The 57,671-nt window shown below is 37.5% G+C and overlaps 3 protein-coding genes and 1 non-coding gene across 7 annotated transcripts; 1 reads left to right on the top strand and 3 right to left on the bottom strand.

The window, feature by feature from the left end:
* Positions 1–9,111: 9,111 nt before the first annotated feature.
* On the bottom strand, positions 9,112–11,549 carry LOC107782430 (chlorophyll a-b binding protein CP26, chloroplastic). The gene is given in 6 exon segments (NM_001325338.1): positions 9,112–9,372; positions 10,078–10,212; positions 10,308–10,428; positions 10,529–10,579; positions 10,684–10,768; positions 11,345–11,549. Coding segments are annotated over 6 exon segments (858 nt in total).
* Positions 11,550–12,974: 1,425 nt separating this feature from the next.
* On the bottom strand, positions 12,975–22,044 carry LOC107782431 (CLP protease regulatory subunit CLPX1, mitochondrial). Of its 3 annotated transcripts, none has more exons than XM_016603318.2 (16): positions 20,913–21,929; positions 20,807–20,882; positions 20,136–20,197; positions 19,874–19,962; positions 18,895–18,974; positions 18,359–18,409; positions 17,761–17,835; positions 17,506–17,583; positions 16,065–16,121; positions 15,074–15,144; positions 14,882–14,981; positions 14,653–14,757; positions 14,033–14,095; positions 13,739–13,861; positions 13,486–13,644; positions 12,975–13,281 (listed from the first exon to the last, which is right to left on the bottom strand). In XM_016603318.2, exons 1-16 carry the CDS (start codon positions 21,698–21,700, stop codon positions 13,207–13,209), a joined length of 2,052 nt encoding a protein of 683 aa, XP_016458804.1. In that variant the 5' UTR covers positions 21,701–21,929; the 3' UTR covers positions 12,975–13,206. The 3 variants fall into 3 exon arrangements, with proteins under 3 accessions (XP_016458804.1, XP_075099756.1, XP_016458801.1); XM_075243655.1 differs by having other exon boundaries at positions 20,918–21,085; XM_016603315.2 differs by having other exon boundaries at positions 20,807–22,044.
* TRNAN-GUU (transfer RNA asparagine (anticodon GUU)) lies at positions 15,558–15,631 on the top strand. Its single transcript has one exon. It is a non-coding gene; the product is annotated as a tRNA-Asn (tRNA).
* Positions 22,045–22,985: 941 nt separating the features above from the next.
* Positions 22,986–48,313, bottom strand: LOC107782432 (uncharacterized). 2 transcript variants are annotated; one of them, XM_075243945.1, is made up of 18 exons: positions 47,857–48,313; positions 47,380–47,494; positions 46,025–46,132; positions 45,444–45,625; positions 40,229–40,424; positions 37,520–37,777; positions 36,485–36,631; positions 36,058–36,136; positions 35,744–35,857; positions 35,497–35,687; positions 27,138–27,256; positions 26,669–26,792; positions 26,485–26,556; positions 25,987–26,113; positions 25,708–25,822; positions 23,868–24,058; positions 23,652–23,764; positions 22,986–23,480 (listed from the first exon to the last, which is right to left on the bottom strand). In XM_075243945.1, the coding sequence occupies exons 1-18, from the start codon at positions 48,207–48,209 to the stop codon at positions 23,214–23,216; spliced, it is 2,871 nt and encodes a 956-aa protein (XP_075100046.1). In that variant the 5' UTR covers positions 48,210–48,313; the 3' UTR covers positions 22,986–23,213. The 2 variants fall into 2 exon arrangements, with proteins under 2 accessions (XP_075100046.1, XP_075100047.1); XM_075243946.1 differs by having other exon boundaries at positions 35,497–35,666.
* Positions 48,314–57,671: the final 9,358 nt, after the last annotated feature.

Genomic DNA, 57,671 nt, shown 5'->3' with positions numbered 1-57,671 from the left:
GTCAACCCATTTGGAAACATAATCAACAACAACCAGAATATAAGTGTTCCCACATGAACTCACAAATGGCCCCATAAAATCGATGCCCCACACATCGAAAATATCAATCTCAAGAATAGTGGTGAGGGGCATTTCATTCTTCTTGGAAATTCCACCAGCTCTTTGGCATTCATCACAACACCTAACAAGCTCGCTAGCGTGTGGGCCAATAGAATCCACAACTTAGGACCTTTGTAGCAGTTCTCGCCCCACCATGGTGACCACCATAGGGCGAGGAATGACAAGCTCCAAGAATACTCAATTGCTCTTCTTCTGGAACACATCGCCGGATAACACCATCGTTGCAAATTTTGAAAAGATATGGCTCGTCCCAATAATAATCCAAGTAGTCCCGTTTGAGATTATTCCTTTGGTTTGAAGAGAGCTCATTCGGGACAATGTCGATCACAAGAAAGTTAGCCACATCGGCGAACCAAGGTATCCCAGTCACAGACACGGAGAGGAGTTGTTCATCCAGAAATAAATCATTAATCTCGAGGCTATCATGGGGCCTCCCCTCCTCTTCCAAGCGGGACAAATGGTCCGCCACTTGATTCTCACTCCCTTTTCGCTCTATGATTTCAAGGTCAAACTCTTGTAGAAGAAGAACCCATCTCATCAACCTAGCCTTAGAGTCCTTTTTGGTCATCAAGTAATGAAGTGCCGCGTGATCGGTGTGCACAATCACTTTGGCACTCATGAGGTACGACCTGAATTTTTTCATGGCGAAGACAATGGCTAATAACTCTTTCTCGGTCACCGTATAGTTGACTTGTGCGTCGTTCATTGTTTTGCTTGCATAATAAACCGGATGAAATATCTTATTGATCCTTTGCCCCAAAACCGCTCCTACCGCAACGTCGTTAACATCGCACATGAGCTCAAATCGTAAGCTCCAATTGGGTGCGGTAATGATAGGAGTGGTAGTCAATCTATACTTGAGAAGCTCAAAAGCTTTCATGCAATCATCATTGAACACAAACTTTGCATCTTTTTCTAACAACTTGCACAAGGGGTTCACCACTTTTGAGAAATCCTTTATGAACCTTCGGTAAAACCCCGCGTGACCAAGAAAGCTCCTCACCCCCTTGACAGAAGTAGGAGGCGGGAGTTTTGAAATCACTTCAATTTTTTCTTTGTCCACTTCAATACCATTCTTTGAGATCTTATGGCCGAGGACAATGCCCTCCTCGACCATAAAGTGGCACTTTTCCCAATTAAGCACTAAGTTGGTCTCTTCACATCGGGCCAACACTTTGTCAAGATTATCCAAGCATTCTTCAAATGAATCCCTCACAACACTGAAATTATCCATGAACACCTCGAGGGAGTCCTCCACCATATACGTAAATATTGACATCATACACCGCTGAAAAGTAGCCGATGCATTACACAAACCAAACGGCATCCTTGAGAACGCAAATGTGCCATATGGACAAGTGAATGTGATTTTCTCTTGGTCTTCAGGTGCAATGAGAATATGGTTATATCCGGAGTACCCATGCAATGAGAATCTGGTTATATCCAGAATACCCATCCAAAAATCAATAATAAGCACGTCCGGCAAGTATTTCCGGGTCACTTTGTTCAGCTTCCTATAATCCATGCATACCCTCCAACCAGTGACAGTTCTTGTGGGGATCAATTCATTTCTATCATTTGTGATCACAGTCATGCCCCCCTTCTTTGGGACACATTGTACCGGCGAAAATCCATGAACTATCAGAAATGGGGTACACAACCCTTGCATCTAGCTACTTGATGATCTCTTTCTTGACTACCTCTTGCATGACCTCGTTCAACCTCCTTTGATGTTACATGGAGGGTTTTGCATCTTCTTTCAATATGATTTTGTGCATGCAAAAGGCGGGGCTTATACCCCGAATATCCGCCAATGTCCAACCTATTGCCTTCTTCCTTCTTTGAAGTACCGCTTGGGTGGAATCTACGTGCACGTTAGTTAAGCACGAAGAAAGAATAACATGTAATGTGGAACAAGCACCTAAGAACTCATACCTGAGGTGTGAAGGTAAGGGCTTCAACTCCAATGTTGGTGGCTCCTCGATTGAGGGCTTTGTTGGCACAGTGTTACGGTTCTCAAGGTCCAAGGAAAGTTTACGGGGTCCATATATGTAGGATCCCATTCCTTGCAAAGCATTTTCACATTCTATCAAGCCTGCCTTTTCATCATCCTCCTGATTCAACAACACAGCGTCCAGAGGGTCTTCCACATTGATCATAGCACTCGTGTCATCAACAATCACCTCCGTCACTAGATCCACAAAAGAGCATACTTCATTGCTATTTGGCCGCCTCATTGACTTGCACACGTAGAACACAACTTTTTCATCGCCCACCCAGAAGGTGAGCTCCCCAGTTTCCGCATCAACCAATTCCTTACCTGTTGCTAGGAAAGGTCTCCCCAATATGATTGGCACCTTATAGTCAACCTCACAGTCAAGTATCACAAAATCTGCGGGAAGTATGAATTTGTCGACCCAAACTAGCACATCATCAATTATCCCCAATGGCCTCTTCATTGTTCGGTACGCTATTTGCAACCTCATGGAAGTAGGTCTTGGTTGCCCAATCCCCAATGTATTGAACACGGAATATGACATCAAATTAATACTTGCTCCCAAATCGCACAAGGCTTTGGAGAAATTGGCACTACCGATAGTGCATGGAATTGTAAAGACACCAGGATCTTCTAGCTTTGGAGCCATGGAATGCACAATGGCACTCACTTGATGTGTCATTTTGATCGTCTCACAGTTCATTGACCTCTTCTTTGTTACCAAGTCCTTCATGAACTTGGCATATCCTGACATTTGTTCTAGAGCTTCAACCAAAGGTACATTTATGGACAAACTTTTCATCATATCAATGAATTTCTTGAATTGGTTCTTGTTGTTTTGCTTTGCAAGCCTTTGAGGATATGGTGGAGGAGGCCTTGGCAAAGGGGCCTTGGCTTTGGGCACTACCATTTTCGGTATGTCTATCACGTGTTCCCTAGACGGGTTCACATCATTTTGTATCTCCTCCACGTTTTCATCAATGTCTATCCTCACTTCATCATTTACGTTCTCATCATTGACTTGGATCTCATCATCTTCTTGCACAACCAAATCATTATTCACAATCTTTTTTGGAATGGAGGTACTTGCATCTCCACCTCTATCGCTTCTTGTGGTCACCGCCATAGCATGGCCTGTATTGTTCCCACCCTTCGGGTTTACTACCGTATCACTTGGTAGTGCCCCCCTAGGGCGAGTATTCAATGCTTGAGAAATTTGACCCATTTGTACTTTCAAGTTGCGGATAGAAGTATTGTGGGAGGCTATTTGGGCATAAGAATCGGCGTTTCTTTCCATAATTTGTTTGAACATACTTTATATCCGTCCCATCTTATTGTTAGAAGAACTTTGCCCTTGTGACGGATATGGAAGTGGGCTGTTGGGTTGTTGATACATCGGGGGCCTTTGAGGGCCCGACCCATGGTTCCCTTGATTATTGTTGTTCCAAACCCCTTGGTTTCCATTGCCTCCCCAATTACTATTATTGTTGCCACCCCAATTGCCTTGGTTATTTCCTTGATTCCCCCAATTTTGATTGTTGTTCCCCCATTTGTTCGGATTGTTGTTGTTGCCACTATTCCAATTCCCTGGGCCTTGGTTGCCCCAATTTTGATTGTTTCCATATGATCTCCACTGTTGTTGATTTGGAGCATTGCTCCGTTGACCTTGGTAATTGTTCACATATTGAACCTCTTCACTTTGATCGTCATAAGAGTCATCTTGGTTGTACCCACTACCACTTTGCTCAAATTGATCCTGATTGTGTTGAACTTGTTGACCTCTTTGTCTCCTCTTGTTAACCATTACATTCACTCCTTCCATGGCATTTACTTGCTTTGGCCCCTGAACCTGCTGAAGTTGTGCCTTGGCTAACTGATTCATGGTAGTTTCCAACTCTGCTATGGCTTGTCCGTGATCATGGAGTTCCTTGTGAAGGTGGATAACATTAGGGTCACCCTAAGGAACGTTGGCCTAACTTTGCCAAGCTGAAGAGGTGTCCGCCATCTCATCAATATTTCACATGCTTCTGAATATGGTATGTTCATGAAGTTACCCCCTGCAAGCTGATTCACCACACACTGGTTAGTTGTGTTGATACCCCTATAAAAGGTTTGCTGGATCATTGCTTCAGTCATATCGTTGTTGGGGCACTCTTTGTCCATTGTCCGGTACCATTCCCAAATCTCATGTAACGGTTCATTTGGCTCTTGTTTAAAAGCAAGGATTTTATCTCTCAATGTTTCCATATGTCCCGGAGAAAAGAACTTCGCTATGAACTTCTCGGCCAACTCATCCCAAGTGGTGATGGAATGGTTGGGTAGCCTTTCAAGCCAATCCAAAGCCTTCCCTCTAAGTGAGAAAGGGAAAAACCTCAACTTCAAAGCGTCTTCAGATACATTAGTCTGCTTGCTCCCCCAGCATGTGTCTACAAAACCTTTGAGATGCTTATATGCGTTCTGATGTGGAGCTCCGGTGAAGAAACCCCTTTGTTCCAATAGAGTAAGCATGATATTGGTTATTTGAAAATTGTCTGCTCGAATCCGTGGCGGGACAATTTCACTTGCGTAGCCTTCATTGGGCAACACCCGGTGTGCTGCCCTTGGAGGAGGTGGGGGAGGGTTTGGAACGTTGTCATAAGGCGGGCGGCCTCTTCTTTGTACTTGAGGTTTAAGATGAACCTCATCCACTTCATTTGCATCTACCTCCTCCCCCTAAGGAATATGTCCGAGGACATCGTTAACATCCATTTGGTACCTAAAAGCAATTGACACACAAAAGTTAGAAAAACGGAAGGAAAGAAAAATAAAACACACAAATAGTTAGATATATAGCTAAGACCGTCTAAATCCCCGGCAACGATACCAAAAATTGATCGGGTCCAAACCTACACCACTATTGAGTAGCGAGGATGGTTGATGTAGTTTTACCCAACAAGGTCGGGATCTATTTCCATAGGGAGTTAATTGATTTGGAATTAGGTTTATATCTAAATCTAGATGTGTGCGTTGCTCCTAACTGCACTTCCAAACTTGATGGTGTTGATTCTACTTCTAATTCTATTCTATTGTATGAAATTATTAAATCTAAGTACAATATTTTTTTATGTTGGTTTTCAAGAGTTTAAAAGGACTAGGGTAATGACTTTCGCCTAGGTAGACATCTAACGGGTAGTAAGAATCTAGGGCAAGCTTGATTAATTTGGGATCGTAATATCGCCATCACACCCAAGTATTCACTCTATATCTCTCGATAGTTTGAGTGATTTTGCCCAATTTGACTTTCTCAAGTCCAACTAGGTATTCATGCAAGTCATGTGATATTAGCTCAAGTCAGGTATTACTATCTCTAGGTTTAACCCTTTAATTAGGGCTATCAATTTCTTGAGTTCACCCCAATTCCTTGTTAGCCTAGTTTTCCCAGACTTAATCCCTCTTTCTCAAGAAGAGACCGAATCATAAAGGCATGAATCAGTATTTGCAACCACTAATTCTATAATTCTAGCAAGAGCTAAGATAAATATCAGTAACCCATAGACATTCAAGACCCGTTAAATACCCACACTAGGGTTGAGTCACAACCCTAGCTATGAGTCTAGCCACTCATAGTAATAGCAGAAATCAAAGATAAGGAGAAGATATAATCCATAATACTAAATTAAAAGATGAAAATCTAATGTTATAAAGTAAATCTTGTACAAAATTGCCCAAAAAGGTAAACCTAGTCGTCTCACGTACTCAGCAAAAACATAACATAACCTAAAATTGACAAAAAAATCTATTTATACTAAGCTAAAATTTCTGGACAAAAATACCCCTACGAAAGTTTCGCGGCCGCACACTTGATTTCGCGGCCGCGTAATTCTGATCGCGGTCCACATTTCTTCATATTTGGACCTGGTTTGAATCTTGTTTCGCGGACAGCGCAATTTCTACCGCGTCCGCGTGAGAGACTTCCGCGGTCTCATAATTTTGACGCGGACCGCCCTTCTCATTGTTACTTGAATTATGCACTCTCTAAACCTTAGCAACCACGGTCCGCAAAATTCCCATTGCGGTCACGCTGGTACTTTCGTGGCCGCATCTTCTTATCACGGTCCGCGTTCATGTTTGTGCCCAAAAAACCATCTCTCTGATTCTTCATATCGCGGACCGCAAAATAATGACCGCATCCGTGTTGATACTTTCGCGGCCACACTTATTTGTCGCGGTCCGCATTCCACACCTTTTGGCCCATATTTAATTTTTGTTCAAGTTTTGACTCCTTTATGAGTTGATTATGGATCCTTTGGCTCATTTTGAACAATCCTACAAGCAAGCATATTAAGTTAGTTTTTGGGAATACCTTCACGTATTTTTTGACCAAAACACAAGTAAAAGAGAGCAATTAATAGGCTAAAATCCCTACTTATCAAGTCCCTAACCCAAGGATTGCCTGATAGAAAATATGTCGTTTACTCTTCCATCAGCCTTCTTGACTCCGACATGGACGATTACAAACTTATCGGCCATTTCTTCGAAAGTTTTTAGAGCGGGCTGGTAGCTGCGAATACCATGTTAATGCCCCTCCTGTGAGGGTTTCGCCAAATTTCTTCAGCAGAATGAAGGACATTTGTTCCTTGGCGAGGTCGTTTCCTTTCACGACGGTGACGTAGTGAGTCTCATGATCTTCAGGATCAGTTGTTCCGTCGTATATCCTGAGGTAGAGTGGCATTTTGAAGGTCTTTGGTATGGCATGCGGGGCTACGTCATCACTGTACGACTGCTCTATGAACCTACCGGCATCCCTTTTTAGTAGCAGCTTAGGAGAGCGCATGGTATCTTATCAACCCGTTCTTGGTGCTCTTTCATCTGGTCTCGAAATGCCTTGTTTTTATTTTCCATTTCTTCCATTCTTTTTAGAATGACAGTGAGGGCGTTATCACTTTCACTAACAGTAACATTGTAAGTTATACATGTCGTTGAAGGGAGGGATTGGTTGCACTGCTCGTCTGTTTTTGTATCGCGCAAGTCCTCGCGGTTTCTGCAGTCGCGCCTGGAGCGGATTTATTGAGGACGCTTGTTAGCGAGTCGGTTATCCATGCTTCGAGGAGTTTTTTCACAGCTGGGGGTGTCCCTTCCTCTGCAGACGTGGAGGCCCCTTTCCCATTAGGTTTGGTTATGCTGCAGTGTGGGGGCTGTGACTACTCTTGCCTAGGGGACGCACTGGGCATCGTGTCATCACCTATCATTTCATAGCTTTCATTGATGACGTTTAAGAGGTTGTTTGGGAAGCCACCTATTATCCCCGTCCTTTTCTTTCGGTTACCTGCCATGTAGTTTTGCACACACAAAGAAGGGAGATCTTGGGATTTTTTGACGTTAGTGACTTGCGCCAATTGTAGATCTAAAAGAAACTAAAAATTTAACTAAGAAATTCCCATAGGCGACGCCAAATTATTTGACCAAAAAATATAGATCTTGGTTCAAATAATTAAATTTATGTAAATAAGGGTTAATCTTAGTTAACAATAATATCCTTAGATAGAATTTTTAAAGAAGTAGTAAATATCGTATGGATCTGGTCGGACAGTGGCAATAACATATACTAAATGTCCTAGAAATCAAGAGCAATAATGTAGCATTCAATTATAATGAACAACAATAAATGACATTTAAGTAAATAGGAGGGATGATTCACCAAATAAATGATGGAATAAGTGGATCTTCTTTCTGACAAAGAAGAGTGATAGACAATCCCTTGATTGTTCGAATTATTCTTGGATCGGGTGGAAAAGTATAAACGAGAATCTTAGTGAAAATGTGATGTTTGTATCTTAGCAAATGAGATCTGATATTCTTTCTCAAGTCAAAGTGTGTGCTTTTACAAATGAGTTTCACATGTCCCCTATAATTGTCTCTTTTCCTATTTATACATGTTTCTAAAAAACCCTAATAGTACAAGTGAAGAGAATATCCACAAGAATATTCTCTTTAATATCCTATCTTAAAAACTAGCCGTTACAGCTCTGTCAACGGTACTCGACCTCGACCTCGACCATTGTTGACACCTCGACTACGACTCTCCTTGACTCTTCGACCACAGACTTCGCTGCTTGGGCCATTTAGATGAACGACCGCATGGGAATCTCCCCTTAGTAAAATCTTGGCTCAAATATTCTAAAGACGAATTTTGACCCATACATCTTATCCCTTGTACAAAACTAGCCCTTAGTTCCTTATTTAAGATCAGTGGCACTATCACGTTTTACAAACTAGCACTAAAGCACAAAACTAATTTAACTTTTTTAAAATATAATGTTTTAATTTAGTTCTTAACACTACTTCAAACAATACCGAGAAATTACCGACGGCTCTAATTTCGACAACTTATGGTTGATAAAATAAAATACTCAGTATAATTTTTAAGATTCTTGACGTATGTGCCATCAAAATCTGTCGAAAATACTTAGCGCGTTGATACATCTCTGTTCTTGCAATCTTACATATCTCTAATGTGCGGTGGTAGAGTTTGATTGTCTTAATTTTTTGTATAGCTCTAACTTAACTTATATATTATACCAGTTTTTAACAGCAGAAGCTGTTTTTTATAGTAAATATTTTCTTTAGAAATGACATAATCCCGTAATAGTTAAAATAATTGTTAAAACAGAAAATCGCGTGACGAATCATATGAGATGTTATTGAGTACTTGTAGTGAAAATGGAATGGGACTAGCGTGATTTCATAGAAGCATCAAACTATGAGAGACTAACGTCTTGCTTTTTGTTAAAAGATTAATCCGTCGTATCAGTTTAAGCAAACAAAACAGGAACATATGAAATGAATATGAGAAACGAAGTTATATGATTAGAATATTGAAGAACGAATGTGGCCAGTACTGGAGCTCTATGAAATTAAGTACAGTTTGTCTTGAACTACAAGCTGGTTTAATTTTTCACATAGTACAGCTCTGATCAAGTGCATCAAAATGTATAGCATATTGCCGAATTGAAAAATTACAAAGTGGGGGCTCTTTCAGCAGTTCCAGCAATGACAGTGAGCAAGTTGTTGCCAAAGGGGTCACTCAAATGGGCAGCCAAATTCTCAACTGGACCTTTTCCTGTAACATAGGCTTGGATGAAGAAACCAAGCATAGCAAACATGGCTAGTCTTCCATTCTTGATTTCTTTTACTTTCAATATTGCTGCCTGGTCTGGGTCCTTTGCCAAGCCTAGTGGATCAAATGGACCACCTGGGTGTAGCTTGTCCTCCAAATCCTACATCCCCAAAACACAATTTATTAAATCGACAGTCAATTAATTATCAGCATATGATATTGCTGCATTGTGATCAAAGTCTCACATTGGTAGTTAAAAAGAAAAGGAAGCTGCATATGAGGTGTATGGCTACTCCTAATGATATGAGGCCTTTTGGAGAATACAGTACAATTTTGCCTAAAGCAGATAATATCACAATATTAAGAGTATCTTTGGACCGGTTTAGGTCACCATATTAAAAGCCTGTTTAGCCAAGCTTCTCCAGAGCCAAAAACACTTTTTTTTTTATAAATATTTTTCAAAGTTGAAGTGTTTGGCCAGACTTTTAAAAGTAACAAAAGTGCTTTTGAATAGAAGCGGAAGCAATTTTGGAAAAACAGAAAAAAGTAGCTTCTTCCCAAAAATATTTTTTTCAAAAGCACTTCCGAGTAAAATACACTTAAAAACACTTTTTAAAAGCTTGGTCAAATACTAATTATTGTTCAGAAGTGTTTCTCCAATTAATTAGCTTAACACAAATTGCTTTTAACCAAAAGTACTTTTGAAAAAAAAATACTTTTAAGAAAAAAAATTCTCAAAATAAGCTGATTTAGAAACTTGGCCAAACATGCTATAAGAATATCTTTGGGCCAGTTTAGGCCAACATATGATCTAAATTAATGTCGCAAAGTAGTCAGAAGGAAGAAGTAAAGGGGAGCTGCTCACCAAACCATTGGTAATTCTGTAGTACTCAGCACCACCAAGAAGAACAACCTCCGCGACGACAGCAACAACAAGATTGATGGGAATGTTCTTTCCAAAGTAATTCAATGTGTTTCCATCTAGAAGTAAAGCTCCAGTCTAGACACGAGATAAACGAGGAAATAAGTAGTGTATACTCCTTGTAAATTCAAATTCCTAATGAAATGAAAGGTGCAATTGATGGAAATATATACCTTGAACCAAACAGCTTCAGGACCACAGTCAGCACCAAATTTGTTAAAGGCTTCAGGGATAACAAATCCAGCAGCACCGAGCATAGCCCATCTAGCGTGGATCAACTCATATGCCTGATATCTACAGTAGATCGAGCATATTAACATTAAAATCTATCTCCACAAACAACACGAACGAAATTGGCTGAGAGTATACTTAATTAATGTGTCACCGCACTTACTTAGCAAAGTCTTCTGGCTTCTTGCTGAGACCAAAGGGATCGTAACCGTAGCTGCAGCAAATACAGAAAACTTATTATACTCGTAATTTCATCCCAAGTTTGTATATGTGAGCATGCAATTCTAGCAAAAAGACGCAAAGATTAAGGGGGCTTACTCTCCGGGAACTTCTCCGTTCAGGTACTCGGGGATTTCCGATCTGTCCAAGAGACCGTCGGGTAGGAAAATTCTTCTGTCAGGTCCTGTAAGTAGTATTTAGATATCGAGTGTACGCAAATGAATAAAAGGGAAGTTGTAAAACGGAGACTACAGGGACTGGGAATCTCTAGAGGTTCTATTTGACATTATTGTAGTACGTACGGATTAGCAGCAACAAGCTTATGAAGGCAGTTAATTAGGGAAAATAAAAAGAGAAAATGTAATGGAGTACTTCCTCTGTTTCATTTTACATGTTATTCATCCATTTTTTGTCTGATAATGAAAGAATGACACATTTCTTTTTTGAAAATTCTTTAATTATATACTCATTTCAATTTACGCGTCTACATTAGTATTTGAGGTATTTTGAAACATATATGTAGTTTCTAAATACATAAATTTTTTTAAAAAATCTTTGTCTAATTTCATGATCAAAATTAAGAACTTTGACTCTGGTGCTCCAAATCGAGCCATGTTTTTGCTAAATGATATGCTCGTACAACCATAAATTCTAACGATACATTTGGCATGTGCTAGAAGTCCTTTTGATGTTCTTTCTTAAGCTCAGAGCGCAGTCAAACACCAGTCATATAAAAAAAAGGAAGGAGTATGTTACTCACCGTACCACTTGGCGAGCTCCTCGTCAGCAGGGGCGATAGCAACAGCCTTCTTAGCAGGGGCAGCAGCAGCCTTCTTTTTGAAGAGGGCAACAGTTTTGAAGGTAGCAGGTGAAGATGGAGTAGGAGCAGCTGGCCTTGCTACACCGCTGAACTTGACCGGACTTCCCAACATTTCTGAGACGTAGAGGGAGGTAGCTGCAGCCATGGCTAACGGTGGAGCCGGAGGAAGTTGAGGCTGAGATCAGTTGTTAGAGGAAGAGTTGTTGATGATGAGAATTGAGAAACTGAGGATGGTATTTGGAGTGGAGATATTCACTAAATGCTTGATGTGGTGGATGTAGACGTGCCAAGTGTTGATCTACTATTGGATTTCCGGGAAACATCTGCAATCTGATGCAGCAATTTGATAGGAAGGATTTTCTGATGTGGCAGATGACAGTGCTGACATGGCATGCATCTTAAAACTATTGGTGAAGACTTGGATAACATCCTATCTATCCACATTGCCACATTACCTTCTTCTTTTCTGTACTTTTCTCTTTTATATATTTTCTTTTATTAAAAATGCAATATGCAATATATTGTTTAATATATTACATAGTGATCCATCTGTTTTAATTTATGTGAACTTATTTACTTTTTAGTCCGTGCCAAAAAGAATGACTTATTTCCCTATGTGAAAACAATTTGCCTTTATGCAATGACTTATAGCCACACAAAACATATGTACTTCATTTTACGCTACAAGTTCAAAAGTCTTCTTTTTTTCTTAAACTCCATGTCCAATCAAATGAGTTCACGTAAATTGAAACGGAGGGAGTAACATTTTTTAACTTTTTCCTTTTTGGTGCAAACGTTGTTCATCTGGCTAATCTTAAACTATATTCGACTTAAACTATATATATATATATATATATATATATATATATATATATTATGAAGATAATGGATAAATATGTTAGAGATTAGAAATAAAACTTAGTACAAGAAATTGTTGTGTCTGGTTCAATTTGTGCGTACCTCGACGTATTCCACGGAGTGCCTGCTACCTCTAATCAGCATCAGGTACCAGGTAACTCTATCCGCCAAGACTTGGACAGATGGGTTGAAGGCTTGAAGCTTTAAGATTGTATGTTTTGCATCTCTCGAACTTGAACTTAATTGACGTAGTATTTGTTTAATATATTTCACTTCATTGAAGTTTTTGAATCATCTACATACTTTGATGTCTTTCTTCGCTAAAATGTGCGTTGTATTGTGTTGAACTTAAGGTTCCCAGTGGAACTACACGCTTTTCTACAGTTTGCTCTGACCACATTACTATCGGCAAATTGCCCCATCATAGCGTTTTAAGATCAGTGAGTGAGTACTCAAATAAGCGCAGAGTTTAGTATGCTTCTTTAGTTTTGACAAACTTCTACTCCTGAAAAGTTGTTCCTGTAGTTCTGAAAATTTGACAACTTTCTACACGTGATAATTTATTGCTGTAGGCTGTAGTTTTGAAAAGATTACCTGTTTTCTCCAGTTTGTCCAAATGTACTTGTATTAGGTATTAATTCTACCTTTCAATAGAATTTGTTTGCTATGATCCTCAAAAGAGACCACTCTTGCCCCACAAATCACTGAGAAATATGAAGAATCAAAGTTTTCTCATTGCTAAAGAATTGGTACACTGGTGACTAAAAATTAGAATGGCTACATTTTCCTTATACCATATTCTATTTTCTATGACTTTCCTGGAAGCAGATTGCTTTGTTGTTTACAAGGGGATAAACACCCTGTATTATGAATTTACATTTTACAACAAATGATTCTAAAGAACAAAATCATGTATGCATCCTAAAACTGAGGTTCTAATAATCTTACATGCTTATTGCTCTAGATGAGACTTCAGACTCACCCTCCTGCAGCTCGGTTTCGGCCATCCCATGATTTTCCTGGCAATAAAATTTATCCAGAGGTCAACAGTGTGCATGTGTGTAGCTTACCCGAATAAGTTTTAGCAGGAAATGCCCTTTTTTGTATGCAGAGGGTATATGTCTTCACACATTCTAAGCTTACTTTAGGAGAAGAATGATTCTATTGAAAACAAATGGCAATAGCCAAGGAATAAAATAAACAAGTGAAAGTTCAAATCATACTCTTTGATCTCCCGAATGTGCCTGAGCAAGATACCGTGGCAGAGCACCATCTCCACGAAGTACCTTCCCACCACATCCAGGTGCATTTACTGCACCTACTGACTCTTCATCCACCACAATAGCATCTACTCTATCATCTCCAGCTTTGACATCAGGAATCTGCACATTCAAGCGAATCAAGTACGAAAACACTTGTTCCTGATCTTAAAGATTTTGTGAAGCTCCTATGAAAATAGATTCGAACATAGTTTACCTCATACATAGCATCAGTTAAGATGCTTTCAAGTATGGCTCTCAATCCCCTAGCACCAGTATTTTTAGCCATCGCTTTCTTGGCAATCAACCTTAATGCTCCCTCCGTAAAATGTAGTTTAGTCTAAACAAGCATGTGAAAGTCCAAATCAGTTGAATACAACATTTAACCTCTCTGTTCAGGGTTTGAGGATGTGTATTTTCATGCTTGCGTTCCTTTTTGCCCTGGGGTGGGAGGGTTGTAAAGGTGGGTGTGAGTCGGGGAAGAGAGGAAGGACACATAGTTTGTACTTACATTATTCATGCTAAATAGCTTTTTATATTGCTTGCAAAGAGCATTTTTGGGTTCAGTGAGGACCTGTAAGAAAAAAAATACATTAAATTCACCAACTCAATTATCTGGAAAAACAAACACTTCAAGACCAAAAGTCAAAAGAAAGAAGACGACGAAAGAGAAGAACAATCAAAGCAAGGAATACATAGAACATAAGGAATCTGGCAGGGAATAAGTAACAATAACTAAAATCTGTTAGGTGAAAGATGGATTTCCCTCATAAGCAAGGATCAAGTTCTTCAATCAGAGAACTGAAGCTGTAATAACAAATCATTATCAACATTTGTGTATCTTGGGTCTTTCATGTTAATTGATGATGAGAGAGCCAACTGGACTTCTATCAATATTTGCTTTGCTCTGCTTAAAAGAGCTTATTCCAGATAAAGTATTTTTCACAAAAGGAAGACAATTGCTCCAATAGGTACACTAAGCTTCTGAAGGTAAACCAATTGACGCAACCCATCAGCATGAGAGACATCCTCCCATTCTGAATGAGTTGCAACTTGCTTTCCATATGCAATGCAGGCCGTGATTACAGTAGCAAAATAAAAACTAAAGGCAAAACAAAAAATAAAAAGTACCTGAACAAGCTGGTCCTCCGTCAGTGCAGATAAACTAACCAAAATAGGAAAGCGCCCAATAAACTCTGGTATGAGGCCGTATGAAATAAAATCACTACTTTCTACCTGGAAACATGAAGTGATATCTTTCAGGAATAGCAGCTGGCTAGATATTAAATTCTATTGTGCACAACTCACAATTTCAAGCATATAAAAACATAGGAACTTAGAATTAGATCACCATTCTTACAGATTCTAGCAAGGATGATGTTACAGTTGCATTAGTTACTCCACCAGTTCTCATGTTGGCGCGAACTGGAGCTCCAAAACCAATAGAAGAATCCTGTCGTCTGATAATAAGAACCCCTTGTAAACCCTCATAGTTCACAAAAGTCTTAGTTCCTGATGCACTTAGAGGAAGGAATTCAGAAGATAAAATTACCTCTCTGAAATAGTTTTCTCCAAATCAATGAATGCGCCGCCACAGATAAAAAGAATGTCTTTTGTATCTATCTGTATAAATGTTGCAAAACTTTTAGAGAATTCATAGGGGAAGAAATAAAATGAATTCAACAAGTGAAGCATAAGACGTTCGGGTTTGTTAATTTTTTTTTAACAAGGAAATGGAGAAGAGATTCCAAACATTCGGTTCCAATTCACAACTTCCAATTCAGCGAAAAGAAAGTGTCTACATGTAGCACCTGACTTTATTTTGTCTGAACTGATTATCTTTAAGTGGACCCAAGGATGCTGATCATCGACAAGTTCATCTACAGCAAGTCTCACTACTTTTAAGTCAGAGCATGAGATCCAATGTTTAGAATCTCTTCTCCATTTCCTTGGACATTGCCTCGTCTAACTTACCAATTGATTCTTTACCTTATTATCTCCTTATTTAATAAAGAATCATATATATTGAAGGGATAGCTGGAATCGCTCAGTTGGTTAGAGCGTGTGGCTGTTAACCACAAGGTCGGAGGTTCAAGCCCTCCTTCTAGCACTTAACGTCCTCATCAAAAAAATATTGAAGGGATAGAAAACATTGTTGTACAGCTCCAGGGACCATTTATGTTCTTTTGGGTAAATTTTTAAAGCACCAGTGAGATTCCAGTTAGTATAAACGTTGGTTTGCTTGTTTACAGGAGCTCCCATTTAAAACTTGAGACTACTCCTTCCAACTTTCAGCATTTGGGCAGGTTCAGACTCTATACATCATGTTACCACTTACCAGAGTGATATTTTTTTTGGGTAAGGTAAGGTATCCTCTTAGCAGAGTTCTAAGTTTATTTTTGTGTGAGATTTTATCTTTTGTATACTAGTGTTTTCCTTTTACAGAGGTAAAATTATAACTTTTTCAAGAAACAAAAGGTAGCAAAACTCTAAGAATGGTAACAAAGGAAAATAGGAACTGAACACATCCTCATCCACTTTACCTGAATATGATCACCACGAGGATGCTTCCTTTGTCCCTTTTCAGGTACATTCACAATCTGGACAAAGAGACATATATGTTACTACTGGTTAATAAAGGCAGCAGCCCACATCATTAGCTAAGGATAATGCTGTTTCCAAGAAATTTTTAAAGTGATATAAGAGCAAGATTCGTAATCTAAACTGTGAATCTTTTAAAGCACAAATGATAAACATCATGATTACAGCACTGTAGAATATAAACAAAATAAATTGAGGACAGTGAAGTTTACCATGATAACGATCAAAGGTTTCTTTAGAATGAAATGTAGAAATTGAAAAGACAGATGGTCATTGATCAGTTCTCATATTCGACATTTTTAAGCAAGAGCACCAGGTAAGTGTGCCCAAGATGTGAGAAAAAGCATGATTATCCATTATCAAGTTGTATAAAACTTGCCAAGAAAATTAAGGACGAATAATACCAAGTTAAACTTACTCTATGCCATTTTTATTGTGGGGAGTCAAATAGGGAGCCACTTACTATACACCCTGGGAGACATAAATCACAAAATCAAGCACACATTGCAACCATGAAAGTTGCTGGATAAATTCCTTTTCGTGTGTGATACAAGAAGCACATTCATTGTTGTGCAATTACCTGCAAGTTTTTGAATGAGAGCATTCTCGCAATGCTTTTCTTTTTAGTGATTGATCAGTATTCCGGTGAGATTCAATGATATTATTGAGATGTCTGTTTTTTTAACAGTAACTTTTTCCAACATACTTGCCGGGACATTCCTGTTTTTATTTGCAAACTCAACTTGTTTCACTACATTGAGTTCGAGGGGTATGTTCAAAGTCAAGAGAATTAGAATAGGCTTGGAATTTAAGTATTTCTCCATTTAATAACTTTTCTTATTTCGGAATCTTACCTTAGTCCAAGCTTCCCTTATATTAAAGTCTAATGAAATATTTCCTTGCCTAAACTCCAATATGGGATGCCCGTATTTCATTCACGACCAATTCAACAGAAGTTCAAGTTCTTTTATGTTTTCTATCTTAGACTAGTGTCTATCACAAATTCAATCCATGATCATTAAAATTTGAACTTCTTCCAAATATGCTAGGTCTACATCTTTTCTGCTTAAATTGGAATAGTGGTTGCAATTCAGCATTAACTTTATGTACAACAATTTATACCTGTCAGTACTGCATATCCATTAATAGCTTTCCAATAAATTTGCAGCCAAAGTTAAATCGGTTCCACTAATATACAAGAAATGAAACCTATAACAGCCTTTGGATTTGTCAGCATGAACATAGTTGAACACAGAATGAAGCTATTTTTTTTTAAAAATAAGGATAAGGAGGAAGCTATTAATATCCAAAGAGAGCCAACAAATACTTATTCATTAGAAAACAACAATAGTTAATAAATGGGCCAAGACCAAGGGCACTCACAGTTCCTTCGAGCATTTTCAGTAGTGCCTGCTGAACTCCTTCCCCAGAAACATCTCTGCTAATATTTAAGCTCTCAGCCTTTTCAAAGACAGAGAGCAGAGGAATAAAATAGGTGTGTCAGTTGTGATATCCTTCAAATGTCAGATGAAAAAGAAGATTACACAGTGATCAAAATATTTTGACAAAACGCATAGAGCTTTTCTTCAAATAAGCTATAAGCAATTACAATAAACAAAAAAGACGCAAAACAAGCACCTTCTTTGTTATCTTATCGACTTCATCAATGTAGATCATCCCTTGTTGTGCTGCTTGCACATTAAATTCAGCAACCTGCATGTCACAACAATATCACACTCCTAACACCACTGAAACCTTCATAAGATTCAACACTATATTCTAAGTTAAAGTAATACCCTCACTCAGTGGCGGAGCCACATGCACCAAAGGGGTGTCAACCGACACCCCTTCGCCGGAAAATTACACTGTATAGCTCGGTGACTTCTAGGTGAGTTTTTAAAATATGTATATATATTATATAATGACACCCCTTGACTTCTTGGTGAGTTTGTTTCTTTATATTTTGACTCCCCTTAATGAAAATCCTGGCTCCGCCACTGCCCTCACTATATAAAGAAACTATCGGCACATAACAAATGGGGCAAAAAATAAAAACCATGGCATATTAACTGTAGGATGAAAAAAGTACTGATAATAACTATACATCCAACTTTTTTTTTTTGAGAATGATCTACACATCCCAACTTCTCGAGAACCAAGAAATATGTAGAACAGGGACATGCTTAACTCAACCAGTAATTTGCATACTTATGAATCTCTGCAGTAGGAACCATACCGTAAGTAACTTGTACAATATGGATTCGACATCTTCACCAACATATCCAGCCTGTAAGATAGCAAAAAGTGTTTCTCAGTTGGACGTCAAGAAGTAAATTCAGAAAGAACCAGCACCCAGTGGAAATGATCAACTAAAAAGTATTTCCAATTAATGTTCTGTGCTTGTACTCTCATATTGGAGCTTAAAATAACAAGAAAGAAGCTATTCTAATTTTTAGATGCAAGTGCCGCTTGGGAACAAGTTAAATCCAGATATAATGGGAGAAACTTGATACTATTTTCTAATCATTTCTAGACTCTATTTTCTCAGCACATATTCAAGTATTGATTGGAAATTTATCACTCTATATATCCCTTTCCTACTTGCGTTACTAACAAATTTAAAATACTTATGTATGATTTACTTTGTTTTGTATAATAGTATATTATTGTAAGTTAAGAGAGACTCCACAGTCCACCCATTTATTCTTCACTAAATAAGAAGAGAAACAATCAAAGTGGGAAAAGTTCAAATCAAAATAGCATCTTACTTGCCTGTGTTAAGGTTGTTGCATCTGCAATAACAAAAGGCACATTCACAAAGCGTGCAAGTGTTTTCGCAAGTAGTGTTTTCCCTGTTCCAAAAACGGTGTTAGAAAGTTTCAAGTTTCACAAATTCTCCCACAAAAGTAAGCAATTTTCAACTAAAAATATTATTGGTTTGTGAGGCTACACATTAGTTTAAGGAAGCTACAAACAGAACCACAAAATGAAAATGGGCACATTCTTAAAACAATCTGTAGTTATTGCAATTCTTAGTGTGTTACAGAAAATTAACTCTTGTTGGAGAATAAGGACGAGCAAAAGAGAAGAAAGTCCCATTCATCCTTGTTCAGTTGGCAGACAAAACAAGAAATAGCGGACAAGGTGTTCAGATGAAGAAAGAATCAGTGTCTGTGAGGAGAAAATGTTTTCTCATGACTTTCTTTTCTTCTTATCATTTTTCATTTAACAAAGAGGGGAACTAAAGTTTCCACATCCCCTTCCTTTCTCTTACAGTCCCCACTTTCGGAACATCGTAAGTTATAAGGTTCTCAATTTTGGAACATCCCTGCTAACAAGCAATATGAACTGACAAAAGCTCTCAACGTTTCCAAGGCTAAACATAGGTTTAAGGAAGCAACAGACAAAGAACCAGAATGAGAAAAGCCACGTTCACTAAAGAACTAAGGAATTGAAAGTAGTTCTTTTTTGAAATGGTTAGTAAAAGTTAGTAATCACGAACACTAAGATGGTGCTGAATGTTACAATTGTAGCCTCACAAAAACCCAGTTCCACCACTAATCAGTGAGAGAACTGATGAAATTTATGAGCCAAGGACTTGCAAGTAGTTTTTCCCTGTTTCAGGGAAACTTAAGCCAGACTGCTTCCAGTATTGGAACTTCTATCAGCTGACAATCTCTGGAAGTTTCTAAGGTTACAGATTTGCATAAGTAACTGACTGAAAGTACAAGAATGGTATGCAGATTTTTACCTGATCCAGTAGGCCCCATCAAAAGCACGTTGCTTTTTTCCAGTTCCACATTTTCTTCACTATCATCCCTCGCTGATTCTGCTCCAGACCTAACACAGAAGTATATATAATAATGGTTCATATAGAGAAAATAAAGCTAAGAAAGAAAGGCAAGACAAACTAGATGATAGAATATTCAACATGATACAAAGATATCGAAATTTAGAGGGAAATGCACTGGTCAACATTAAGTCTTCAATAAATCATGAGCTAATGGACTAACCCTTTCTGCAATGAAGCATGGTAAATCCTTTTGTAGTGATTATAAACACCCACTGAAAGCACCTGCCAAATGAATCACTTGTGAAAAAACAACTCAAAGATCCGATACAAGTTAGAAGCCAGAGGCGGATCTAGGATTTAAATCCTATGAGTTCAACCTTTAAGGATTTTATTATTGAACCCATTATATTTTCAAAGCTATGAGTTCATATCTACTATTTGTTGCAATTTCAGTGGATTTTTACGCATAAATTTGTACTCCGCCTCGAAAGTTATGAGATAATGCTGCATCCGCCCCTGTTAGAAGCATTTATTCCATGTAGGACATATTGTGCAAACAATGACTTAAATGAAAGTTTACCCTTTTCTCCGTCTCTAAAGTAGGATAAGAGTGACAAATAAAAGATTATGCCTGAAGCTCATAAGCATCAAAGGCCAATTTAACATCTGATTTCCGCGAATAAGCATTCTAGATATGCATCTCCTTTGGCATAACAGAGACTAATAATATGAAAATGCTACTGATTGACGTTGCGAGTTAAAAGTTAACCAGTATATAGTGATCAATTCAGTTGCTTGATCACAGTTATGAAGTTTCAGTATTGTGTAGTGCAATGAATAATGTCAATGACTATAAAGGCTTAAAAGAATAAGAAGAATTAAAAAAAGAACCTTTTTTGCACGCTCTTGACCTATGACAAATTTATCAAGTCCCTTGCAGATCTCCTTTGGCGTTGGCAAATTCTTCCCCAAATTAGACCCGCCCCACCCACTCTTCTCTTCACTACCTTCATCTGTGCCGCCATTTTTTCCCTCTGGTCCAGCAGCCCGTATCAGATTGAGTCCAGGTGCAAATGGTGGGCCTGGAGGTGTATGCACCGCCAGCCCATTACCCGGTGGCGGAGGTGGTGGCCAATTTTCAGGTGGCTCACCACCGTAGGATTTCAACGACTCCCAAAAGGAAGGCCTCAGCCTCTTATTCTCTTCATCACTATTATTCATTCTTTTACCATTACCATTGCCTTTCACTCTCCCAATTTCAAAGAAACTACCTTGAAGTGGTGCCATCTTGTTGGGCCTGAAGTAGTAAGCCGTTTTACAATTGGGGCAAAGATTCACTGCCTGGTAAGGACCACCTGCACCTGCTTCACTTTTTAAATTACTAGCAGCAGCAGCGGCACTATTTTCATTGCTATTATTAGTTTTATCATCGTCGTTAGTAGGAGGAGGGATGAGGTGGTGATTACGATTACTGAATAGAAGATCCATGTGTTTAGAGCAACGAGGGCAATAAGCCTCTGCCCTAATCCTTCTCGGAGAAGTGCGATACTCATCGGAGGAACCGCCCCGGTCCCACTTGTACCTTGCTTGTACCCCGATGAGAGACTCTCTCCGCTTCACGTGAGAACCCACGTGCAGCCAATTCACGTATGTTCGATGCTGCTGTTGTTGTTCCTCTTGTTGAATTGAGGTTATTGTCCTCGTAATCGCCGTTGTCGTTGTTGTTCTCCTCCTCCTCGTAACAGGTGAGTGTCTTAGATTTCTCCATCTCCATATTCCGGACATCGTCTACCTCCTCAGCTGCTCTTGTTCTTCTTCAATCCAGAGAATTGAATTAATATCAATTAACATAAATTAAAAAGATGTGAGATTGGGATCTGTGAAGAAGATTATAATAGTATTATTATTATTATTGAGTGATAAAATGGCGAAAGAGTATAACTGAAGATGCTGTACTGTATTTCTGCGATATAGTATTGAAAAATGAAAAGAAGATAAAGGTAAGAGTTTTTGTAGGAATGCAAAAAAGAAAGTCACATTGCAGTTTTCTAGATAAAAGGTAAGAGTTTTTGTAGGAAAATGCAAAAAAATACAGTTTTCTAAGATTAAGGACAAAACTTCAGTTTTGACCGCTTCCCCACGACACATACGCAAACCACCCACTAAGCGATGCTGCCTCTGTGAACTACCGCGGTTGATGTTCATGCTAACGGTGTCAATTTTTTAAAAGTAAATTAATTTAGGCAATATTGTAATATAGTTTAATTTTAATTGTGGAGACATAATGCGTTTTAAAACCAAGCATGTAAAATCTGTAAAAGAATCTCCCATTTTATTTAATGTCGTTTTTCTTTTTTGGTTTGCTCCTTTAAAAAGTAAATTATATACAAGGATAGTCCTAAAATGATCTTTTCTTTATTTATTCCAAGAAAAAGAAAAAATGATGCATTTCTATATTATAATAACATTTCATTTTACTTTCAAAACGAAGATGTTTGGTTGAAACTTGAAAATGTGGAACGGTCAGTGTCAATGTTTAGGTTTATAGTTCGATTCATGATGCCACATTCAAACCAACTTCTTTGGCTCAAGTCTAGTTGTTGATCCTATTATTCAACCTCCCATTTTTTCAAATGTCCTAATATTAGACAAGCCGTATTCGTAGAGATGAACTCATAACATACTCATTTTGTATTAAAATTTAGATATATCTTTCAAATTCATTTCATCATAATAGCAGCGATAGCGATTAGTATTTAAATGTAAGACCAACTTCAAATGTCTTCCCAATTGATTTTTCAAGATCATAAAATGGAAAATAATTACTATCCCTACTACAAAGCTTTATAGACAATCATTTTCTATGAACCAATCCTATTACCATTATAAATTTATTGATTTATGCACTCTATTGCTTCTCTTTGTTTAGACAGTTAACATTACATGTTGTATTTTCAAATTGACGGCAGAATGAAGAAGATTCAACACTTCTTCCTACCTACCATTTGCAGTTCAGGTGACAAGTTCCCACAAAGACCCAATTTGCTTGTGTTTGTCTTTTCACAGGTGATTCCAAACTTTGCCTTCGTCATAACACCAGGCATTCTTAATAGAATTTCAGTCGCTATATAACACCCCAATCATATAGCAACAGACTGTCCACAGATGAAGTGTGATGGGCATAAATAAAACCACCACCATCTTACAGATAGAGTTAGTGGTTGTGAGAAAAAGGAATTCAGTAATTCTTGCTACAAATAACTCACATCTTCAAGAAAACTATAGCACATTATCAATGTCATAGGGCACAATAATCTTTCAGTATTTGTCTTGCCAGGTCAAATGCTCCACTCTTTTTGTAAATCAAGTGCAAGTTGTATGCTGCTTCTCTGCGAAGATCACAGTAACCTGGTTTTCTGTTTTCGACAAGATCTGGGTTCTCATTAGGCAGCTTTGGGATGGGATAATCATTTTCGTGAGTGTCAAGTACCCTTTGATAATATATGGCAGCTAGAGAAACAAGACCAACATGATGATATGCTCGACCAATATTATACATTGCTTCCTGCAAAAGAAATTCAAGGAGTTCCTTTAGATGCCCCAACACTTCCTGTGTTGATGTAAAAGAAAATATTAAATATAGCTCATTACCAAAAAAGTCATATTTCAAATTGGACTAATAAAAAGCAGACATCAGACTTAAAGAAAAGAAGGCTAGGCAAGTTCAAAGTGTAACCTGTCTGTTTCCTGAAAGCCTCAAATTATTATACAGGAAAGCCATTCCCTGTAGTATACACTGATGCTTGTTATGAAGTCTGAATCCAAGAGCTACATTTATTAACGCGGTTCCTGGAAACGAAGGCAAACGTTAAACTTGCAAATTGATATCACGAAAGATAAAGACTGCGTCAACTCTGCCTTCTTTTATTTGGTTGCTAGAAGAAACCCATACCCGCACAGAGATTTATCAATTGATTATCTGTCATCAGCTTATAGGCTTCTAAATATTCTCTAGCCGCTGCTTGATGCTGGCTGATCGTGGTAAACTGGTGTCCAGCAATAATAATTGGTGGTACGCAATCTTTGTGTTTGGTACGCATATTATGCAAGAACTTGTTATGTTTTGAATACCGAATATCTAGTCTGCACATGATCATCCATAGTAAAATTAACAAATTAAAATACAAAACAAAAATAAGATCAAGCAGTCGTAAATTTGTAAAATAAAGGGTTCTCTTCTTGATTTGTTGAGAAAGTTCTCTTTTATATCTTAAAAGGCTTCAAATCTTATTTTGGACAAGATTCACTGTACTCTCAGATCTCTAGTAACTGCTTTACCCTGATGCTAAACTGAAAATACTTTTTTCGGGTATCACAGTTAAGGTTATAAAAGAACTGAATGCAAGAATAGTCAAATCTTAAAACAATATAATTCAACCCAGAATGCTACAGTACATACATTACTAACCTAACTACAGAATATAACATTCAAGAAAATATGGCACGACTACAGAGATGTTTTAGTTTCAAAAAAGCGGTGGACGGGAAAACAATTGAAAGACTAGTAGACCCCTAGGCTGACAACAAACCAACTGAAGTTACTAAGTAACAACTAATTGTTGTAAGTTCCAGTTTGAGAACTGTATTTATTTTCAATGCATAAGAGAGTCCCTCCTTCCCAAACTGAAGAACCCAATTTAGCTAGCCTAAAAATTGATACCAGAAAGTGTGAATACATTCTATTTTCAATTTTAAAGCGCATAGGAAATAGAACTGGAACACATGAAAAGCTTGGAAACCTAAAGATGTCAAAGTGAATTCAAAAATAATATAGAATTTTATTATTATATGTCAATTTAACTTTTTGACAATTGTAAAGTTGAAATTGCTGTTGCAAGAAAGAAGTCAATCGACAGTTTAAAATAAAAATTAGGTCAAACAAAATAGAAAAGGAGCATAAATAAATTATCTTTTGATAGTCTTCATGTGATTCTCAAAATGCTACTGGACAAGCCGGGCTGCTGGAATGCAATACGGCAACGGGGTGGTGAAATAATACAAGATTAGCACAAAGACTAATAAAAGCAAGTGTGAATACATCATTATACTTTAATTTGTTAAGAGTATAGGAAATAATAATGGGAAGATGTAAAAAGCTAGGAAGCTTAAAGATGTCAATTCAAAATAAATATAAAATATTATTCTATTGAAGGAAAGAAGTCAAATAAGGAGCATGAATCAAGCATCTATTGATAGCCTTAATGCGATACACAAAATGGTACTGGACAGGGTGGTGGATACCAACACACACAATGGGGCCCATGTCACTCCATGAATTCTGTGGTGCATTTAGGATGCATAAATCCTACGAACCAACCCCTGCAGGTGCTTGCTGACTGTTACTTAGTCCCCCTAAAATGCCCAAGCGCAAAACAATCCCTAATTAATTTTGTAATGGTGCATGTAACTGTAATAATGTCTTACATCGGTAAATTTATTGTATGCATTATATGAAATATTTCCAACATAATTTACGTACAACACACTTATCTGCACACACTCTTCAATCTCAACACATGGGATTTCAGCAGAATCAGTGAGTGCAAACAAACATTTACTGACAGTTAATTTCCTCTATTATTCCAAATAGCGAGTTAATGCAAAAGCAGGACAAAGCACCTGTTATAGAACAAGGGAAACAGAAACTGGTTCAACTAGCATGACACATTCGAACAATGCCAACTACGAAAGTAGACGAGTGTTCAGAATACTGACAGAAATTCTGCTGATACCTTGATATAACTTTGTAGTAGCAATTCCATGCTGCAAAGCTATAAGGATGCTGACTGACAATATAACGAGCACAATCGAACCCACGGGTGGGATCAGCAATGTTATATCCTACTTCTGCAAGACAGAAAAAGAACGTTTTAACAAGCACGCATCTTTATCTTTCACTTCACGACATTACTCAGCCAAGTATATCTGAACCTGTCAATATAAGTCTCAATGTAGTTAATACAGAACAGAAGCAAAGGGAGAGAGTGCTAACACTACAAGCTGAAACTTACGAGCTCCTAGAGCTTGAAGCTCCCCTTTCTTCTCAACAGACAACGTGCCACATGCCAATTTAAGACAGAGATTAATGATCTCCAGTGCATCCCAATACCGTTGCAAGGATATTAACACCTTGCACAGCTACAAAAAGAAATCTAATGTTAAAATTTCCAGTCCGCACATACAAAAGGGCCAAGAATCAGAAGGAATTTAGCATTAAAATGTCCCTTACAAAAAAATATGTAGTCTTATCCAACTAAAACATGTAAAAAGGACATCTCAGACCTCTGATTAGCTTAAATGACCGTATCTAGTACTGACATAAAAATTGTAAGCATGAGTATTTACGAAAAGAATAAACATAATAAGTGCATTAATGCCTGAAAACGGAACAAGGGCAGTAATCACATGAGACAAACATGTTCATTAAAGAAAAGAAAGAAAAAGAAAAAGAAAGGAAAGGAAGTGGGAAAAACTAAAAGACAGATGGATGGGAAGCAAGAAATACTAACATCTATGATGAGACACAGGTGCTCCTCGTCTTTTAGAAGATTTGGTAGTGGAGGCTCTCGGTATGCATGCCCCTCAAGAAACAAGATAACATACAAGAAAAAAGGAAGTATTAGGTCAAAATCAAGGGTTTAAACAGTTTACAATATGTTACTTTACAGAAGAAACGGGCTATAAGCTTCTCACAGGAGACTCGCTGTCCGAATCGTCACTTTTCCAGTTAGCTCCAGCAGCCAAAGCTGCAGCTTTTTTTGCTTCCTTTAACATTTCTTTCTTCTGAAGTAATTTTCTGGCTCTTGCAGCTTTTGACCTATCAAAAAGCCACAAAATTAGTTATTTGCACAGACATTACCGGCCAGTAATCGGTGTTACAGATCATTATAAACATTACAGACATGATCAACAAGATTGCACTGGCAAACTCATGCGTAGAGTTGCTCGAAGGTAAGTTAGGTATGTTTATGAAAAGAATGAGCTTGGAAAAGACTAAGGAAAGATTCCCAAAAGGGAAACAAGAAAATGAAAATGGCCAATTTAACAAATTTCAAATTCCACAACTCGACTCCTGAAACAGCTTGGTTGAATACTTTTGCCCGTAGAATCTTCAGTTAAGGAGTGGAAAGAAAAAGCAGAACATGGTAAAATTAAAACTCACAGATCAGATGCCAAAGCTAAAGGCCTAAAGCCATGAAAGACGGTATCAGTTTGGTGATCATCCACAACCTTGATTCTTTGAAATAGAACACTTTTAGACAGCCTTTTCCGCACTTTAACCTAAAAAGTAGATCAACCAATTAAAAGGAATAAAGTTAGTTAGATACAAGGTAATCTCTGGGAGTTCAAATGATGCTATCACATGGACATTTATTAAAGATGATTAAATAACCTGAATTAAAAGTAAATGCAGATATTTACCAATTAAAAGAAAAGGTAAATGCACATATTTTTCCAGTAGGGTTATGACTTGTGCTTGAGTCCATTTGTGTAATAATTATGGACATCTCTAAAAAGCAATTTGCTTATGCAACTAGGCTACCCATATCCAAGATGAATTTGACCTTGCATGCACCAATTTACTTACTTCAAGAAAAAATCCTTGATACACTACTGATGGTTTGGTAGACGGAAAAAATGAATAAAGTGGTCATTGTATGACATATAACAGACAGTTTACGAGTGTTAATATACCTCCCCTCAATAAATATTGCCTCTTCCATAATGCTAAGTTGTTTCTCAAATTTTGGAATAACCAAATCACAAGCCCACTAGTTTTTATATTTTGCACAAAACGGTAAACCAATTTATGTCACTGGAACTGATGCAGTACTGCATTTAAGTATCCATGCCAAGTTAAATAGCTGAGGATTTTCAGTAAGGCACTATTAGGCAGATGGTTATGGAGGTTTGGGAGAGAGGAACATGATTTTTGGAGAGAGATGAAAACATAAAAATACAGGGTCTTGGAAGGGGCTTGGAGGATTAAAAGAGTAACTATGCCTAGTTGTGGGGTGTGAAGGAACAAGCTTTTGGGGACACAGGTGATGTGGGGACAATATTTTGAGATTACATTTCCTAACATTTACTGAATTTAATTTTTGTGCTGATGGAGCGAAAGAAATGCAAGGTGTTTTTAAGAGCAAAATTCTTTACAAAAAGTTAGCTGAACTGTATTTTGTCCTTTCATTTTTGGTGTAAAGAATTCTGTGCAGATGAAACTGAAACTTTACTACAGTTTTAAGAGTCCTTGTAAGAAGAATCTAGGACATGATGTACTTTTGGTCTTTTGTAAATATGGTTACCAGAACAATCATTGTGCTGATGAATATACTTATACTGTTACCTTTCTCAAAAAAAAAAAAACATTGATGGAATTTCATGTCAAAAGGAGATGATAGTCCAATGAATCCAGAGGATACAAGATGGAGATATTTTTCTGGATTTAAGGTTTAGGAGGAACTTTCAAGACTGTGAAGTAGCAGAATTTCAAAACCTAGTAGATTTACTTCACCGGCAAGGAACATCACATGATAATTATGATGTACAGAGGTGGGGGTCGAGGAACAATGGAGTATTTTCGGCTAAGTCATATCATGAGAAGCTCATGCTTAGTGAGTACCAAATAGATCGATTTGGATTCCAAAGATACGGGGAAATATGTGTTTCTTCACTTGGCTAGCAACAAGAGGGGTGATATTGACGGCCGAGAATCTGAGTAAGAGGAAGGTTACGCACATTAGTAGGAATTTTTTGTGTAATGGCTTGGGATATCTTAAGTTATGTCAGGCATGGTGAAAGAGCTAATGTTCAGTTGGAATTGCGATAGGTGGAAGAGAAGATGCAGCGCATGGAATGTTGCTCTACTAGCTCTTATGTGGGTCGTTTGGAGAGAAAGAAATAGGAGAGCTTCCGAAAGTGTTGAGTTGAACTTTGTACAATTGAGGAATAGCCGTTTATCCCTTTATTCTTTTTGGTGCACTCATGAAGTTCCTTTATATATAAAAGATGGGGTGTCATTCATAAAGAACCATATCTTTTTCTAAGATTTCTACTCTTTTGGTATACTTCTTGTGTATAGGTGTTTTCGTGCCCATACATTCAATAAAATTATTACTTCATCAAAAAAATACCCCTGCCAATCAGTAAAGGTCATTTTTTTAATCAAGTGAAATAGGATTTCATTAATCAAGCATCAGGGATGCAACTGATTGCAAAAACATATCGAAGCTCCTTTCAAAACATCACCGTCCTAACAACTTAAGGAGCTTACAAAATCAAAAGGATCTGAAGAACTGTTTACATATAAGTAAAAGATCATTTATTCATAAAACATCAGTACTAGCTTCGTACTGAGAAAGTACAAATTACAACAGTAAGGATTCATGAAATCCAGCAGTACATCAAATATCATTTACAAAAGAAGCCTTAAACCAAATTTTCAGATTCAGGATACATTTATATTTTTTTGAAGCAAGATAATATCATTGAAAGGGGGTCCAATTGTCGGTGAAGAGGAGATCTTAAAGTTAAATGAGATCAAATGATGCAGAGAAGAACAATATCAGAGCAACAATGAGAAAGCGAATATCACCAAAAGAATAGGGGAAGAGGGTGTTTTGGGAACACAAAGTCAATCTTTTTGGACAGACTTTTGGTGAACCAAAATCTGTCCAAAAAGTGTTTTTTTTTAATCACATAGGTGGGTACTAATATTGTAAGAGCTGAAGTTTATATGATTTTTATCATAAATTAGGGTACTAGTAGCCTACTTTTACTAGTAGGGTGACTGAAATGACATTTTTCCTCCTTGCTTCTGCTATTGCAGATTTTCAGGCTGTCCTTTCACCTTTTGGACAGCCCTTGGGTAGTGTTTTGAGCACATAAAGTCAGTCTTTTAGGATGTTAGTTTACAGATATGTATAGTGTAGTCTTGTCCCACATTGGAAGAGGGGTAATATCTTCTTATAGTGTATAGCTATAAATAAGGACCTCTTGTATTGTATTTATCAATCATCCAATATCAATAACATATTTTCTCCCGTGCCTTATCACATGGTATCAGAGCATTAGTGAGAAAAGATCGTTGTGCGTCATTCCAGCGTTAACCGGGAAGAAATAACTTAGTCATCGTGCAATTTTTCCGGTGACCTAAGGCTTGTCTAAGTGAAAGTCACTTTTTGTCGGTGTTGTGCTAAAACCAACACCACCACGAGGTAGATCACCCTCCGACGACCAACCCCTGAAATTTTATCCGGCAGAAAAGCCGTCACGCTCCTCCACGCACCGGCAACAACAACTTTTCCGGCGAGGGTTCCGGCCATTTTTTCGCGAAGCTTCTTCAGGACAGCTTGCTCGCAAAGGAATTCTGAGTCTATCCATCCTGATTACGACAAATTTCGACAACTTTGGAATTTTCCGGCACAGAAGAGTGTTCTGTTTTCCTGCTGTAAACAGTGTTTTTCAAGCTATCTCTTCAGTTTTCTCACAGGAGTTACTTATTTCCACTATTTCAAGTTAATCCTACTACTACAAATTGTAGCGACATGGAAACCGATGCTTTGAATAGTCGGATGGTTTCTTTAGCAGATTATATTGAGTTCCTTCAGTATAAAGCATGTAAGCAGACATCTTCTGAGATAGCTTCTGTTGTTCAAACAGGTAATAGCGTGACTTGTTTCTCCCAATCTTCATCCTGTGAGTCTTGGGTCATAATTCAGGTGCATCAGATCATATTTCTGGTAACAAATCTCTTTTCACTACTATTTCATATTTTCAATCTCTTCTAAAAGTCACAATGACCAATGGGTCTCAAACCATGGCAACTGCAATAGGTCAAGCAAGCCCACTTCCTTCCTTACCTTTAGATTCAGTCCTTTATGTTCCCAATAGTCCTTTCAATCTCATAGTTGTTAGTCGCTTAGCCAAATCACTTAAATGCGCTGTTTTATTTCTTGATGACCATGTTTTTATACAGGAACGCAGTACGGGGCGGATCATTGGTACCGGGCGTGAATCAAACAGACTTTATTACCTTATCCTTGCTAAATCACATGAACTCACATCTTGTCTTCCTTCTACAACTTAACCTGTTCCTGATTCACCAGATTTATTACATAAACGGTTGGGACATCCCAATTTGTCAAAACTTCAGAAAATGGTATCTGGTTTATCTTACTTGTCAGCTCTACAGTGTGAGTCATGTCAGCTCGATAAGCATACCCGCTCCCATTTCTCTCGACGTTTTGATAATCGAGCAGTCACTTTAACTTTAGTCCATTCAGATGTTTGGGGTCCTAGTCGGGTCAGTTCCACCTTGGGATTCCGCTACTTTGTCAGTTTCATTGATGATTATTCCAGGTGCACTTGGATATTTTTGATAAAAAATCGATCTGAGTTGTTTTCTATTTTCCAGACCTTCCACGCTGAAATTCAAAATCAATTTGGGGTTTCTATTCGCACATTTCGTAGTGATAATGCCCGAGAGTATTTGTCTTCCCCATTTCAGCAGTTTATGAAATCTCATGGGATTATTCATCAAACATCTTGTCCGTACACATCTCAACAAAATGGGGTAGCTGAAAGAAAGAATAGACATCTTATTGAAACTGCTCGTACCCTACTCATACAATCTCATGCTCCGTTGCGTTTTTGGGGGGATGCAGTTCTTACATCTTGCTATCTTATTAATCGTATGCCATCTTCAGCTATCCAGAACCAAGTTCCATTCTCTGTCATGTTTCCCCACTTACCTTTGTTCTCTCTTCCACCCCGTATCTTTGGAAGCACTTGTTTTGTCCATAACCTTACTCCAGGAACAGATAAGTTAGCTCCCCGTGCTCTTAAGTGCGTATTTATGGGTTTCTCGAGAACACAAAAGGGATATCAATGCTACTCTCCTGACCTCCAGCGGTACCTTATGTCCGCTGATGTTACCTTCTTTGAAACCCAATCATACTTCACATGTTCAGGTCATCACTTAGATATTTCTGAGGTACTAGCAGTTTCATCTTTTAGAGATTCAGTCACTCCAGCTCCACCACCTACAGCTCCAGTTGTAGCTCTACCACATATAGCTCCAGTTCCACCACCTACAGCTCCGGTTGTAGCTCCACCACCTATAGCTCCAGTTCCTCCGCATAATCCAGTTCAACCTTCTGCAGCTCCACCACTATTGACTTATCATCGTCGTCCACATCCAGCATCAGGCCCAGGTGATTCACGCCCCGCATCAGATTCTGCACCTACTGCGGACTAGTCTCCTCTTAGTCAACCAATTGCACTCCGCAAAGGTGTACGATTCACACTTAATCTGAATCCCCACTATGTCGGTTTAAGTTATCGTCGTCTGTCGTCACCTCATTATGCTTTTATATCTTCTTTGTCCACTGTTTCTATCCCTAAGTCTACAGGTGGGGCACTATCTCATCCAGGATGGCGACATGCTATAATTGACGAGATGTCTGCTTTACATGCGAGTGGCACTTGGGAGCTTGTTCCCCTTCCTGCAGGTAAGTCTACTGTTGGTTGTCGTTGGGTTTATGCAGTCAAAGTCGGCCCGGATGGCCAGGTTGATCGGCTTAAAGCTCGTCTTGTTGCAAAAGGATATACTCAGATTTTTTGGCTTGATTATAGTGATACTTTCTCTCTCGTGGCTAAAGTAGCATCTGTTCGTCTCTTTTTGTCCATGGCTGATGTACGTCATTGGCCTCTTTATCAGTTAGACATTAAGAATGCTTTTCTCCACGGTGATCTTGAGGAAGAAGTTTATATGGAGCAACCACCTGGTTTTGTTGCTCAGGGGGAGTTTAATGGTTGTGTGTGTAGATTGCGCAAGTCACTATATGGTTTGAAACAGTCCCCTCGAGCTTGGTTTGGTAAGTTCAGCACAATTATTCAGGAGTTCGGCATGACTCGTAGTGAGGCTGATCACTCTGTGTTTTATCGGCATTTTGCTCCTAATCTGTATATTTATCTAGTGGTTTATATTGATGATATTGTTATTACTGGTAATAATCAGGTTGGTATTACTAATCTGAAGCAACATCTCTTTCAGCACTTCCAGACTAAGGATCTAGGCAGATTGAAGTATTTTCTAGGTATTGAGGTCGCTCAGTCTAGCTCAGGTATTGTTATTTCACGGCGGAAGTATGCCTTAGACATTCTTGAGGAGACTGGAATGATGGGTTGCAAACTTATTGACTCTCCTATGGATCCGAATGCTAAGCTTCTGCCTGGATAGGGGGAGCCTCTTAGAGACCCTACGAGATATAGGAGGTTGGTTGGCAAATTGAATTACCTCACAGTGACTAGACCTGACATTTCTTTTCTGGTGAGTGTTGTAAGTCAGTTTATGGATTCTCCCTGTGATAGTCACTAGGATGCAGTTGTTCGCATTCTTCGGTATATAAAGTCAGCTCCAGACAAAGGATTACTATTCGAGTATCGAGGCCACGAGGAAATTGTTGGGTACACAGATGCTGATTGGGCAGGATCACCTTTTGATAGACGTTCTACGTCTGGATATTGTGTTCTAGTAGGAGGTAATTTGGTCTCGTGAAAGAGCAAGAAACAGAATGTAGTTGCTCGATCTAGCGCCAAAGCCGAATATAGGGCCATGGCTATGGCGACGTGTGAGTTAGTTTGGGTCAAGCAGTTGCTCAAGGAGTTAAAGTTCGGAGAGATCAGCAAGATGGAACTAGTGTGTGATAACCAAGCCGTTCTTCATATTGCGTCAAATCCGGTGTTCCATGAGAGGACTAAACACATTGAGATCGACTGTCACTTTGTCAGAGAAAAATACTTTCAGGATATATTGTAACAAAGTTTGTAAAGTCGAATGATCAACTAGCAGATATTTTCACTAAGTCTCTTACTGGTTCTCGTATTAGTTACATGTGTAACAAGCTCGGTACATATGATGTGTATGCACCGGCTTGAGGGGGAGTGTTAGTTTACACATATGTATAGTGTAGTCTTGTCCCACATTGGAAGAGGAGTAATATCTTTTTGTAGTGTATAGCTATAAATAGGGACCTCTTGTATTGTATTTATCATCCAATATCAATAACATATTTTCTCCCGTGCCTTCTCACATAGTATCAGAGCATTAGTGAGAAAAGATCGCTGTGCGTCTTTCCAGCGTTAACCGGGAAGAAAGAACTTAGTCATCGTATAATTTTTCCGGTGATCTAAGGCTTGTCTAAGTGAAACTCTCCACAAAATACATAAAATGGATACTCCTAATGACAATCCTAGACAATGCTAGTTCTCCAATGATGACTACCTCCTCTGGGGCAATCTCACACTTCTTTCAAGTTAACCTTAAGCCAATACTGCTTGGAACAACATAAGCGCCTACCGCAGATATGTCATCTAAGATACCTCTATATTGCAAAACACTAGGGTGATTGTCATTTGCAAACAAAAAAAAAGGTGATACTTCAACACTGCCATGCATGTAAGTCCCTTCAAGTAGCCTCGTGATACAACTATGTCCAGCATCTTGTTCAACACCTCCTTTAAAGTATATAAGAACATCGAAGATATCAGATCCACTATCTCAAACCTCTAAGAACACAGGCTCCCATTAACTAGATCAAAGAACTTCGTCACTGATATGCAAAGTTTGGTCCACTTTCTCCACTTTTCTTTGAAGCTCATATTTGTTTATGAATAAGGGCCAATGCTTATGGCTATCGGAAAGAAGCACTAAGATAGTGAAGCAAAACATAGTAAAAGATCATGTAAGCCCCTTACTATGTTAATAATTACAGCCAGTACAAAGGTCAGGTTACGCCAATAAGCTAGTAAAAGAATTGACCTATATTTGTGGCTATGTACGTTCCCTTTTTCCCCTTCAAAAATTCTGGAGTTTCTCCCAATCCAGACTTTCCACTATACAGCCTGTGGAATAGTGTTCCAAATGGTACTTGCATTTTTTTAAAAGGATATGTTACTTGCATTTTTGTTGAGACCTCTTCTCCTCCAACATTTTAGAAACCCTATCATTGAGTTAGGCATTGACCAACTAATTCCCAGGATATTTAGGAAAAGACTCCAGATTTGAGTGGTGACTTTGCAGTGGCAAAATAGAAGATTAAAATCCTCTGGTTGTTCCTAGCATAAAGAGAATCTACTGCATAAATGGAGACCTCTTCTCTAGAGTTAAACTGGATGAGGCAAGCATCACTGGCTACAAGCCATGTAGAAACAATTCAGCATTGTTGCTTTGGGTCTCATCTTCATCATCACAAAGTACAGGAAGCCATGGCCAAGGACTATTATGGTTGACTGATGTAGTTAACTCTCTTTTCCTTTACGCCTGGGGTTGTTCAACATTCCGTCGACTCCAATTTTCAGATTTGGATACCACTCACACCACAACACGTCATCCCTTTCCCCCTCTCTCTTTCTCTCTCCCTCTCTCTCCCTCTCTCGTTGATAGGAATATTAATATTTATATGAAACCATCCCTAAAACTAGCACATTCTTGGGTCAAATGGAAAGAGTAAGCTTACCTTTTGTTGGACAGACTCAAGAAACACTGTCTCACGAATCAAAGGAAAAATAACATCCACACAAGCCGCTAGTGACCCTTTAGCTCTATAAATTTGACAAAGCTTCAGCTTTATCTTGCTATTAAGCCACCATGATTTTGGTTCATCAGAACTTGAGTCAACTGAAGATTCTGGAAATGAACCACAGAGATCTTAAAAGAAGATTACAACCATCGAATTAATAGAATGCTAAGTATATGATTTATACCTGATGCTTTTGGAGGGGAAAGCACAAAAACTGCTTCATCATCTTTGCCTTCTTCAAGGAGGATCGAGGACAAAGTTAATCGAACATCAACACTATCCTCAAGTTCATTTACAGCTGAAAAGAAAAAACAATCAGCTAAAGACACTTCATAGATTTGAAGCATCAACAGACTAAGCAAGTCACTACCACAAAATAATCCCATTCAGCAGGAGGTACACAAATGAGAAGGTAGGTTATGTCACACCAGAGCTATAAAATACACGCACACTATCATATATATATATATACACATATCATGTGCTATGTGGAGATACCTTTATGGAAGTACTCAATTGCTTGTACTCTTTCCCCCAAAAACACATAACACTCAGCAATTTTTAAGTGTAAATAGCCCTGAAAAGGATAGAAATAAATTAACCACCAAATGATAATAAAAAAATCAAAAGATGGATATGCATGCATTAATAGAAAACAGAGCTTGCTTCAGGTTTATTTTCACAGCACACAGGCATGGGAAAATAATGCAACCTATTAAAGAGAACATTTCAATTATGAAATTTCCTGTAAATTTACTAGTTAATATTTTCAAGAAGAGTATTTCTCAATAAAAGATCAATTGAGCATGGTCGGTCTGCTTGATAGTAAAGAAAGAGAGCATACCTAGACATGTCCTTTCAAATGAAAGGATAAAATATAGCAATTTACATAGAAGCAGTACAAAAGGAGTTTTCATTTCTTTACTTTATTCTTGACGCCATCTCCTTCAAGCATCATATAGTACTTCAAAGCAGATTCATAGTGTTCAACGGTCATAAGTGAGTCCGCAACCTCAGTGACTATGTCAGGATGTTGAGATGCATTTTCTTGTTGTAGAGCACTGAAAATAATCTGCACATTGCTTGGCAAAGTAAGAACAGCATATAGCTTCAGTTCAAATTCATACAAAAACAGTATATAAAGTTTTTAGAAATAACAGAATAGGATATCTAGAAGAGGTAAGATTGGATATCACTTCAGGGTAAGATTAAGTTTTGGGCTTTAAAGACTAAAGAAGTCGAGAACCTGTGACATTACGGGGTTCCAACTATGGTACAAGGTCATAGTTAAGAAATATTTAACCAATCTTGAGGTGTATAAACACTTCCGGGCGCCTCATTTTATCAGAGCCTTCCTGTTCCTCAATCTTCACCTCGCAAAACTACCCTAGCACTCAGGCCACTTTAGAGTCACTTTAGCTCATTAGCTTGTAGCAAAGTTCTTGGGTTCCTATCCTGCATGTTCTCCCCTAAGATAAGCTTTAAATTTACCTAGTATCCCATCTAGTGCCATTAAATCTAGTTTTGGTCCCAAGTAACTGAAAGTAGCTTTCTAATTTCTGATGGTACAAAGTTTTAGTTGAACAAATCTCGATCGCATTTAGCTTTTCCTCCCTTGTGTTATAGAAAATATGCAGGAGCCTTAGCAAATGGATTCTCAGATAGATATTTTTCTCTTGAACAACAACACCCGCATGTAACCCATAGACAGTAGTTAACAATAATAGGAAAATAGAAAATGTTTGGTAACCCAGTCCAGTTGCAATGACTCCAAGAGCATGTAGAAAACAGAAAAATCAATTCATACTCCACTATTATACCCATCAGAACATTGTGCTTCACTTATTGTTGGAGGAACCACTGCACTTGATCAGCCTTTACATTGCATTACATGCCAGTTACTATGAGTGATGGCACTACTACAAACAACAAGAAACTTTAAGACCAAGCTCCAACAAACCTCTGCCTCCTCCATATGACCAAGATGTAAATGACATATTCCAGCTTTGATACTTAAATTAAGAGGCATCCATTTCCCAGTAAAATATCTCTGCTTTGCAAACTCAATTAGATCAAGAGCTTTTAAATATGCATTGTCTTCCATGAGCATCACAGCTAACAGATGTATCACACTTAAATCAGCTTCATTTGGATGATTTTTCAGGTAGTCTTCCAGGATACCAACAGAGCGCTCAGCTTCGCCACATTTTCTGTACAACTGGAGAAGTAAACAACAAGTTAATTCCATGCTGAATAGTGGAATAAGAGAGTAAGTACCATTTGATACAGCATTAGTTACACAGAGACAAAAAAGCAAAAAGCCTGTCGTCAGCAGTCTTTTACATAAAGATACTCTTGGCATGTTCTCATCAATTTGCCAGATCTAAGTTCACTCTTGGCAGAGTCATAGGAGTGTCAGTGCATTTCTCTTTTTTTTCCCTGGTCTCAGTGCAATCCCTTGCACACGATGTTAGTTGCTTTTTCAAAAGTAAAAATGTGTGGATGTACTAAGGAACTTTTCAACTACAGGTAAACCTGGTAGAAACAATAAATAGAGGGTATTTGATAGAAAAGATTCAGGTCCAAATAATTACATCAGATAGAATATGCAAGTTACACAAATAGCGAAATAACAAGACGTCGTCTGTGATGATTTGTATTGGACTGTAGAACAATGTTATACTAATAATTGAAGGCGCTAAAGGACAACGGGGTAAACATAAAATCACATGAAGGTTTAAGTTGTCTCAAAAATTTACAACCTCTTGGGGTTAATGAGGATAAGAACATAACACAGTGGGAGCAAAGGTATATAGGCGATACTAATTAGTCGGAATTAATGCTCACACTTACAGTAGGTCTAATGTTTTAGGGTACACCAAGGGGAAACAGTTGGGGCTTGGGCTTGAGAAATAACTTGCAAGATTCGGAGGTGACAATTTTCAAAGAATCCTAGAGCTACTATGCGTACAGATTGCTAATCCGAAAGAGAAAGATGTGTGACAACGGAGCGAAAAGAAAGGAGATTTTTCAGGTGTACTCTTTTTTACTGTAGACGTCTACGGAGAGAAGAGATGGCTTTCCAATCTCACCATATGGGTTTCTAAAGCTCTGAAGAAGGCATGTTATTTTCACGTGGTTGACAGCTAGAGGTTCGATTGTCAGGGTAGATAACTTCAGGAAGAAAAAGATAACACGCATCACTTGGTGCTGCATGTGCAAGGTTTTGGAAAAGGATATAAATCACCTGTGCTATATTGTCGTCAGCGAGCCAATTATGGTGGACAGTATCGGACCCTTCGGCTCTTCAATGGATGATGACAAGGACAGCTAACATGTGAGGTCTAGAAGGGCCTTCAGATAGACGAAAAGGCTGGAGCGAGCACGAGAAGTAGCTCATGTGGCTATGCTGTGGGCTTTGTGGACATAAAAAAGGCAGAGGGCATCTAAGGGGGTAGACCGGTAGACAATATTTTTGTACAGATTAGGACTAATCTCTTGTTTTTTTTTAAAGATAACAAATGTTATAAACTTCAGCACAAAGGAAGTGCTGCCAAATTCACAAAAGCACAAGACTGATCCAGTACATCCTTGATTTTTTTAGGACTAATCTCTTGTTTTTGATATAAACTTTTAGGGCACAGTTTCGTTTTAGTACAGATGATTGGGTGCATTTTTGTAAATAACCATGTGCTGGTGTATGTTGCCCACTTTTTGTATACCACTTGTATCATACTTAATAAATCTTTAAGTTACCACGAAAAAATTAGGATGCATCTCGTAAAAGTTTCTGACTCTAGTTGGAGACGTGTATGTCAATCTTGGGATGAGTGAGATTTAGAAAACCTCTTGTTTTAGGGAACTTCTAATTTGCCTGAAAAGACAGCTTATTTACCAATATTGGAATGTAATAAGCCCGAATACAGTTAAATCAATGTAGAGGATTCATATAGTTGACCAAAACTAATTTGGAATTAAGACATATTTGATTGATTGATTTAAATTAGCTACCAGACATACTTTCCCTTGGTGTGTCTTCTAAGAACCAGAGAAATGACCTTTGTGACAGTAAATTTTCTCTCTTTTACCTTGCATTCAAAAGTTTGATTAAAATTGCCATATCCTGTTATCATTATTACTATCATCATCATCATTATTATCATTTTTGGTGGTGGTGTTCTTATATTGTCTAGTAATACTAAATATTTTCCATGTCAGCCGTTGCAGTGTTCTGCATTTTCTAGAAATGTGGTCACGAGTTTGTGTTGTCTAACTCAACATTCATGGTAAACTACTTTCCTACTTCCATTGTGCAAGTTTTCAGGAATAAATAACAGTACTTACATCAGCATATGTAGCCTAACGAAATTTTACTTCATGTATATCTTCTTTTTTCCCTAAATAAAAGTCAATCATTCATCATTTTTAACGTTATATACGACTAGGGCTCACCTCAATGAAAGTAAAGCATGCTGTCTTCAGTAATATAAAAGAGAAAGGATATCCCATGCAGTAATATTAAGGACGACTAATTGAATGGATCAACAATAGCAGAAGAAGAGGCATTTAGCATGTAACCATTTGGTGCTTTAGCCAAGAAAATAACTATATGCAAATAAATGAGACAGCAAAGTTTGACAGATACTGAAGGAAGGATAGATACAGAAACCTGAGCAGCTGTCCGAAGCACTTCAACATCATTAGGGCATCGACGAGCAATTTGCTCGTATGACTCTGCAGCTTTCTGATAATCTCCAAGCTCAATGTATATTGAAGCCCGGTGATACCTAAGACTAATGTCATCAGGATCTGCTGTTATTGCTTTGGAAAGGCAATACCTGGCCTGTCCCCTATCTCCCTGCTCTCTGTACAGTTACAAAAAAAAATTAACTGTAAAGCTCAAGAAGTACCAAATGTTGCAAAATAAAGAGGAACCAGAAAGCAAGCTTATACAACAAAACAAAACATAATATTGGCAATGGAAACACGGTGAACAATACGTATCCATTATTTCATCATGGGTTTAAAAGGGAACACTCAAATGCCTGTCACCACATATGTAAATGCATTCCTAAATTAGAGGACCAAAAGATGTGATATATTAAAGAAACTTTGAAGTAGGCTGTCACTCAAAACGTAGAATAATTATAATATGTGCATCAACATCACAACATGCACAACTTGATGCTTTCTTAATTATTATTATTTTTAAATGATGGAGGTATTCGGGCCAGCTTACACGCACCTTGACTAGTTCCACAGATACCAGGTAACCCTGTCCACCAAGGCTTAGACAAATGGGAAGAGTGAATTTTGCCTCTGTTGGGATTTAAACCTGAGAACCTCAAGGTTCCCCCACTCCACCCCACCCCAACTTCATTGACCACTAGGACACACCCTTGGGTGCAAAAGAAAATGAAGCGCAAACATGATGCTTTCTTAATTTTTAATGCAGAATAATAGCAAATGCACCCCAACCATATATCAATTTCAGCTCCTTTAGGAACAAACTATCAATAAACATCACGGAAGGAGTAAATATAATTGTATCCTTTTGGTTCCTCTCAATGTACAGAAAACAAAAGTGACACAGAGAACACTTACACTAGTCCGTCCATCTCAGTGTATCTGTTTCCTTTACTATTTCAGATAGTTAAAGAAAACAGTAAATGATAATGCAATTTTGGTGATAGTTTTCAAAGGATTCCTTTCCAAAAGGGATCAGCATTTCAGGTTATTATTGAATGGGAAAGGGGGCAAACATTTTATCGCAAGGCGATAACTTTTTCGCCCCAACCATTGAATCTCTAATTATATGAGACAAGAATCCACTCCGCATAGGAATTATAATACAGCATTAAATGAAATGGGAAAAGGAACAAGGGTATGACATATTTTTACACCATATATAACTAAACTGCTTACCTGCAATTCTTTTGATACATGTATTTTATATATATATATATATATATACTATATTAAAAGTGGGAAGCCCAAAACTAAAAGGTTAAATTACTAAAATAACCTTTTAATAATATATATTTATATTAGACAATAATAAATAAATATATAAATAAATACCAAAATGATATTGATCTATATTGTGTCTTTTCTAAATAGTTGTGTTTATTCATTAATAATTATTTGTCCAAGAGGAAAGAACTACTTATCAAAAAAAAAAAATTAATCGATGCCTTGATTCGAAGGGGTGTCTTCCTTCAGATAAATAAAATAAAGTTTTCTAATGTGTTCCTTCACATTTGTTCAACCACACGTCATGGTAACAATCTAAAATCAAAACGAATAGTTGAATCAATTATGAGGTGGATTTCCTTATGCGTATCCTCTTTCTTTCATTTGCGGATAGGTATGAATTTGCTCTACTATCAAACTTTATGCAACTTACAACTCTCTTCTATAGAGAAATGAGTATATGTAGTATTGGCACAACTGATATCATGCGGACATTAATATGTAAATTGAAGGGTACTACTGGTTTTTAGCATCCAGAACTAGCAATCAACACTTGGATGTTATAATTGTATTTACTTTAAGAATTATATTTACATTTGTTTAACCATGCTGAATGATTAATTTTTATTTTGAGGCTTTCATTTGAAGTAAATAAAAGATATGAGAAAAGTACTACTTCTTAAAACACATTATGTGATTCTTCATTAACGTTGAAGAATATATTTATTCTTCGTTCTTAAATCTTATACTTCAGTTCTACTTTTTTTTTCTTGAGTTCTTATGTTAGAAGAAATTACTAAGGAATACAAATTTAGTTTCTTTAATAGGCATTATATTCTGAGTATCAAATTTCCGTTACACTATCTGCACAGTCTAGGGAAATTACTATCATTGGCAAAAGTGCTGCTACATTCATTCACATTCTTATTAAAATGCTTTGCACAACTTCACTTTTAGATATTTTTTTATATTTTCACAATATGCAAGTGGTGGTAGAAACGTGGATGTTGTTTAACAATAGCATATTGGTAATATTATCCACTAATCACTACTATTTTAATTCGGAAGAGGCATTGCAGCTTCGGGAAGAAATATTTGATCTATATTTATTTTCTGAAGTAAGATACTTTTATTGCCTTGATAAATAACTTTAAAGGTTTCTTGAAGAGTCATAAAATTATTTACTCCACTTTGAAGGGAGAGTGCGAACAATTTTGATTTTGAATTGATAATATTTTAGTCTTTCCAAACAAAAAGTTTTTAGTCATTCTTTGGTACATAAATTTTGAAAAATTAATTTATTAACAATTTATGCATAATTTTAAGGGTTCTATTTTTTTAGATAATATTTGGTTTAAGTTTAAAAAATCAATATTTGAAGTTAAAGTTGAAGTTTGAAAGAAATTTGAAATTTTGTTTGACATAAATTTCACTTCAATAAGAAGTTAAACTTTTGTAAGTGAAACATTACTTCATATGAGATAATCAAACAAAACTTTTTGCTTCAAAATTTTCTATTTAAAAGTAAAGTTGAAATAATAGATAAAATTATAAAATCAACATTAATTTGCAATTAATGTGTGTTCAAATACCTTTATAAATCAAACAAAAATTCTTAAGTCTGCATATGATAAAAATTCAATATTTTGCAATACAAACATATAAGAATGATATGATATTAACGTGGAACGCATGTTCAGAGAGACTAGTTATTATAAAAGTGGGAACCTCAAAAGTTAAAAGTTAAATTACCTAACTGTTCTTATAAATAACCAAAATATCATACTTGTCCAAAAAACCTAACGCAATGGAATCACACCGATTGAAAGAATTCACATCAATTGTTGCTCGCTCTCGAAGAGTTGCACCTTTTAGTTTCATTCCCTTATAAATCAATTATATCCCTATGATATACAAGACTCAAAAGATAAGTAGAGTAATTCTGATGTGAAAGAGCAAGATCTGAAATTGGCACGTTTCATTTAGGCCACAGGTTTACGTTGGTAGTATGTATGTGGGATTTCCTTACTATGATGTTCCAACCGATTTCATCTGCATGGAAGTTCTAATTTTGAGACCACAAATTTACAACAACAACCCAGTAAAATCCCAAAAGTAAGGGGTCTGGGGATGGTGGTGTGTACGCAGACCTTACCCCTACGCAGACCACAAATCTACAATTAGTTGTTTATTCTAGACGTGCATATGATGCTTCTATAGAACAATCCAACGTTGTTGGCTGACAAAGCCATTCCTAACAGAACCAGAGAAGAATCCAGAATCGAGTAAGCGACAACCGTTGTTCGCTCCCGAAGAGTTGCACCTTTTAGTTTTGTTCTCTTTAAAAATCTATTGCTCCTATGACTTAGACACTTATATATCTATATAGAGCAGTAAGTATTTGATTTCTCCAATACATATGAATTGTATATCTTTTTTTGTGCGAATATTGTTTGCTAATCTTGAATAGGAGTATTGTTTACTCAATGTGAACTCTCATCGAAAATACTACATGATTCCTTTGTCCCAATGTATTCATCAATCGCGTCCTACGCCTATCTATATGTCTTCAATTCAATGATAATTTTCCTTTTGTCTTTTTACTTTTGGTTTCGATTTCTTACCATGTTCTCTTCTAACAAGTTCATAACATTTTATGTGTTTGGTTACTCAATGATGCTAATTTTACTTGATTATAATTTAATTGACATGGTTGTTATTCAGCGTGCACCTTAAGTATTTAGTTAATCGACTTACAATCTTCACTTATAGTCATAATGAAGTGATTTGATGATTTGCTTGCATTTTATGATTACAATGCACTTTGGTTCTTTACGGAACTATTTTACTGATTGTTGAATTTGGTCTTGGCTACAGAACAAGCAAAATCTGAAGGTTATGAAGTAGAGGTATTTGTTGTGATGTTAATTTCAAGATTTTTTTTTGTGTTGTTGCTATAGTATCGTTATAACTTTTATTATGATGATTATTCTAATAGACATTTAATTATTCAAAAGTTGAAAGATAGTGTACACACTATCATCATATGCATATATTTATCTTGTCACCATATGACATTGGGAGGTTTTACTCGGTAATGAAGTTAGTATTTCGCTTAAGTTAATCGGTTGTTGGCAAATATTGGTTTTTGCTTGGAACGAACATTTAAAGTTAGTCATTTACGAACTTTCATCTGAAATTTTTTGCTATCTTCCTTGTAATATTAGACCCAAGTAAATTAGTTTGGTACTCTTTTAACAGGTTATCGGTATTAGTCCGTAATTCGAAAACCCCAAGAAGTGAAGATAGCTAATATTATCGTTATCTTACTGGCATACCGCATATGTGCAGGTAGCTTTTAAGATTGTTTCACAATATACATGTTTTTCTTATAATATGTATAATATGATCTAATGGTAAATGTTTATGTATAGGATTCATACTACAGGTTTAATGTAAACATCACAGACATTATAATTAAATATGAGCACGATATTCTTCTTGCATAACGATTACAGTTGATCCTTATGTACAACAAACTATAACAGTGACGAACGTAGAAAAAAATGCTACAATATTAAAGATCTTTCTCCTCAGATTTAATAGGCTCAGATAATATATAATCATTCTGACCTCGACAAAAAAGTATAATGAACCACATTAATCATTTATACATTATTCTTTTATTTATAATTATTTGATAAAACCTTAATTTTAATATGTTGATATTATTTTATAAAATCATGTATTATATGATTGGGCATACACGTGCAACGCACGTGACGAAAGACTAGTATATATATATATATATATATATATATATATATATATATATATATATATATAAGAAAAAATGATACGAATGCGAAAGGAGAAAAAGAAAAAGAAGAGATGAAACAAGGAATTCTCACATGGACCAATCGACCAGGAGCTTCCAAAGAGATGCATCCTTCGGTGCAAGATGTGCTGCAAGCATGTAGAAGTCCATAGATCTCTTCTTATCGCCGATAGCATTGTAAATCAGGCCAAGTGTATGGTATGGATCAGGAAGGTTTGGTGAAAGACGAATGACTTCATTCAACACATGTATGGCCTGCAACAGAGAACATTAACAATGAGAAAAGTAAGAAATGGAAGGACTACTAGCTGAAACCTGAAATAGAGCCCTTCTTGAAGCAAAGCCATAGAATGGGTGAAACAGGTGTGCACATATTTTGCAGATAACTGACAGAATATATCCATAAAAACAATTAGAATCAAATGTTCAGAAAAAAAAGTGGGTACAGTTTCAGAGTAGGACCATAATCGACAACAACAAAGAAAAAATAGCAACTTGATGTGTCAATTCATATCTCTTATACTGTGTAGAGGAAAGGCAATTTTTCTGTTTTTCATGCCATATAGATATCATGTCTACATGAAAAGCAGAGAACTATACAGATCAAGCAATATCAGGCTATAGAACAAGGATGCATGACTCTTAACTGCATACCTCCTCATAACGGCCATGTGCATAATGAAGAGTGGCATCACCAAGTTTTCTTTTCAATTCTGAACTGACTTTATTCTTTGTTCCCTTTCGCCGACCTCTCTTCTTGAGCTACATAAGGTACAGCATAACATAGTGTGCAGAAGGTTACTAACGGCTGCACAATATTTACAGTATACAAAAACGAAAACAACTTGCAACCCTGAATAAAGAAAGGAAAAAATAACAGGATGCATAAAGACTACCTAATAAACTAACTGAAAAGGCTACAACTTCAGAAGATATTGTTCTGAACAGTCAAAATATAGCCAAATGTCATTCAAAATATACTGAGAACTGATTAAGAAGCTCCACAACATCCATGATCTTATAAAGATTCTTTTGATTCTTCGAGAATCAGGTAGTTGATCTCTTAAACCATTCATAACATCCATGAATTGCTTATAGGTATTATGAAAATGTTTTGGAGGCCCAAGGTTCATTGGTAAGAAGAACCACTAACAGTTGAGATCATGGAGTTTTTGCTTAGTTAAGCTTATAGCTGGCAATGTGTCTTGGAGTGACATAACCTTAGCAGTTCGAACTGGAGATCAACAAGCTTATCCTCAAAGCTAGCTTTCGTAAGCAAGATATTATTGCATATCCTCAACACTCACGGTATTCTTTAATCTTTCTCCAAATTAATGATACATGTAGTGCAATGTGCAATTTGATTATCCTTTTTACAACTACGTTAAAAAAGAAAAAGAAAAGGTGATTTTGATGAGATATAATTAGAGATCTTAAGCTTGAAATTAAGGACAACAACAACCCAGTAGAATCCCACTAGTGAGGTCTGGGGAGGGTAGAGTGTAAGCAAACCTTACCCCTACCCCGAAGCTTGAAATTAAGGACCTTGACTTTAAAACCTCGTATAAGGATCTGAAATGCAAAAGCTGGTAACAGTAAAATAAAGTCCTACTATGTATTGGTGATTCCAATTTTTCAACTAATGACTACACATAAGAAAATGTGCCTCTAACCATATGTTTTTCTTTCGTGAAAGGAGTTAGACTATTGAAGTTTAAACAAATACTCCACTGAATATCTACATTTTAATTATTCTTTAGTTTTCTAAACTTTAATAATCTGAAGATGTTTAAGCTTAAGTATAGCAGTTCTCTTATGGTCCAGTTAAGAATTCTTAGAAAAAAATAATAGCCAAGAACCAAAAAACAAAAGAATGTAACAAAGAAATTGCCAAGGTTCGGCTTGGGCCAATGTTCTGCTACATCTAGTATTTTGTAGATGGAATTCAAAGTTTGTCCAGACTGCTAATGACAACAGATTATACAGCAAATAACAAGTTGATGTCATACCTTCCTTGATCTTTTCCTCATCCCAAAATTCATAGCTTCCAATATTTCGTCAAAACTTGCTCCAGGACCATCCACTTGACTGTCTTCTAGCCTAAGTTTCTTCGATGGGACCTCACTGCACCCACCCACCCACCCACTCAACATGGTATAAGAAATTAATATGAAATGAAGGTCGATGAAAATCTAATCCGAAATCCAGACAAAGCATGCAAATAATTCTGCAGTCAAAGAGATAATTAATTAACTATACCCCCGTAGTTATATGAATGTCAGAATTTGTTAGAAGTGTTAGAATATGATAATTAGAATATGAAAGGAGTTAAATTCTTCGCAAAGTGTCAATTTTTGTCTAAAATTCACTACTTTTTGTATGTCCAAGTACAAGGAGTTTTCCAGTTTACATCACTGCAATCATTACCGTATAAAGAAATAACTTAAATTTATTTTTTTTCTTTCGCTTCACATTATTAAAATTACCTGGGAGGTGGAAGAAGGGCACGAGCTTTGCGCTTTTTGGCAGCCAAAGCTTCATATTGGTGCTCAAGGCGCTCAAACTGTTGGTATGGCTGGAGTCCAGAGGCATCGTCTTCAGTAAATGCCAAAGGATCCATTTCTGCTCCGAATCGGAATTTATACTCTCCGCTTCCATCTTCTTCTTCTTCTTCTTCTTCATCTTCTTCGTCCTCCTCTTCTTCTTCATTTTGATTGTCAGCTTCTTTAGTGTTGACATTAGTGTTATGTCCTTCCTCTTCTACTTGCAATTCCAATTCCTTGGGGTGTTCGAAGGCATCAAACTGAGGCGCAGTCTCTGTTACGGTTTCTCCTTCCATGATTGTCACTGGTGAGTTGAGCGAAAGCCGCAGTCGAAACAAAATAGCTCCTCAATTTAAAGCAATTCCTTTTTCAATGAAAAAGTCCAAATTTGCCAATGAGTTTTGCGAAATAATCCAAATTTGCCTTCCATTAATATTCAGCGTCATATTTACCCCAAAGGTTTTTACACATGGGTCCTTTTTATAATGTAAGAGGGTCAAATTTAGTCCTAGACTATGCGCAATAGTTCATATTTGCCCCTGAACTTTCACCGTCTTCCTTGGTCGTTATTCATCATTCCTATAAATCAATCACCACCGTAATAATTGATTCTTTACATTCTCAAAAACACCACTTGGAGACCATTTTTACTCTACTACTACTTCTCATTTAATTTCCACTACACTCATAAAGAGAACATATACAACTTTTACACAAAAACCTTATCATTTAGACAATCTCGCTCAAACTTTTATTTTTACCAATCACTATTTTACCTCCATCAAAATACCGCCAATTCTCGATCATTATAATTGTAACGACCCGGCCGGTCGTTTTGAGTATTACAATCCCGTTTTCCAATTTACTGCTCAAATTGTACTATGCAATTGTTGTGTGAATTGCCGGGGTAAATGGTTCGGATCTAGTGAGGTTTTGGAATGAATTGGAACACTTAGTTCCAAGGTTTAAAACTTAAGTTAAAATAGTGACCGGATATCGACTTATGTGTAAACGACCCCGGAATTGAGTTTTGATGATTCCAATAGCTCCGTATGGTGATTTTAGACTTAGGAGCGTGTCCGGAAAATTATTTGAAGGTCCGTAGTGGAATTTAGCTTGAATTGCTGAAAGTTGAATTTTTGAGAAGTTTGACCGGTGGTTTGACTTTTTGATATCGGGGTCGGAATCCGATTCTGAAAATTTGAATAGGTTCATAATGTGAAATGTGACTTGTGTGCAAAATTTGAGGTCAATCAGACGTGATTTGATAGGTCTCGGCGTCGTTTATAGAATTTGGAAATTTCGAAATTTATTGGGCTTGAATCCGTGTGTAATTCGTATTTTGAGGTTGTTTGATATTATTTGAGGCCTCGAGTAGCTCTGTGGTGTGTTTTAGGACTTGTTGGTGTATTTGGACGGGGTCCCGAGTGGCTCGGGTGAGTTTCGGATGGTTAACGGATCAAATTCAACTTGAAACATTTCTGGAACTGCTCCCTACTAGTGTGATCGCACCTACGAAGCTTTTGATCGCAGGTGCGAAGCCGCATGTGCGCGAAATCAGTCGCAGAAGCGACCAAGTGTGAATTGGGGCTGGCGTGGGGTGAACGCAGGTGCGAAGGGGGATGCGCATTTGCGAGCCCGCAGATGCGAGAAGGGCGCCGCAGATGCGAGATTTGAGAAGGACAACTGTTTTCTGTAGGCGCGCAATTTTGTCCGCAGAAGGGAGGGTCGCAGGTGCGACCCCTAGTCCGCAGATGCGGATTAGTTATGTAGAACCCTTTAAATTCAGGGTTTCGTAATTTTCACCCATTTTCGGATTTTAGAGCTCGGTTTGGGCGACTTTGGAGAGAAATTTTTTCACACAACTTGGGGTAAGTGTTCTTGACTCCCTTGTAGTTATATTTCATGAATTAATCTTCATTTTTGGTGTAAGATTATTGAATCTTCAAGAGAAATAAAAGAAAAATTCTATAATGTCACAAAATGAATTTTCGAGTTTGAATACCGATTCGGAGTCGGAATTGAGTGAAATTAGTATGGTTGAACTTGTAATTGGATGGGTTGTCGTATTTAGTAAGTTTTGTCAGATTTCAAGACGTGGTCCCCACTAGTGATTTTTTGGGCGTAATTTCAGAAATTCTTGAAAAATATTAGCATTTTGATATGGTATAAATTCCTATAATTTTTGTGGACTGAATTAAATTAATTGTGACTAGATTCGAGTCGTTTGGAAGTTGATACGTGCAGAATAGAATTTTTGAAGCATTGTTTAGCTTGCTCGGCATTGCATTTGGCTTGTTCGAGATAAGTAACTCTTTTAATCTTGGAGCTGAGGGTATGAACCCTGAATATATGTAATATGTGAATTGTTGGGAGGTGACGCACATGCTAGGTGATGGGCGTGTGGGCATGCACTATAGAAATTGTGACATAATTGTTTCTGTGAAATTTTGTATTTAAATAATCTTGGCATTTTTCATGCGGTTTTATGTGTTAAATAAATTGAGCTGAAAAGCATATTAAAAATTTTGTTGAGGCTATGTGCCAGTACTTTTGGGACCCACATAGGTCATATTGCTGTGAATTATTTATTTTAAATTAAAAAGTTCATACTCAGTCATATTCATTTCATTACATATCATATCTCAGTCTCTGTTGTTATTTATTGATACATCATATCATTATTTTTGGGCTATTCTCATGACATTGTGAGCCCATGAGAGAGAGACTGGAGAGATTGATGACCGAGGGAGGCCGAGGGCCTGATTGTGAGGATATATTTTTGGGATCGGGCTGTACGCCGCAGCAGGCCATGTTGGCTTTATATATATTGTTACTATTATGTGGATCGGGGGCTGCCCGCTTGCAGCGGGCCTTATTGGCTTATTATGGCACGTGAGTTGTCCGTGCGGATCCTGATATGATATTATAGTACGTGAATTGTCCGTGCAGCACGTGAGTTGTCCGTGCAAATTATAGCGTTTGGGCTGAAGGAGCCCCTCCGGAGTCTGTACACACCCCTAGTGAGCGCAGGTACTTACTGAGTGCGAGTGCCGAGTGCTGAGTGACTGGGAGGCATGAGTGATTGTGAGGTAAGCCCGAAGGGCTATTTACGAGTGATTGTGAGGTAAGCCCGAGGGGCTGTTTACGAGTGATTGTGAAGTAAGCCCGAGGGGCTGTTTATGAGTGATTGTGAGGTAAGCCCGAGGGGCTGTATACGAGTGATTGGGAGGTCTGCCAGAGGGGCTGGTTTATGATTTTATCACTGAGTTACATCGCATTGGCATGCACACATGACATACATGCATAAAGATGTATTTTTCTCATGCTGTACAACATCACATCATTCATGATTTCTCACACATTTTGAAAGATGGGCATAGTGATGCATTTATTTTTACATGGGTTATCTGGAAGGAAAATGAAACATCTCATTTATTATTAAAAGGATTTTTGGGAAAAATTTATTATTTTCAAACTTATTCATATTTTTGGCAACTTCGGTAAACGATTTGGGTTTTTACTGATGTACTTGAAAAGAAGAACTATTACTTTCGAAATCATGACTTAGCTGAGCATTTTATCTCTGAATTACTTCTGGTATTATTTGTTTTATATTGTTATGGACTGTTGTGGACTATTGGTTTGGACCGGACCTTGGTGGAAGCTCGTTACTACTTTCAATCTAAGGTTAGATTTGTTACTTATTTAGTACATGCGGTCGGTTGTACTGATACTACACTTCTACACATTGTGTGTAGATATTGGCTGTCGTTGTTGCTGTTGTTGTGCTCGATGGTTTCAGGATTTGAAAATGCACCTGCGTTCTTGTTGTAGCTGCCTCTTGTTTATGGTAGCCTTAGACTTATAAAAGCTCTGTTTATGTACTATTTAAACAGACTATGTATTTATTTCATTTCCGCTTGTAAACTCTATTCTTAGGAGCTCATAATTTGTACTACCAGTTCCTCAGGAATGTATAAGATTAAGATCTCTATTTACTTAAATTGCTTTAAATAATTATTATTGGAATTGGATACTTGAAAGTTGGCTTACCTAGCGGGTTGTGTTAGGTGCCATCACGATTAGTTGGATTCTGGGTCGTGACAATAACCCACCTTGATCATCACAGTACAACTCCAAATAATTTATGAACTGAATTTTTGTATACTTGAGTTTGTTTTAGCATAATTAGGAGGTCAATGTGAAGCTTTCACATAGCTAGTAGTGATATGAGAAGGATGGATATGATAGTCGATAGAGTTGCATTGATGAAGTTCTGATAGAGGTCGAACTTAAACTTGAGGTGCAACTGACCTTTGTTTAAGTTTCATAATTGGGTGGTTTTGCCTATCCTTAAGCTAAAAAACGAACTCACGTAAGTTCTAAACTATGACCACACATCAAACACATAGTGCAAGTTAAAAACCTTTTATCACAAATTCATCATTCATGGCCCTCAACACTCATTCAAAAACATCAGCTAAGCAATATTATGAACAAGAATAATATGCAAATAAAATCTATATGCAAGCCTCTTTCAATAATTTTTAATGATGTGGGCGACAAGATCCCAAAGAATATTGTGTCATGAATTCTAGACTCATATTTAATTTTTATTTTTCAACTTTAAGTTACAACTTTTGATATACTTAGAGTCGTGTTTGAATGTCGTACAAAACTCTATTTATCATAATAGATCCCTTGAACTAGCTAAGAAACTCAATGATATATTATATATCCCATTAAAATACTAACATACTAGCTCATAAAATTTGTAAATTAAGAGGCAACTAAGGGGAATATACAGCACGATTATCTTCCAACAACTTAGAATTGGTTCGATTTCTTAAATCACAAAACTATTCTTTAAGAAAATTTACATTCCAATAATCATGGCACAACAAACAGAAACTTTATAAGGAGGGGACACAATTTTCCCCCCAAAATCCAATATATATAATACACCAACAAGGTAAAATATATTATATTAAATGATCGCATAAGGAAGTGATACGTGGAGCCGAAGACAGAGGATAGCTGAAACCGAAGATAACTATTCCGTCTGTTACTAGAGAGAATGATATTCATAAAAATGAAATAAATGCATGTCACCCGATAGCATTTAATGAAGAATATTCTACAGCATTAAGTACACCTTCCGTTACACAGAATATGACATTCATGCCCGCCGTTACACATTCTTCAATGACCCTCATAATTGATATTAAAAAAGGGCTTGATCCTAGGACCTTGTTCCCTAGGTGCAACTATAAATAGTGAGCTCTATTATCATTGTAAGGGACATGAATTTTCTGGCAAAGATACGCTACACTCTATTCAAAACTTAATTTAATCTTATCTTCTTGCTTTTTGATTTCATTATTGTTGTACCCGGAAGCCCCGCTCCCGGAACTATTATTTCTGTTATTTCGTCTCCATCTCAAGGCTAAGTATTTCATATATAATTCACCTATTATATCACTACAAGAAAATCATGTATTACATGGAGATTTTGGTGGGGATTATATAAGAAAACCCGTAGGAAACTTACTTTCCTGCGAATTTTCCTTCCGAAATTTTTTTGATGGAAAAACCTTCATAGGTAATTATTACCTGTGAATTTTAAAAATCCCTAGGTAATGTACTTGGGGATTTTGAATCCGCATGAAAATTACTTGGGGTTTTAAATTCGCATATAAATTACCTGTGAATTTTTCCATAGGAAATTCTAGATATTCGCATGAAATTTTTGGTAAATATTTAATGAAACTTAAGGAGTTTTCTTGCGGAGTTTGCTAGGAAATAGCTGCAAGTACATCCCCATGAAATTCCCAATGCCTGAAATATAATTGGTGATATAGTATCTTGTCAGTAGGTGGGGAATTCTATATATATATATATATATATATATATATATATATATATATATATATATGAAATATATATGGGAACGCTATCGAATAATTTGCACATATGGGAACGCTATTCGATAGTGAACATGATTCACTATCGAATAATTTGCACAAATGTCTGCTGAATTTTCCTTTTTTGTTTGCGGCCACAAGTGGAATTCTGCGGTCCGCAATTTCTTTTACGGCCGCGGAATTCCTTCTGCGGACCGCACATTGTGTGCTTCTGCGCCATTTGTTGCCTTGTGCTTGGACTACTCCTCTTTGAGTTTGATTTCATCTCGGGAGCCCAACTTCCAGCATTCTTGTAATTTTGTACAATTGCATTAGTTTCGGAAGCATAATTTAATACTTTTAGACTAAAACAAAAGTTAAAAGGCGCTAATAAGTAGTTAAAATCTCCACTTATCAATACTAACTAGCTAATTAGTAACAATAATTAGTAGTGGGTAAATCAAACTCAAAGAGGAGTAGTCCAAGCACAAGGCAACAAATGGCGCAGAAGCACACAATGTGCGGTCCGCAGAAGGAATTCCGCGGCCGCAAAAGAAATTGCGGACCGCAGAATTCCACTTGCGGCCGCAAACAAAAAAGGAAAATTCAGCAGACATTTGTGCAAATTGCGGACCGCACATGAATTGTGCAGCCGCAGACCTAATTATGCGGACCGCCGAAGATTGACTTGCGACTATAGACCTAATTGTGCGGACCGCAGAAGATTGCCTTGCAGTCGCAGTTCAGAAATATGCGGCTGCAGAACTCTACTTCCTGCCAAGATGAAGAAATCTGCGGATCGCACATGGAATTGTGCAGCCGCAAAACCTCCCGAGGGGTATTTTTATCCGAGATTTTCAGACTTGTATAAATAGAAAAGTTTCATGAAATTAAGTTAAGTTTTGAGAATCATCAATTACTGTAGCCGTTTTGTTTTTTCATTTTTGAAAGTTTACTTTGCTTTGGTGTATTTTACAATAGATTTAATTATTTTAAGCTTTCATTATGAGTTTAATTAGTCTTTCTTCTTCATTTCTTCAACCCCAAGTATGAGTAGCTAGATTTTTACTAGAGTTGTGACCCAACCCTAGTGTGTAAACTATATGGGTATTTTAATTTAGTGCTTATTTATGATTGGGTGTTTATTATTTAGCTTAGTTCATGCTTTAATTTGAGAAATTAATGGTTGCAAATATTAGTTCATGCCTATTTGACTTAGTCTCTTCTTGAGAAAGAGAGACTTAGTCTAGGATAACTTGGCTAACAAGGAATTGGGTCAATTGAGAGATTGATTTTCCCAATTAAAGGGTTCAACCTAGAGATAGTAATAACCCGACTTGAGCTTTCATCAACTGTTTTGTGTGATACCCATTTGACCTTGAGAAAGCCAAATTGGATAAAACCACTCTCTGGTCGAGAGGTATTGAATGGGTAATTTAGAGTTGATAGCTATAATACGCCCCAGTCAATAGAACAAGCATTGAAGTCTTTATCCCATTAGGCAAACACCTAGGTAATGGTCACAGCTCTAGGCTTTTTATCAATTTGGAAAAACTTCAAAAATAATTTCTCTAGTCTTCTTTCTTTATTTTGCAATCAATAGAGTAAAATTAGAAATAGAAAACCAATCTTTTTGTGGAAGTGCAATCTAGATAATTCAATCACACGCATTGAAATATATATCCCTAACACTCATCTTAGCTCCATGTGGATTCGACCCCGAATCTTAGTTGGGTTTCTATAATTGCAAACGGCCGTTTCATACATCTTTTGAGGTGTGCATTTGGACGCGATCAATTTTTGGCGTCGTTACTGGGGAGTTAAAAACGGTGTTAGCTATATATTTGGGTGTGTTTTTGAAATATTTTCTTTTTCTTCCGTGTTACTAGTTTGAGAAATCGTACGTACAACCATGACAAACAATGAGCTCGAAAATATTGCTTTGGAGGATGTGGACATTGAGGATGAACAAGTGGATGAGGTTCCTCTTGAACCTCAAGCCAATAGAAGAGGTCGAGTGCCTCATGACAATGTGACCGTTCCACCTCCACATCCACCACGAGCGGCTTCGCACTGGGTGTTACCCAATGAAGGATATGCAAGTGCAATAGTTCCTCCCCGTATTAGGGCGGGCAACTTTCAAATCACCAACGTGATGCTCACTTTGCTAGAGCAATAAGGTTTCTTCACCGGTGCTCTAAGTCAAAATGCTTACAAATATTTGAAGGGGTTTGTGGACACTTGTTGGGGGAGCAAACAAACAAATGTCTCCGAGGATGCATTGAGGCTAAGGCTTTTTCCCTTCTCTCTACGGGGGAAAGCTTTAGATTGGTTGGAACGTTTGCCGAACCATAACATTCATACTTGGGATGAGTTGGCGGAAAATTTTATTTCTAAGTTTTTCTCTCCGGGGCACATGGCTACACTTAGGGATGAGATTTTGGCATTTAAGTAAGAGCCAAATGAATCACTACATGAGATATGGGAACGCTATCGAATAATGGTTAAGGAATGTCCCAACAACGATATGACGGAGAACATGATTCAACAAACTTTCTATCGTGGGATCAACACAACCAACCAATGTGTAGTGAATCAACTTGCCGGTGGAAACTTCATGACTATGCCTTATGCAGAGGCATGTGAGATTTTAGATGAAATGGCAGAAACATCATCGGCGTGGCAATCCCGGGCTAATGTTTCACAAGGTGATCCCAACATGATCCACCTTCACCAAGAGTTGCATGACCATGGGCAAGCCATTGCCGAATTGACTACCACCGCGAATCAATTAGCAAAGGCTCAACTTCAACAAGTGCAAAATCCTAAGCAAGTCAATGCCATGGAGAGAGTGAACATGATGATGAACAAAGGAAGAACAAAGGGTCCACAAGTGCAACATCGAGTGGATAATTTTGTGCAAGAGGATAGTAGTTTTGATCAAGATGACTCTTATAATGACCAAGAAGAGGAGGTGCAATATGTGAACAACTTTAAAGGGCAACGAAACAATTTCCAAGGCTCAAACCAACAACAATGGCGAACTAAAAACAATCAAGGCAATTGGAATTCTAACAACCAGTGAAATTGGAATGGTGGAAACAATCAAGGAAATTGGCATAACAACAATCAAGGAAATTTTGAGCGGGGGGGGGGGGGGTTGGAGAGTCCCTTTTGAGCTCATGTGTGATGCTAGTGACGTAGCGGTTGGGGCTGTTTTGGGGCAACGCATCAACAAGAATTTTCATCTGATCTACTATGCTAGTAAGATCGTGAATGGTGCCCAAGCCAACTATACTGTTACGGAGAAAGATCTCCTTGCCATTGTGTTTGCAATTGAGAAGTTCTGCCCGTACTTGATGGGTGCAAAGGTTATTTCATCCAGTCTACTATACTAGTAAGACCATGAATGGTGCCCAAGTCAACTATACCGTCACGGAGAAAGAGCTCCTTGCCATTGTGTTTACAATTGAGAAGTTCCTCCCGTACTTGATGGGTGCGGAAGTTATTGTCCACACGGATCATGCGGCACTTCGTTATCTTATGAGCAAGAAAGATTCCAAAGCTCGATTGATGAGATGTGTGATTTTGTTGTAAGAGTTTGATATTGATATCCAAGATAGAAAAGGAAGTGAAAACCAAGTGACATACCACTTGTCTCGTTTGGAGGAGGAGGGGAGGCCACATGATGGCCTTGAAATCAATGACTCTTTCCCCGATGAGCAACTCTTGGCTATTTCAATGAAGTAGGTGCCATGGTTCGCGGATCTAGCAAATTTCCTTGTGTGTGGAATCTTCTCGGATGAGTTCTCTTCAAACCAAAGGAAGAAGCTCAAACGGGATTGTCAAGAT

This window comes from Nicotiana tabacum, chromosome 22 (genome assembly GCF_000715075.1).
Source record: "Nicotiana tabacum cultivar K326 chromosome 22, ASM71507v2, whole genome shotgun sequence".
In the NCBI taxonomy this organism is placed as follows: Eukaryota; Viridiplantae; Streptophyta; class Magnoliopsida; order Solanales; family Solanaceae; genus Nicotiana; species Nicotiana tabacum.
Note: the sequence above shows the minus strand (reverse complement) of the source record. Positions and strands in the feature narration are given on the sequence as shown.

Excerpts from the sequence above, each read along its gene's own strand:
- LOC107782432 (XM_075243945.1), bottom strand. The coding sequence starts at position 48,209 with ATGGAAGGAGAAACCGTAACAGAGACTGCGCCTCAGTTTGATGCCTTC. Across the intron at positions 45,626-46,024 it reads CACATGGCCGTTATGAGGAG|GCCATACATGTGTTGAATGA; the intron begins GTATGCAGTTAA and ends TCTCTGTTGCAG. Across the intron at positions 26,793-27,137 it reads TTAGCTTTGGCATCTGATCT|GTCAAAAGCTGCAAGAGCCA; the intron begins GTGAGTTTTAAT and ends GCTTTTTGATAG.
- LOC107782431 (XM_016603315.2), bottom strand. The coding sequence starts at position 21,700 with ATGTCCGGAATATGGAGATGGAGAAATCTAAGACACTCACCTGTTACG. Across the intron at positions 15,145-16,064 it reads CTCGTGGTGATCATATTCAG|ATAGATACAAAAGACATTCT; the intron begins GTAAAGTGGATG and ends ACATTTATACAG. Across the intron at positions 13,645-13,738 it reads TAACTGATGCTATGTATGAG|ATTCCTGATGTCAAAGCTGG; the intron begins GTAAACTATGTT and ends TTGAATGTGCAG.